This window comes from Oncorhynchus mykiss, chromosome 3, assembly GCF_013265735.2.
Source record: "Oncorhynchus mykiss isolate Arlee chromosome 3, USDA_OmykA_1.1, whole genome shotgun sequence".
NCBI lineage: Eukaryota > Metazoa > Chordata > Actinopteri > Salmoniformes > Salmonidae > Oncorhynchus > Oncorhynchus mykiss.
In genome coordinates, this window is record NC_048567.1 from 4845098 (window position 1) to 4917186 (window position 72089).

Below are 72089 nucleotides of genomic sequence, written 5' to 3' on the forward strand. Positions count from 1 at the left end.
GTACAGCCTCTCTCAACCTATTGCGGACAGTCTGAGCACTGATGGAGGGATTGTGCGATCCTGGTGTAACTCGGGCAGTTCTTGTTGCCATCCTGTGCTTGTCCCGCAGGTGTCATGCCTCCTTGCAGCATGCCTAAGGCACGTTCATGCAGATAAGCAGGGACCCTGGGCATCTTTCTTTTGGTGTTTTTCAGAGTCAGTAGAAAGGCCTCTTTAGTGTCCTAAGTTTTCATAACTGTGCCCTTAATTGCCTACCGTCTCTAAGCTGTTAGTGTCTTAACGACTGTTCCATAGGTGCATGTTCATGAATTTTTTAGGATTCATTGAACAAGCATGGGAAACAGGGTTTAAACCCTTTAGAAAGAAGATCTGGGAAGTTATTTGGATTTATTTGGAAAACAAGGTATTTATTTTTTTCCTGAGTTTACAAATACAATCAGTGGGAATAAGGGCAAGGTGTGCGCAATGAAAGTTCCAGAGGGATCCGTGACATGTAGGCTCTCTCCCATGAAGCATCTCTTCACTCCTAAGGCAGAACACCTTGTTGTGGTCCTTCCAATTCTGGAAGGCAAATATATGCAAATCAAAGGCAGACCCAGAGAGCAGCAGCTTTGCATGGTTCCCACAACATGAGCTCTTTACCCAGAATGCCTGTTGGCAGGACATCTGTCTCACTCCCATCATGCAGTGTGGTAAAATGAAACAGCTTGAGTTGGACTGGAACACCAGTGTGGAAACAGCATTAGAGTAGAATTTAAAAGGAGACGTGTGCAACATATGCTGCAGTATTCTTTGAGGTGGTATAAGTCAATATGGCTACATGGCAAGGAGAGGTCTCTCTGGCAGAACATAGATGGAGTCGTATATTGGGTTTGGACACACGTTGTTAGCACCAGAAAAATATGTGTTGCTATGTAATACTTTATTACATTATATAGCATGGATTGCTTAAATGTTTTGACAATTCTGACTCTTCATGTTTGAGAAAACACATGAAAGACAGAGTTCTTGGAACATCAGTCACAAGGAGATCACAGACACCAGTTGGATAAACCTCCACGTTTTTCAGGTTGTTTTTCACCCCAAGAAAATGTAATGTTTGAGTGAAAATGATGGAACTGAGCCAAGAACGCTAAATTTAAGTTCTTAGGCTGCTCTGAACAGAGCCGTAACACCGTCTGAGACAGACAGACCAGACCACCGTGTGTGTGTTGCTGAGTGGAGCGTGATCGGCTCTGCCTCTGTTATTTCTAGACACAGTCCGTGACTAACTGTTCACAGCCGAGTGGAATCAGGAAGAGTCACTTGTGTTGTAGGCATTCTTCATCTTCCTTTTTCTTGCTCATAATTTATACTCACTGAACCCTAATGTTAATTGGGGGTAACACCAGCCTGATCTCATAGACTAAACGTAAAATAGTAAATGTAAATTTGAGTTACTCAAATTAGTATGATATGTTATGTTTGGTACTGTAACATAATACAGAAGGTTACTTAAGGCAAAAACAAAAGGAGATTGGTCATGATGGATGGTTGGGCGTATAACGCGAATGTCTAGCAACCCAAAGGTTGCATATCGAATCTCATCACAGACAACTTTAGCTAGTTAACAACTTTGCAGCTACTTTCTAATTTTTAGCTACTTTGCAACTACTTAGCTAACCCTTCCCCTAATGATAACCTTAACCCTTTAACGTAACGCCTACCCTAATCTTAATTCTAACCTTAAAGGGTAGTATGAATGACATCAATGTAACAACACAGTGTGCTCAAAGACTTAGTAACTTAGTTGTAGCCATGATCTGGTTACCTATACAAACATAGTTATGTTTTTGGGTTATTACATATTTATTCATTTGTTTCTGGATATCTTCTTAACTACCCACAATTAACTATTTCTCAACGTCATATGGAGGATCTACTCAGTGCTACCGAGTTTGTATGCTAGCGCGGTAGCTAGCTCAAGCTCGCTAACGTTACCCACATCTCATGCTGTTCACAGACTTTGTGGCTGTTTTATCTAGTGGGAACCCGTTAGCACGGCAGGCTCTGGTGTCATCTTGCTGTGGGCTCAAAACGAAAGAGAAAATAGCTGGCTCTAATTGTGTAGTACCGTGCCTGTTCTCCTTTTTGTTTTGTCAACTCTTCGGCATGTTCTCTGTGAAGTAGGCTACGGGCGTTTTGTAACTTTTTCCACCTTAGCAGAATCTATTTGCTTTTGATTGTTCTCACTATATAGCTATTGGATGTCCCTGACTCTCCCTCGGTCTGGTGAAGCCCCAAGCTCCCCCTCGCTTTGGTATCTAACTCAGCCTGCACTCTTTTAAAAGTTTTACCATCGAATGGGCCTGAGCCATCAATCTGTAAATCTCTGCTCTCTCTTCGCTTTTAATCTGCGATTATATTTTAGTTGAGTTGTGTTAGTTGTGTTCAAGCTGGTCTACTGTAGTTGGGCTCTAGCTTGCAGACCATAACCGTGGTGGTTGGCTAGGCTGGCTAGGCTAATAGCAAGTTGGCTAAATAGCTAACATTAGCTAGCTTTCTGGCTAAGATAACTGGTTAGTATCAGGTATCAAGGTAAGACCCAAGTGCAGACTTTGTGAAGTAACCATGTTTATTGTAACCACAGGGGCAGGCAAACGACAGGACGACAGGTAGGCTCAGGGTCAGGGACAGACAAGGGTGAAAAACCAGGAGGATGAGAAAATGAGAGACTGGGAAAAACAGGAGTAGACAGGAAAAACGCTGATAAGCTTGACAAACAAGACGAACTGGCAACGAACAGACAGAGAACACAGGTATAAATACACAGGGGATAATTGGGAAGATGGGCGACACGTGGAGGGGAGTGGAGACAAGCACAAGGACAGGTGAAACAGATCCGGGCGTGACAGTTAGATGGCATTATATATTTCCAAAACGTTGGTTTACTTTAATGTAGCTGCAAGCTAGGTGTTGAAAGCAGCTGGGTGACTCATTCAGTGCTAATGTAGCATTTGCAGGCTGTTAGGGCTGATGTTAGCAGGCTAGTAGGACTAATGTTAGCAGGCTGGTAGGGCTAATGTTAGCAGGCTAGTAGGACAAATGTTAGCAGGCTAGTAACCTTGCAAGTTGATTCAGTGTAAACGTAACATTAGCACGCTGGTAGGTCTAACGTTAGCAGGCTAGTTGGCTTGTAACCTTGCAAGTTGATTTGTCAAAATAAATTAATAAACTATTTGCTTGTAAATTGGCTGAAGATTTTATTGAAACAAGTAGTCATGAGTGCAAACTAAGTTCTATATTTGAAGTTATTTCTGTTTATATTATAGGGAATAGGCCTGCTTGCCAGATCCTCCATATTACATCACACCCCAGAAAAACTATTTCCGACATGACTACAGTATTTTTAGGAATTCTGAACAGTTTTATGTAATAACTGTTTTTACAGTGATGTGTAACTTGGCATTGGAATTTTTGAGGTGTGTACTAATGCAAATCCACATGTTACATGTGGTTACGTTTATGCTACCTACCGTTTAACCGTAACCGCAAGACTAGCTAACGACAGCCACCTAGGTTAGCCACAATCAATTGTATTTGTAACATATCATATAAAATCGATTATTGACATCCACAAATGAATACATACCATACGAAATGTAACATATCATACTTAATGGAGGGAGACAGATTTACCGTTACTATGTTACGTCTACCCATGAAAAAAGAAACTTCCCTTTTCAGGACCCTGTCTTTCAAAGATAATTCATAAAAATCCAAATAACTTCACAGATCTTCTTTGTAAAGGGTTTAAACCCTGTTTCCCATGCTTGTTCAATGAACCAGAAACAATTAATGAACATGCACCTGTGGAACGGTTGTTAAGAAACTAACAACTTACAGACGGCAATTAAGGTAACAGTTATGAAAACTTAGGACACTAAAGAGGCCTTTCTACTGACTTTGAAAAACACCAAAAGAAAGATGCCCAGGGTTAAGCATGCTGCAAGGAGGCATGAGGACTGCAGATGTGGCCAAGGCAATAAATTGCAATGTCCGTACTGTGAGACGCCTAAGACAGCGCTACAGGGATACAGGATGGACAGCTGACCATCCTCGCAGTGGCAGACCACGCATAACAACACCTGCACAGGATCGGTACATCCGAACATCACACCTGCGGGACAGGTACAGGATGGCAACAACAACTGCCGAGTTACACCAGGAACGCACAATCCCTCCGTCAGTGCTCAGACTGCCCGCAATAGGCTGAGAGAGGCTGGACTGAGGGGTTGTAGGCCTGTTGTAAGGCAGGTCCTCACCAGACATCACCGGCAACAATGTCGTCTATGGGCACAAACCCACCGTCGCTGGACCAGACAGCACTGACAAGTCGCGGTTTTGTCTCACCGGGTGTGATGGTCGGATTCGCGTTTATCGTCAAAGGAATGAGCATTACACTGAGGCCTGTACTCTGAAGCGGGATCGATTTGGAGGTGGAGGGTCGGTTATGGTTTGTGGCGATGTGTCACAGCTTCATTGGACTGAGCTTGTTATCATTGCAGGCAATCTCAACGCTGTGTGTTACAGGGAAGAAATCCTCCTCCCTCATGTGGTACCCTTCCTGCAGGCTCATCCTGACATGACCCTCCAGCATGACAATGCCACCAGCTATACTGCTCGTTCTGTGCCTGATTTCCTGCAAGACAGGAATGTCAGTGTTCTGCCATGGCCAGCGAAGAGCCCGGACCTCAATCCTATTGAGCATATCTGGGACCTGTTGGATCGGAGGGTGAGGGCTAGGGCCATTCTCCCCAGAAATGTCCGGGAACTTGCTGGTGCCTTGGTGGAAGAGTGGGGTAACATCTCACAGCAAGAACGGACAAATCTGGTGCAGCCCTTGAGGAGGAGAATCACTGCAGTACTTAATGCAGCTTGTGGCCACACCCGATAACAACTGTTACTTTGGATTTTGACCCCCGCTTTGTTCAGGGACACATTATTCCACTTCTGTTAGTCACATGTCTGTGGAACTTGTTCAGTTTATGTCTCAGTTGTTAAGTTTGCTGAAAATAAACACAGTTGACAGTGAGAGGACGTTTCTTTTTTTGCTGAGTTTATATATATTTTTTCAATATATATATATATTTTTTATTAAACCTTTATTTAACTAGGCAAGTCAGTTAATTAACTTATTGGTGACTGGGGGGCAGTATTGAGTAGCTTGGATGAATAAGGTGCCCAGAGTAAACTGCCTGCTACTCAGCCATAAAAGCAAGAATATGCATATAATATAATATATATGCATATATATTTGGATAGGAAACACTCTGAGTATCTAAAACTGTTTGAATGATGTCTGTGAGTATAACAGAACTCATATGGCAGGGGAAAACCTGAGAAAAATCCAATCAGGAATTGGGAAATCTGAGGTTTGTAGGTTTTCAACTCATAGCCTATCAAAGATACAGTGGGATATTGGTCAGATTGCACTTCCTAACGCTTCCACTAAATGCCAACTATCTTTAGAACTTTGTTTGATACTTCTACTGTGAAGGGGGGCCGAATGAGAGGGGATTGAGCCAGGTGTCTGGCAGATTGCCACGAGCTCGTGACGCGCGTTCAAGTGAGAGTTAGCTTGCTTTTCTACAGACAAAGGTATTCTCCGATTGGAACATTATTGAAGATTTCTGATAAAAACATCCTAAAGATTGATTCTATACTTTGTTTGACAAGTTTCTACGACCTGTAATATAACTTTTGGGATTTTTCGTCCGACCTTTCGGCTGGATTTGCACACGCGTTTGGATTTGTTTACCAAACTTCCTAACAAAAGGAGGTAGTTGGACATATATGAACTTTATCGAACAAATCAAACATTTATTGTGGAACTGGGATTCCTGGGAGGGCATTCTGATGAAGATCATCAAAGGTAAGTGAATATTTATAATGCTATTTCTGACTAATATTGACTCCACAACATGGCGGATATCTCTTTGGCTGTTTTGGTCTCTGAGCGCCGTACTCAGATTATTGCATGGTATGCTTTTTCCGTAAAGTTTATTTGAAATCTGACACAGCGGTTGCATTAAGGAGTAGTGTATCTATAATTTCATGCATGATAGTTGTATCTTTTATCAATGTTTATTATGAGTATTTCTGTAAATTGATGTGGCTCTCTGCAAAATCACTGCATGTTTTGGAACTACTGAACATTACACGCCAATTGATATAAATATGCACTTTATTGAAACAAAACATACATGTATTGTGTAACATGAAGTTTTATGAGTGTCATCTGATGAAGATCATCAAAGGTTAGTGATTAATTGTATCTATATTTCTGCTTTTTGTGACTCCTCTCTTTGGCTGGAAAAATGGCTGTGTTTTTCTGTGACTTGGTGGTGACCTAACATAATAATTTGTGGTACTTTCACTGTAAAGCCTTTATGAAATCAGACACTGTGGCTGGATTAACGAGAATTTTATCTTTAAAATGGTGTAAAATACTTGTATGCTTGAGGAATTTTAATTATGAGATTTTTGTTGTTTTGAATTTGGCGCCCTGCACTTTCACAGGCTGTTGGCGGGGTGGGACGCTACCGTCCCGAATATCCCAGAGAGGTTAAGAACAAATTCTTATTTACAATGACAGCCTACAATGACGGTAACACGTGTGCTCAACAAATACCTCAATGATGCTTGAGGTGACCATGAGATGCTTTTCTTCCTCAATGTGTAAGTCAACGCAGAGTGCCGCTCATAAAATCATATACACCCATTAGACTCGTGGTGACAGCAAGCTTCTTCCTGTCTGTTGCGCTGTTGGATGAAGTGTTGACATCTGGAGTGTGACTAGTTAGTCACGGAGCAGAGCAGCATCAGTCCTAATTTGAGGAGGCAGAGGGACCTCACTCATGTGTTTAATGAGCAGGGCTTGGTGTGGAGGCCACAGGGGCCTGCTGCCCTCTGGGAGGGATTCTGCCCTATGGAGTGTCAGGATCTCCACAGACCGAGAGAGAGAGAGAGAGAGAGAGAGAGAGGTGCGCGAGTTGAGAAAGAGAGACAGAGAGAGAGCAAGAGAATGAGAGAGAGAACAAAAGACAGAAAGAGAGAGAGAGAGACAGAGCGAGAGAAAGACAGGGTAATATTTGTGCATATTTAAGTGTGCATTGGGTAGAGGATGTATTGGATGTATTCTATTCTCACAGTAGACTTCCCTCGGCTGTGTTCTGGCTTCTTTATTTCTGTGGTGTATTTTTGTGTCTCATTGAAAATCACTGTCAGGATCTCTCACCCGGTTTTAAGGAGGTGCCATCATCTCTGTACTGTTTTTAGTAGTGACAACACAGGAGGATGATAACACACAGTCCGTCATGCCGTAGGCCCAGCTCTCTGTCTGTCTGTGTCGGACTAGCAGGCAGCTCCCGCCACATGGTGTGAGGTGCACACATGCATGGAATCATTCCTGTGTTTGTGTGTGTGTGTGTGTGTGCGTGCGTGTGCGTGTGTGTGTATGTGTGCATGTACATACAGTTTCTACAGACTGGCAGAGAGTGTGAGTGAAGTTTCAAATGCTCTTGAACAGATTTGGTCAAAAATGAAGAGAAAGTAAACCCTCCATTTCTTTTGTTTAGCACAATTTATTAAAATGGAACCCTGAGGGAGCAGGATTTCAACCTCTGAGTCTGTGTACAATGCCTTCTCCATTCCCATCTAGTAATCCACCTAGCTCGTACTCTGCTATTGTATTCCTATGGTACAATCTTCATCTCATCCATAATGCACAAGAATTAGGATTTTGTAAATAGCTGGGGGACAATCATTGTAGTTGCTGAGTAACTTTCCTACATTCCTCTTGGTATTTAAGGCTGCGGTAGCTACTGTTTTGGTGACAGACCCACATTTGGTGAACAGAATTGGAAAGGAAACTGAAAATATGACAACATAACATGTCATACATAAAACGAAGGAAGACATTTCACCTTACAGAAATAAGAAAACAGTCATGATTGAATGTTTTGCGTTTGTGTGTGACCATGTGTGGCCAACATTGGCTGGATTTCACAACTTGTGGCCACAGATCCTGTATCCTGGTCCTGTATGGCTCAGGTGGTAGAGCATGGTGCTTGTACTGCCATACCTGAGGGTTCGATTCCAGGGGCTACCCATACATAAAATGGATGCATGCATGACTGTAAATTGCTTTTGATAAAGGGGTCTGCCAAATGGCATATATTATATTATTATTATATCCCAGAATGCATTGCCAGCTGTAGAAGAGGGTAAATTGACTTGGTGTTTGATGGATTATTAAGGTTGGAGTTGGTGTGACCAAGCATGTGGTATGGTTGTCAGAACAAGTAGGCTGACATTCACATTGTCAACTAGAAAATATGAAACATCCTTATTTACATTATCAAAGTATTTCAATGGGAATAGTTTTATTTCCTTGTACAGCCATATTATCTTTGGCATAGCTTGAAGATGGTATTATTGCTGCCATAAAAACAACGCTTGGATCAATCACTTCCTACCTCAGCATTTCCTATGAAAACCAGCCCTATATTCCAGTAGGGTATTCTTCTGAATGGACATACAAAAATCATTTTATTACAATTCTCGGCTAGGTTTTGACTTAAAAAAGCAAACATTCAATGTAGAACACTGGTTGTCTGAATTAGGCTGATTGTTATAATTGCACAAGTGGTTATGTCTCAAGTACTTTGACAGTCCAGAAGAGATGAACTTCAGAGCAAAGCCACTTCCGACTCCATCATAATGCAACGCAATAAGAAAATACAGCAACATCCTTTGGGATGATTCAAACTGCTCAGAGTATGTACAGTGCATCGGCGGTCATATCAATCTTTTCAGGATTGCACAAACGTTAGGTTTTGTGTTCAGCCTCACACAAGATAGTACTTCATCCCAGATAAAACGAAATAACAACAACAATAATAGACGTACTAGTAAAAATATTGTTTATGGCCTATTCAGTTAAATGTTTCCTGTTGTGTTCTTTCTAACATACCTTTCTCACCTCACCCTCTTTTATGTCCATATCCAACTTCAACATTAATGATTTTTGACTTCTGTTATTGGGTTGTGGTTGTTGGTTGAACAAACAGAGTAACACTACAATATGCAGAGTTTCCAGTTGAGCATTCTAAGAGCCTGAACGTTCTAGAATGCCACAGCCATTTTCTTCTCTAAAGCGTGCCTTAAATCATCCTACAAAAGCATTTTAAACAAATAAAAAACACAAACAATGATAACAACATAATCATAACACTGTTTTTGTTGTCTGTCTGACAGTCCAGAGCGAACCATTTCCACAGCACTGTGCAAACACATAACATATGTAGCTACTGACTATAAAACAAGGCGGGGTGCTCTGGAGAGACGCACTGGATGTTTTGATCGGGCGACGCAGTCCATTGGCCGCTCTCTCTCTCTCTCTCTCTCTCTCTCTCTCTCTCTCTCATTGTGGTTGTGTGTGTTCGTGCTATGTTGCATAGCTCTCTTCTCTGCCATAAACCCTATAAGTCCTTAAGTAGGCCAGGGAGGTCAGAGGTCAAGCGTTAGCATCACTGTTAGCTAGCCGGAGGGATGCGTTCATCAACAGCATTGTTTACACACATTGTACCTTTGAGAAGCTCAGATTTTCAAAGAGTAGCGAGTTGAGCGACTGTCTTAGGTATCAAGGCGTTGGAACTATGCAGCCTGTATGTTTCTAGACACACTAGATTGTCGTAACAAATATGTAGAACAGAATGAAAAGCCATATTAGACACATCTGTTCTCTCCAGTTTCCACCCACCAGTTTCATCCTCTTGTTTTACAGCCTTCCTTCATAGTGCAATTCTGTTATTATTACGATTTTAGCAAATCACTTACAAGTGGTTCCTCTCCTCAGTACTGCATCTGACCTCTATGTCATGCCTCCCACTCATACCAGACACACACAGACGCCATCCCGGCTCCATGGCTCTACAGTAGCATGATAATCACCACTCACACCAGACACACACAGACGCCATCCCGGCTCCATGGCGCTACAGTAGCATGATAATCACCACTCACACCAGACACACACAGACGTCATCCCGGCTCCATGGCTCTACAGTAGCATGATAATCACCACTCACACTAGACACACACAGACGCCATCCCGGCTCCATGGCTCTACATTAGCATGATAATCACCACTCACACCAGACACACACAGACGCCATCCCGGCTCCATGGCTCTACAGTAGCATGATAATCACCACTCACACCAGACACACACATACGCCATCCCGGCTCCATGGCTCTACAGTAGCATGATCATCACCACTCACACCAGACACACACAGACGCCATCCCGGCTCCATGGCTCTACAGTAGCATGATCATCACCACTCACACCAGACACACACAGACGCCATCCCGGCTCCATGGCTCTACAGCAGCATGAGAATCAATGGCTGCAGTGGCAACTGGCTGAAGACAACTGGCTGTAGGCCTACAGGAAAGGAACAGCCCTGTCCTAGTATGTACCATCTAGTAACAAGACAACCCAGACAGACGTCCTCCATTTTGACTGTATCATATGGCTCATGGAACAGACAGAAACACCCTATGGAACGCCAGTGAGTTCTGACTGGTGTGAACTGGTTCCCCTTGTCCCTGTGAATCATAATGGACCAGCAGAGATGAGGAGTCCACTGAGCTCCATTCCCAGAGCAGCAGACGGAGGGAGGGAGGGAGAATGCTGCACTGTACGGTGGGCTGCTGTTGGTTTTTAGAGTGGTGTTAGTTGGGAATCTGGCTCAGACCAACCTTCCAGTGTGTTGTGTAACAGAAAAAGGAAAACATTGACATTCCCAACATATGGGCTGGTCTGGACACCATGTTTCCCTTCCTGTAATCTGAGTCATCCTCAACCACTGTGTGTCTGTCCCTGGAGAGCAGAGCCCTTCTGATTCCCCGCCCAAACCTTGCAACATCCCCTCTTTGACAACCAACGCGGAGGAAAACAACCCCCGACACTGCAGCATCACAAGGTCTTTCATCAGCAGGTCAATACAGAGAGACTCCCTGGCCAACATGTACCTGAGTCCCTAGATCGGCCCCTTCCCTTTGCCCCCCACACCCTTCACCAAGCAGACATGTAAGGGCACAGTGGTCAAGCACAGGGGACGTCGTTGGGCAACTGAATGTCCTCACTTTGTCACAGCATCAATAAAGTGAAAGAACACAGAAGGAGAGAAACAGACATATTTAACAATATTGTGGCTTTGCATGTTGAGTTGTTTTTTTGCTCAGGGATTCATAGTCCAGTCTGTGTTGAGTTCTCTGACGGTCACATCATGCTCTTCCTGTAGTCAGTCTGCTTGCCGCTGTTGGAGGGTGTGAGGGGTGAGAGGGAGGCAGGGGTGGTGGGCAGCGAGTCCAGCTGACGGTAGAGCGCCCTCAGCTCCTTCACCTCCTCTAGAACATCCTTGGCCTGACCCCATGTGGACGCTGCCTCCTTCAGCAGCCTCTCTGCCTCCGCCCGGGCCCCGTCCGAGGAACCCTTGGAGCCCTTGGAACCTGGCGAGTCCTTCCCTTTCCCCTTCCCCCGCTCCACCTCCTCCCCCTTCGCCCCCTGCACCTGCATCAGCAGCTCCTGAGTTCTCTCCAGCTTCTGAGCGATTAGGTCCTGCAGCTGGCTGATGGGCGGCAGGTTGCCCGGGGGGGCAGAGGTGGCAGAGCGGGGGATGGATGTCCTGGGTTTGGTGGCCTGTGTCCCGGAGTGTGAGAGGATCTCGTCCATGGAGGCGCAGCGGCTTTTCTCGGCCGGTGTGAGCCTCTTGCCTGGCTGAGGAGTGCAGGACTTCCCCATCTGAAGTTGCTGTTTATCGTCCCAGGTGACCCCGGTATCGCGCGGCAGGCTCTGGGACTTCCCAGTGACCTCTGTGGGAGGTGTTAGACAGATGCTACTGATGGCACCCTCTGTTTTGGACCTGAGGCAGTCGAGCTGAGTGGATTTGTCCAGGTTGGCCCGGAAGCTCTTGTCACAGGTGTCCTGGCCATCTGTGCTGGGGCTGTCCTCCTCCTGGATCAGGTCAAGGGTCAACATGCCGTCAGAGGTAGAAGTGGAGGCCTGGATACGGAGCAAGGAGAAACAGTCTGTTAGTGATATTAGACACCATAAGAAACACTGAGATCAGGGTAAGGCCCATTGTGATTTAGTTAAGTTAGGATTAAACTAATGAAAAATTCCAGTTGAAAGTAGTTTGATCATCACCATGTCCAACTGACTCATTGAATTAAAGCTCAATTGACAGAGTTGGTATTGTCTCCAACCAGCCGTTGTGATAATAAGAAGGGCTAAGACAAGACAGGCCAGGAGAAGCAGGATACCTACCACAGCCATGATGTGTCCTCGTGTAGGCAGGCGCCGTGTGTGAGGGATCTTAGCCCTGTCCCGTGTGAGATGGGACAGAAGGTTTTCATCCTCAACCATGACCTGAAAGAAAGCAAGAAAAAAAGAAAGATGAAAGAGAGCGAGAGAGAGGGAGAGGGTGAGAGATAAAGGAGAGAGAGAGGGAGATAAAGGAGAAATAGAGGGAGAGAGAGAGAGAGATAGATAATGGAACAGTCACATGTGGAGTGAGGGGATTGACATGCTTTCACATTAGCCTGAGGGCTGTGTTTGTGTCAGAATGGGTTGGGTAGTTTATTGATCAGTATTATAGACCTAATCATGGATTGATTATCTACAGGCATGAGATTCACTGGGCCAAATGGGCCACAACAATTTGCATAAGGCCTTTGGAAACAGGCCGCTAACCTATAGATAACCTATAGCTAACCTATAGCTACACTGACAACCAAAACATCTGCACTGTTAACTAGTGATAACACTTTCCACTGATGAAGTGAGTTCAGCCCTATAGCTAACCTATAGCTAACCTATAGCTAACATATAGCTACACGTCTGCACTGTCATCTGGTGATAACACCGTCTCCACTGATGAAGTGAGTTCAGCCCTATAGCTAACCTATAGCTAACCTATAGCTAACCTATAGCTAACCTATAGCTAACCTATAGCTAACCTATAGCTACACTGATGACCAACACGTCTGCACTGTCATCTGGTGATAAAACCGTCTCCACTGATGAAGTGAGTTCAGCTGGAGTGTAGTTTATTCACTGGCTAGTGGGACTAAGCAACATGTCATATTTTATTCGCTGGGATTTTATGTCTAATATCAATGTCATAATTGTCAATTGGATCTGAAAGCTTTTAACCATTACATTATCAGGTGGAACGAGAAAAGATGGAGATGACCAGCATATGTGTGTAGTTAAGAGCACTAGGTTAGCTATCCAGGCTGCATCACAACCAGCTGTGATTGAGAGTCCCATAAGGCGGTGCACAATTGGCCCAGCGTCGTCCGGGTTTGGCCGGTGTAGGCCGTCATTGTAAATAAACTCCCAGTTCTGTGCTGCCAATGACTGGAATGAATTTCAAAAATCACTGAAGCTGGAGACTCATATCTCCCTCACTAACTTTAAGCATCAGCTGTCAGAGCAGCTCACAGATCATTGCACTGTACACAGCCCATCTGTAATTAGCCCATCGAACTACCTCATCCCCATATTGTTATTTATTGTTTTGCTCCTTTGCACCCCAGTATCTCTACTTGCACATTAATCTTCTGCACATCTATCACTCCAGTGTTTAATTGCTAAATTGTAATTATTTCGCCACTATGGCCTATTTATTGCCTTACCTCCCATATCTTACCTCATTTGCAAACACTGTATATAGATTTGTTCTATTGTGTTATTGACTGTATGTTTGTTTATTCCATGTGTAACTCTGTGTTGTTGTTTGTGTCGCACTGCTTTGCTTTATCTTGGCCAGGTCGCAGTTGTAAATGAGAACTTGTTCTCAACTAGCCTACCTGGTTAAATAAAGGTTCAATTAAAATTAAAATTAAAATAAGGGTGTATTTAAGGGCACTAGCGTTGCTATTGTACACATTCATACATTATGTGTATAAAACACTTTCAACCAATGTTGCATTGCAATTCAATGCAGGTTTATCAACATAGATCTACAGTACGTGTGTACCATCATGTAGGACTCCACCTGCGATAACCCTACAGTTGAGAGCAATGAAACACCATCCTGGTGGAAGAGTGAATCCCGTCTCTGATGTCATCAGGCCATTGAGCAGCAGAGACACTGGAGCCCTGGAGGTAATTGATATCTCTCACAGTGCTGGTGCTGTTGTTCCGAGTCCATCCACACGCCTGACCAGTTGTCCTCTAAATGTATTTTATTTTACGTGAAAGTAGCTCCATGTTGTATTCGTTCTGTTTCTTTAACAGTGATGACATGGATTTGGATAGTCATTGTGAGAGTGCTTCTGCCATCTATAGCTGTGTGATAGGGACATGTACAGTTTGGGCCATCTATAGCTGTGTGATAGGGACCTGTACAGTTTGGGCCATCTATAGCTGTGTGATAGGGACATGTACAGTTTGGGCCATCTATAGCTGTGTGATAGGGACATGTACTGTTTGGGCCATCTATAGCTGTGTGATAGGGACATGTACAGTTTGGGCCATCTATTGCTGTGTGATAGGGACCTGTACTGTTTGGGCCATCTATAGTTGTGTGATAGGGACATGTACAGTTTGGGCCATCTATAGCTGTGTGATAGGGACCTGTACTGTTTGGGCCATCTATAGCTGTGTGATAGGGACCTGTACAGTTTGGGCCATCTATAGCTGTGTGATAGGGACCTGTACAGTTTGGGCCATCTATAGCTGTGTGATAGGGACCTGTACAGTTTGGGCCATCTATAGCTGTGTGATAAGGACCTGTACAGTTTGGGCCATCTATAGTTGTGTGATAGGGACCTGTACAGTTTGGGCCATCTATAGCTGTGTGATAGGGACTTATACAGTTTGGGCCATCTATAGCTGTGTGATAAGGACCTGTACAGTTTGGGCCATCTATAGCTGTGCGATAGGGACCTGTACAGTTTGAGCCATCTATAGCTGTGTGATAGGGACCTGTACAGTTTGGGCCATCTATAGCTGTGTGATAGGGACTTGTACAGTTTGGACCATCTATAGCTGTGTGATAGGGACTTGTACAGTTTGGGCCATCTATAGCTGTGTGATAGGGACTTGTACAGTTTGGGCCATCTATAGCTGTGTGATAGGGACATGTACAGTTTGGACCATCTATAGCTGTGTGATAGGGACTTGTACAGTTTGGGCCATCTATAGCTGTGTGATAGGGACTTGTACAGTTTGGGCCATCTATAGCTGTGTGATAAGGACATGTACAGTTTGGGCCATCTATAGCTGTGTGATAGGGACATGTACAGTTTGGACCATCTATAGCTGTGTGATAGGGTCCGTGTGTGTGTGTGTGCGTGCGTGCGTGCGTGTGCTTTTGTGCGTCAGTGTGTGTGTGCATGTGTCCATCCATGTGTGTGTGTTGGGGACTATGTCAAATGTGTGTGTTGTGGCCTTATATAAGGGTGGTGTTGACACGATGCGTTAAGTGCATAAAAGCTCAGAAGTGTGTGTGTGTGTATGTATATGTGTGTTTTAGTGTGTGTACATGTTATTTCACATCAAGCTGCTCCCCTACCGTCTGTCTATTGATGTCATCAGGGCGATTGACCTGCAGTGAGAAGGAGGGATGAAGGATCCATCCCATCATCCCCAAACAGAGAGGGAATCCTTTGATCAGCTGCCTCAGCTAGAAGACTGTCACAGCTGTCACCACCTGTCTGTCTTCTTTATAGAGGTCATTTCATCTACACTACACTAGACTGAAACCCAGAAAATGCCCTCATCAGGAAACCAGTTTAAGATAGAATGGAAGATACGATAACAGTTCCTTCTATTTCTGAAGCACTTTATACATGTCAACATGCTGTGGGAGTTTAGTGTCGGGTCATGAGGGTGTGTGTGAATGAGGGGCGGGTCAATGGATTCCATTCCTCAAAAGTGCATTCAGTAAGATATCCTCTTGCAATTGGCCATGTGACAGATGAAGTGTTGTTTATAAGAGAGAGAGAGGAGAAGGAGAGTGGAGGTGCACAGGGGGGTGTGTCTTACCTCATCCAGGATGCTGTTCTTGGATCTGGTGATTGCTCCATTTAAGGCGTTTATCCAGGACTCCTTCTCCTCTGGACTAACAGCCAGGAACACCAGGTTAGGGACCTGACAGACACAAACGAGAGAGAGGGGATGTAAGAAGCCAGGGCCTTGCACAATATTGTGTAACTGAGAATGAAGGGAGTGTTGAAAATCCTAACATGCATGATTCTCAGTCAACCATCTGTAAGGGATACCTTTCATATAGGTACCATTCCAGAAACCCATATCACTCACGCACACATTCACACACAGATATGACCATATGGTGCTCTTTCTCCCACTGAGGCTACAGGAAACTGCAGCTGTGTGGAGACTCTGAGAATCTCTCTCAGTCTGTGTCTGTCTGTGTGCTGAAACACAAGCTTCCTCCCCTGACAACCCAACATGATACCCTATCCTCCTGCTGCTCTGAGGGTTCTGGGAGATCCTGCAGATGGTGTATGTGTGCGTGTGTGTGAGTCTGTGTGTGCCTCACCAGAAGAGCCTTTCCATGTTTTAAAGGTGAACTGGACTGGCAAACTGTCAGATTTCAAATGGTCTACAAGCATGGGGAATTTGACACTTTCACTCTGTTTCTCAAGTTAGTCTGTCCATCAGCGTTGGTGATCATATACTGGGTGTAGGAGTTGGAGGTGTGGCTAGTCTGGAACACAATGTCCCTGTGAAAGGGATGGAACAGGGGGAGGGAGGGAACAGGGGGAGGGAGGGAACAGGGGGAGGGAGGGAACAGAGGGAGGGAGGACAGTGTCTCTGGGCAGAGACAGAGGTGGGAGGAGCTAAGTAGAGTCAAAGGGGATCATGGCTAATGACTAAGGACAGGGTGTACAGGGTGGTGGCCCGGTCTGGCGAGCCGAGTCAGGTGAGTGTCAATCAGCCTGTCAATCAATCTGGCTGCTGTAACTGATCTGACTATGTTAATATCTGGCTACAGTACCGTGAAACTCATCTCAACAGTGTATTTAAGATGTAAGTATTGATTGTGTTGCTATTGTGGTACAGTACTTTGAGGTACAGGTTTGCTCTTTCCAAGGTTCTAGATCTGGGTTCTTGTGGACACTTCCTGTGGACCCACCGTGTTGCCTGGGGTTCTGGAGCGCAGCAGGGTGAACTTGCTGTGGTTCTTCTTGCTGCGGCTCTTGGCCTTGCGGAGCTCCTCAGAACGCTCGTAATCCGTCAGGTCAACCACCTCCTGGATCTTCTTCTCATCCTTCACCTGCAGATAGACACAATGGACAGATGTTTCAGATAGACACAATGGGCAGATGTTTCAGATAGACACAATAGACAGATGTTTCAGATGTTTCAGATAGACACAATGGACAGATGGCGATGTTTCAGATAGACACAATAGACAGATGTTTCAGATGTTTGAGATAGACACAATGGACAGATGGCGATGTTTCAGATAGACACAATAGACAGATGTTTCAGATGTTTGAGATAGACACAATGGACAGATGGCGATGTTTCAGATAGACAATGGACAGATGGCGATGTTTCAGATAGACACAATGGACAGATGTTTCAGAGACACAATAGACAGATGTTTCAGATGTTTCAGATAGACACAATGGACAGATGTTTCAGATGTTTGAGATAGACAATGGACAGATGGCGATGCTTCAGATAGACACAATGGACAGATGGCGATGTTTCAGATAGACACAATGGACAGATGGCGATGTTTCAGATAGACACAATAGACAGATGCTTCAGATAGACATATTGGACAGATGTTTCAGGTAGACACATTGGACAGATGTTTCAGTTGACACAATAGACAGATGTTTCAGATGACACAATAGACAGATGTTTCAGATAGACACAATGGACAGATTGAGATGTTTCAGATAGACGCAATGGACAGATGGAGATGTTTCAGATAGACACAATAGACAGATGCTTCAGATAGACATATTGGACAGATGTTTCAGGTAGACACATTGGACAGATGTTTCAGTTGACACAATAGACAGATGTTTCAGATGACACAATAGACAGATGTTTCAGATAGACACAATGGACAGATTGAGATGTTTCAGATAGACGCAATGGACAGATGGAGATGTTTCAGATAGACACAATAGACAGATGGAGATGTTTCAGATAGACACAGTAGATAGATGGAGATGTTTCAGATAGACACAGTAGATAGATGGAGATGTTTCAGATAGACAATAGATAGATGGAGATGTTTCAGATAGACACAGTAGATAGATGGAGATGTTGAACAGAAAGCTAAGACTCCAATACAGATGTCAACTTCAACAGAATGAACTGTATGAACTGTAATAGTGTATTCTGTGTCCCTGAAAACTGTGAGAGAGATACAAAGGATGTCCCCCATGTGATGTGTGAGGCTGTATGGTGTAAAGGCGGAGCTAGCAGGCACAAAGTCACTAAAATAGAAACAAAGGCAGTCATCCAATAATGCTGCAGGGTGCAGATAGGGCAGGAGGCCATCAATTCTTGAAGGACACAACCGGTCCGGAACATGCTGGACTAATCACAATGTGCACAATAAGCCCCAACCCCCAACCCTTCCTAGACACAAACTCCCTCCTGTTCCGTGTTGTTAATAACTTGTGTTATTAATCTGACGTCCCCCGCCCCCGCCCCCACCCCACCACCAAACACATCCCAGGACAAAGGCAATAGACTGAACAGGCAGCACCCAGTGACAACACAACAGCTAATTGGATTAAGGTCAGACATGGCTTTGTGTCTGTCCACAACAATCCTAAAACCACATCAGGAGACCACTTATAAAGTCTGGGAAAAATTTGAGAAGATTAGATTTTTGGATATAGTTACCCTTAAATTCAAGTGTACACCTAGCAAGAGGCTGTTGTTTAGCGTGTTTTTGTAGCACACATATGATGGTAGAGTTTGCTAAACAAATAGCCACTGGATTTATGGAAATAATAATTAAATCGTTCTGTCAGGTCAGCAAAGGCTACTTTGTAGTTAACATTTAATTTAGAAGTTTTTTGGGAAAGCCTTTCCATCTACCAGAAGACTGTTTTCATTAGCATCATCGCTAACCGCTACACAAAGACGTAGATGTGCTCACCTCACATACGCAGACAGGGGGATTTCTCGTTGCCTATTCAGGAAGTTGCAGGAAAAACGAATCACTGATGCAGTCTGTTCATTTCTTATGATACACTTGGGCAAATGTAATTGATATCCTACTAAGTTCAATAAATGTTTGAACATCATTGAATTATGTTTAAATCTCTGGATTCGGTGATTCCGTCCACTTTCTCCGCTTCACAGATTTTATATGGCCCTAGGTTTGTAAGAGGTCACCAGTAAAGTGTCACCATCTTAACCCTCCCCAGGTGGCATGGTGGCACTGTGAGTTCAGGTCCGGGGCAGCCAGTTGCCAAATGGGGCACAGCTGTGGGCCTATGACACAACCCCCACGGGACCGTCTATCGTGGGACAGTGTGACGACATGACAGCCATCCTCCCCATAAAGTTAAACATTTTATTGGGCGTACAAAAATTGGGCGTACTAAATTAAAATATTGTTAAACTTTCGTACATAAATGTGCCTCAGTGAGTCAACATACCGCTCGCTGCCTCTCGTGATTTTAGTTTTCTGAACCTTGGTGGAGCCATACACACTCCTTAGAACAGGGTTTCCCTAACTGGGTCCTGGGGACCCCTAGGGGGGCACGTTTTAGTTTTCTGAACCTTGGGGGAGCCATACACACTCCTTAGAACAGGGTTTCCCTAACTGGGTCCTGGGGACCCCCAGGTGGGCACGTTTTAGTTTTCTGAACCTTGGTGGAGCCTTACACACTCCTTAGAACAGGGTTTCCCTAACGGGGTCCTGGGGACCCCCAGGTGGGCACGTTTTAGTTTCTGCCCTAACACTACACAGCTGATTGATGATGAAATGATCAACTAATCATCAAGCTTTGATCACTTGAATAAGATGTGTAGTGTTAGGAGCAAAAACTAAAACGTGCAGCCCTGGGGGTCCCGAGAACCGAGTTTGAGAAACGCTGCCGTAGAACAATCAAAAGGCCTGTTTGAATTGAGACAAGGCAGATATCTGTTCGTTATCTAGCTGGTAAGCTAATGGTCAGACAGCCAGTCAGGAAAAAGATTAATACATGTATTTAGAAAATGGGTTTATAAGAATACTTATTTGTGCTTTCAGACAGGAATAACAATTCAAAAACAGAAATGGTCATTGCATAAACATGATACATTTGGGTGATTTAAAGTGTTTACAAAGGATTAGATTTCAGCTATATGGCATCGCTGTTGGGAGATGTGTTGTGGCCCTGGGTGGGTGGGTGAGTTGGGCTGTGGGTTTAGGATTGAAAGAGTAGATGGCACCCGACAGAAGGTTTTGGAGATATCATAACCCTCGGCCACCCCCCTCCCTCCCAACACATGTCCCCCTCAGCGCTGACACTCACTTTGGTTTTAATCCCCCCCCCCCTCACACACTTTGTCACTACTCATCAGGGAGGGGGGGCCCTGAGCCAATGTGATGTTGGAGCTCAGAGCCACAAAGCCAGACTTGAGTCTGTCTTCCTCTTTCTCTGTGACAGTGTCTGGGACTGATAACCACAGACTGTATGCATCATACTGTCTATCCACCATAATGTCCATCCACCACACTGTCTATCCACCATACTGTCTACCCACCAAACTGTCAATCCACCACACTGTCTATCCACCATACTGTCTATCAACCATACTGTCTATCCACCGTACTGTCTATCCACCATACTGTCTATCCACCATACTGTCTATCCACCACACTGTCTATCCACCACACTATCAATCCACCACACTGTCTATCCACCACACTGTCTATCCACCATACTGTCTATCCACCATACTGTCTATCCACCATACTGTCTATCCACCACACTGTCTATCCACCATACTGTCTATCCACCACACTGTCTATCCACCATACTGTCTATCCACCATACTGTCTATCCACCATACTGTCTACCCACCAAACTGTCAATCCACCACACTGTCTATCCACCATACTGTCTATCCACCATACTGTCTATCCACCACACTGTCTATCCACCATACTGTCTATCCACAACACTGTCTATCCACCATACTGTCTATCCACAGACACCAGTTCTTTCCTCTCTTCTGCTGATGAAAAAGCTAATCTTGTCACATTCATTCTGACACCTTTAAGTCACAGGACTCTGTCACCTTGTCATCTTCTATGACTTCCTGTGGTTGAGTGGAGAGACACCATGTACTGTCCACTGTATGATTTCAGAAGGGAGAAGACCAGACATGGTGTGACCGTGCTTTGCCTCAAACATCACCCTGGTTGGTTTACTGTCAGAAAGCCTCTCTCAACTGGTTCCCAGCGCACAGCAGGACCTGCGCTGACGTCACTTGATCCCTCAGCACAACTAGGCCCTCGCTAAGTGGCAATCAATTTCCATTAGTGGAGCAGGATAGAGACTGACCAAACTGTGCAGAAGCTGTAGGACACATGCATGGCTGGATGTAAGGCTGGACCTGGGAGACAGCAGGACAAGATAGGCAGCAGGGCAATGCCAACGCTAGTCCAGTCAACTGACTCTACACTCTTCTTCCCTCTCAGAGGTGCCTCCAGAACGCAGTGGTCAGGCCAACATCGCCACTCTTCTTAGAACTCAAAGGCAGCATATTGCAAGTCAGCAATGTCTGAACCTACTGGATAGAATGGGAGAGAGGAGGGAGTGTCACATAATACTGGTTCAGTTGGGTTTAGTGGTCAGGACAGGAGATATATTAATACTGGTTCAGATGGGTTTAGTGGTCAGGACAGGAGATATATTAATACTGTTTCAGTTGGGTTTAGTGGTCAGAACAGGAGATATATTAATACTGTTTCAGATGGGTTTAGTGGTCAGGACAGGAGATATATTAATACTGTTTCAGTTGGGTTTAGTGGTCAGGACAGGAGATATATTAATACTGTTTCAGATGGGTTTAGTGGTCAGGACAGGAGATATATTAATACTGGTTCAGATGGGTTTAGTGGTCAGAACAGGAGATATATTAATACTGTTTCAGATGGGTTTAGTGGTCAGGACAGGAGATATATTAATACTGTTTCAGTTGGGTTTAGTGGTCAGGACAGGAGATATATTAATACTGTTTCAGATGGGTTTAGTGGTCAGGACAGGAGATATATTAATACTGTTTCAGTTGGGTTTAGTGGTCAGGACAGGAGATATATTAATACTGTTTCAGAAGGGTTTAGTGGTCAGAACAGGAGATATATTAATACTGTTTCAGATGGGTTTAGTGGTCCGGACAGGAGATATATTAATACTGGTTCAGTTGGGTTTAGTGGTCAGGACAGGAGATATATTAATACTGTTTCAGATGGGTTTAGTGGTCAGGACAGGAGATATATTAATACTGTTTCAGTTGGGTTTAGTGGTCAGGACAGGATATATATTAATACTGTTTCAGATGGGTTTAGTGGTCAGGACAGGAGATATATTAATACTGTTTCAGATGGGTTTAGTGGTCAGGACAGGAGATATATTAATACTGTTTCAGATGGGTTTAGTGGTCAGGACAGGAGATATATTAATACTGGTTCAGATGGGTTTAGTGGTCAGAACAGGAGATATATTAATACTGGTTCAGATGGGTTTAGTGGTCAGAACAGGAGATATATTAATACTGTTTCAGATGGGTTTAGTGGTCAGGACAGGAGATATATTAATACTGGTTCAGATGGGTTTAGTGGTCAGGACAGGATATATATTAATACTGGTTCAGATGGGTTTAGTGGTCAGGACAGGAGATATATTAATACTGTTTCAGATGGGTTTAGTGGTCAGGACAGGAGATATATTAATACTGGTTCAGATGGGTTTAGTGGTCAGGACAGGAGATATATTAATACTGGTTCAGATGGGTTTAGTGGTCAGGACAGGAGATATATTAATACTGTTTCAGATGGGTTTAGTGGTCAGGACAGGAGATATATTAATACTGGTTCAGATGGGTTTAGTGGTCAGGACAGGAGATATATTAATACTGGTTCAGATGGGTTTAGTGGTCAGGACAGGAGATATATTAATACTGGTTCAGATGGGTTTAGTGGTCAGGACAGGAGATATATTAATACTGTTTCAGATGGGTTTAGTGGTCAGAACAGGATATATATTAATACTGGTTCAGATGGGTTTAGTGGCCAGAACAGAAGATATATTAATACTGTTTCAGATGGGTTTAGTGGTCAGGACAGGAGATATATTAATACTGGTTCAGATGGGTTTAGTGGTCAGGACAGGAGATATATTAATACTGGTTCAGATGGGTTTAGTGGTCAGGACAGGAGATATATTAATACTGGTTCAGATGGGTTTAGTGGTCAGGACAGGAGATATATTAATACTGTTTCAGATGGGTTTAGTGGTCAGAACAGGAGATATATTAATACTGTTTCAGTTGGGTTTAGTGGTCATGACAGGATATATATTAATACTGTTTCAGTTGGGTTTGGGGATCAGGACAGGAGGAGACTCATTGAGGCTAGGTGACCTCGGCTAGCGTCAAGACAGACCAGGGTATCCTCTGAGGAGAAGCCTATCTGATGTAGCCTCAACAGAGCCAGAACCTGAGCCGGACTCTGCTCACGTGACGCGTCACAAGTAGGCGATAACCAAACAGTGTGTTTGTTAAGCTTGGAGCCCATATCTGCTCGCCAAGGAACATGGAGAACACATTGTCCCCTCGTCAAGCTTGGTTTGGACTCTTTTGTGAAGGAGGCCCTGTTTCAAGACCAGCCATTAAACTCCAGAGGTGGAAAAACAACAAGCACTGTGTTCGGTGACCCTGATACCTGCCTAGGAAGAAACGGATATCAAAACGCCATCTTGTCCGGCTTTGTTGGAGGCTCTTTGTAGCATTCAGCTATTCCAAGGCTTGGCCCTGGCTATACATAGACCCTCAACGAGAAGGAGAAACCCAAGTGCTCGCCACACAAAAGATGCCGGTGCTAATTTTGGCTGAGGACGTGCTGTGCCGACAAAACTACGGGGGACTTTTTCCGTTGCGGATTGGGGGAGTGTGGGGAATAATTAACAGCTCTTATGTATTGCATTGAGAATAAAGTAGGGGCATCCATTTTCAAGGTAACACTTTCCAAAAGGATGAGGCCCCTCCAAAATATTCCCCAATGATACTGATGAATAAAAACAGCATATTGTGGATCTCTCTCCTACCACTCATGATCATATATATGATACATGTTTTCCAGTGGTATAAAGTATATCTGTGAGGTCACAAGCAGGCCTGAAACACATCAGATTATGTATCATGTAACCACTAATCACCATCCCTAGTTTCACCAAAGTGCAGCCAATACCCTATAATCACTCATAAGGTGAGTTCCCTTCAGGTTAAAGGGCCAGTGTTTGGGTTGAAAAAACTGAATTCCCTGCATCTTGACTGTACATGAGGGAATCATGCATTTTCCCTCTGTGTATTTACAAGCATTATTCCACATAATATATAACAATATATGCCACTGAGCAGAAGCTTTTATGCAGAGTGATTTACAGATGGCCCCAAGAAAGGAACCCACTCGCCTGGTGTTACAAGCTACTGATAGAGTTACAGAGGATCACCTCATGGTACTGGGTGGAGGTGGAGCCTATGAGGCTAGCCCTGTAATTGGTGCATTCATCTCCCCAGGGGAACATTATAGTCCCCTGTATAGGTGTTGTTGTATTTTTTATATTCTAATCCCAGGAGAATCCTCACTTCAACCAACACCTGATGCAAGACTAATCTTGACTGAAAGAGTGATCAATCGAGGATGATGACAGTGACGATGTGCATTCATGGTATCATCGCCTCTAAAAGGTAGGGACCCTTTAAGCTCTCTGGCCCAGTGTCTATGTAAATCATGGTTTATGAGGACACACACATGGATTCTGTTTCACACCAGCTGCCTCCAGGGGAGATTCTCTAGAACAGGTTTTCCCAAACTGGGGTATGCAATGCCGTCGGGGGTACGCCAAATCAAACTGTGATTCGCATTTAAAAAAATATATTTATGTGATTCACATTTTCAAACAGTCCATTTATATTTTCCAACGGGGCTATATATTTGGGTGAGTTTTTTCTTCTTGCCTGAGTGGCCTCGTTTCACTGCCAAAAATACAATTAAACCATCTAGTGATCATCGAAATAACAACACAATGTCAAAGACAGGTAGCCTAGTCAAATAATTAACATCCAATCACATTAACCGTTACTCTCTCATGGGGATTCCACTAACGGTCTGTATGTAGCCAAACGCTGCTCATTCCGTTTGCCCCAAAAATGGATTTATGGTTAACAAAAGTAAGGCCCGTGTCCATAGAGACACATAGCAGCTCTACTGGTAGTACTGCTACTACCAGCAGTACTACACCTGCACCTGTCCACGACACAAGTTGTTCTGCTTCCACGAGCACATCCAACACTAGCATCAGTAATTCTAGGGACAGGGACGTTGGACCATCGAAGAGGCACAAATATGATGAGAACTACATTGATTTGGGGTTCACTTATATTGGGAGTAGTGCCTTTCCACAGCCACAGTGTGTTATATGTGCAAAAGTACCCTCTCACAACTCGATGAAACCTTCACTCTTGCGCAGACATATAGAAACACAACATGCCATTTTGAAAAATAAGCCACAGGAGTTTTTTGAGCGAGAATTAAGACGACTTTCGAGTAGTAAGACATGTATATAAAAGCAACAGATACCATTAATAAGAAGGGGCTAGGAGCTTCTTATATGGTGAGCTACTGAGTGGCTAGGACAGGCAAGCCCCATACTATTGTGGAGGACTTCATTCTTCCTGCTGCCGTGGATATGGCTGGGACAATGCTGGCCAAAAAAACGGCAAATAAAAGTATACAGACAATGTCTTCATCAAAAAACTGTTTCACGACACATCAGTGACATTGTAAGAGATGTTTTGAAACAATTACTGCTTCGCATACAAGCCAGTGAATTCTATGCATTATAGCTCGATGTGTCAACAGATGTGGCGTGCCTGGCACAGCTTTGTGACATCAAATGGACTTTGGTGGTCAAGATGTGTTGGTATCTGTACTGATGGTGCAAAGCCATGACAGGGAGACATAGTGGAGTGGTAACGCGCGTGCAAGCATTTGCTCCCGACCCCACTTGGGTGCACTGCAGCATCCACCGAGAGGCTCTTGGGTACAGTGCAGCATGCACTGAGAGGCTCTTGCTGCCATAGGAATGCCTGACAGCTTGAAAGACGTTTTGGACACTTACAGTGAAAATGGTTAACTTTGTTAAAGCAAAGCCCCTGTATTTTATGCACTATGCAATGATATGGGATGTGACCATGTAACGTTTTTACAACATACAGAAATGCGCTGGTTATCAAGGGGCAAAGTATTGACAAGTTTTTTAAATTGAGAGACGAGCTTAAAGTTTTCTTCACTTTGACCATAATTTTCACTTGTCTGACCGCTTTCATGATGACGAGTTTCTCACACGACTGGCCTATCTGGGTGATGTTTTTTCTAGGCTGAATGATCTGAATCTAGGATTACAGGGACTCTCATCAACTAAATTCAATGTGTGAGACAAAATTGAGGCTGTGATTAAGAAGTTGGTGCTCTTCTCTGTCTGCATTAACAAGGACAACACACAGGTCATATAGCGAATAACCTGAGTGAGTTGGGTGTGCAATTACGCAGATACTTTCCAGAAATGGATGACACAAACAACTGGATTCGTTATCCCTTACATGCCCTGCCTCCTGTACAGTTTCCGATATCTGAACAAGAGAGCCTCATCGAAATTGCAACAAGCGGTTCTGTGAAAATTGAATTTAATCAGAAGCCACTGCCAGATTTCTGGATAGGGCTGCACTCAGTTTGCCTTGGAAAATCATGCTGTTAAGACACTGATGCCCTTTGCAACCACGTACCTATGTGAGAGTGGATTCTCGGCCCTCACTAGCATGAAAACTAAATACAGGCACAGACTGTGTGTGGAAAATGATTTAAGACTGAGACTCTCTCCAATACAACCCAACATTGCAGAGTTATGTGCATCCTTTCAAGCACACCTTTCTCATTAACCTGTGGTGAGTTATTCACAATGTTCAATTAACAAATAAGGTTTTATATGTAAGATGGTTACATAAAGAGCAAAATGATTGATTATTATTATTATTTGTGCCCTGGTCCTATAAGAGCTCTTTGTCACTTCCCATGAGCCGCGTTGTGACAGAAACTCACACTCATTCTTTGTTTAATAAATGTATTGTATAATGTATGTGTGCAGGGTTACAATGATGGCAAAAAACAACATTTGAGAGTGCGCTGACCCTGGTGCTAGAGGGGGTACAGCTGGTGGTTGAATGTTTGAAGGGGTACGGGACTATAAAAAGTTTGGGAACCACTGCTCTAGAACATCCAAAAAGTTTCAGCCACATCTGTACAGATCAAGATGCCCACCAGATTCAGTGAGCATCTCTAACTACTACATTAATAAATGATGAGCATTCAGGCACTATAATGTGAATCCACACACTCTCAATCTCCCTTCTCCAGAAAGATCAGATCACCAGAAGGTATACAGTATGGGCACATGTCATTAGAGTTGCATGGAGTAGCGCAGGGTAGTGGGAGGGATGGGAGCATGGAGTAGCGTTGGGAGGCTATCAGGGAGGTGGGAGGGAGGGGAGCATGGAGTAGCGTTGGGAGGCTATCAGTGAGGTGGGAGAGATGGGAGCATGGAGTAGTGTTGGGAGGCTATCAGGGAGGTGGGAGGGATGGGAGCATGGAGTAGCGTTGGGAGGCTATCAGGGAGGTGGGAGAGATGGGAGCATGGAGTAGCGTTGGGAGGCTATCAGTGAGGTGGGAGGGATGGGAGCATGGAGTAGCGTTGGGAGGCTATCAGGGAGGTGGGAGGGAGGGGAGCATGGAGTAGCGTTGGGAGGCTATCAGTGAGGTGGGAGGGATGGGAGCATGGAGTAGCGTTGGGAGGCTATCAGGGAGGTGGGAGGGATGGGAGCATGGAGTAGCGTTGGGAGGCTATCAGGGAGGTGGGAGGGAGGGGAGCATGGAGTAGCATTGGGAGGCTATCAGTGAGGTGGGAGGGATGGGAGCATGGAGTAGCGTTGGGAGGCTATCAGTGAGGTGGGAGGGATGGGAGCATGGAGTAGCGTTGGGAGGCTATCAGGGAGGTGGGAGGGATGGGAGCATGGAGTAGCGTTGGGAGGCTATCAGGGAGGTGGGAGGGATGGGAGCATGGAGTAGCGTTGGGAGGCTATCAGGGAGGTGGGAGGGATGGGAGCATGGAGTAGCGTTGGGAGGCTATCAGGGAGGTGGGAGGGATGGGAGCATGGAGTAGCGTTGGGAGGCTATCAGGGAGGTGGGAGAGATGGGAGCATGGAGTAGCGTTGGGAGGCTATCAGGGAGGTGGGAGGGATGGGAGCATGGAGTAGCGTTGGGAGGCTATCAGGGAGGTGGGAGGGATGGGAGCATGGAGTAGCGTTGGGAGGCTATCAGGGAGGTGGGAGGGATGGGAGCATGGAGTAGCGTTGGGAGGCTATCAGGGAGGTGGGAGGGAGGGGAGCATGGAGTAGCATTGGGAGGCTATCAGTGAGGTGGGAGGGATGGGAGCATGGAGTAGCGTTGGGAGGCTATCAGTGAGGTGGGAGGGATGGGAGCATGGAGTAGCGTTGGGAGGCTATCAGTGAGGTGGGAGGGATGGGAGCATGGAGTAGCGTTGGGAGGCTATCAGGGAGGTGGGAGGGATGGGAGCATGGAGTAGCATTGGGAGGCTATCAGTGAGGTGGGAGGGATGGGAGCATGAAGTAGCGTTGGGAGGCTATCAGAGAGGTGGGAGGGATGGGAGCATGGAGTAGCGTTGGGAGGCTATCAGTGAGGTGGGAGGGATGGGAGCATGGAGTAGCGTTGGGAGGCTATCAGGGAGGTGGGAGGGATGGGAGCATGGAGTAGCGTTGGGAGGCTATCAGGGAGGTGGGAGGGATGGGAGCATGGAGTAGCGTTGGGAGGCTATCAGTGAGGTGGGAGGGATGGGAGCATGGAGTAGCGTTGGGAGGCTATCAGGGAGGTGGGAGGGATGGGAGCATGGAGTAGCGTTGGGAGGCTATCAGTTAGGTGGGAGGGAGGGGAGCATGGAGTAGCGTTGGGAGGCTATCAGGGAGGTGGGAGAGATGGGAGCATGGAGTAGCGTTGGGAGGCTATCAGGGAGGTGGGAGGGATGGGAGCATGGAGTAGCGTTGGGAGGCTATCAGTGAGGTGGGAGAGATGGGAGCATGGAGTAGCGTTGGGAGGCTATCAGTGAGGTGGGAGGGATGGGAGCATGGAGTAGCGTTGGGAGGCTATCAGGGAGGTGGGAGGGATGGGAGCATGGAGTAGCGTTGGGAGGCTATCAGGGAGGTGGGAGGGATGGGAGCATGGAGTAGCGTTGGGAGGCTATCAGTGAGGTGGGAGGGATGGGAGCATGGCAACATGCACTGGTGATATCAAAGATACAGAAATAGCCTCAGTAACACCCCCTGTGCCCCCTCCCATGCTCCCATAGCCGCGACTTGGCAGCGGTCTCTGGCTCTGGTTCGACAGAGGAACAGGTGAGGACAGGGAGGGAGGCAGGGGGCGGGAGAGCCAACCGTTGACTGTGGTTTTGAAGAGAAAAACACAGCTGCTCCAGAAAAAAACATCCAATGTTTGGAGAACTCCCTTGTTTCAGAGGCAGAATGGAATGAGACGCCACGTGAGCACGGAGAAACGAACAGCGTGACAGATTAGTTTCCTCAGTGCTTGAAAAGGAAAAGCAGTATAGAACCCACGAGGCGGACTTCCGTCTCTCTTTATCTCCCTCACTCTCTCTTTCTTTCTCCTTTGTCAGGTTAGGATATTGACCAATGTCCACTCCCAGCTCTTACTGAGTTTAGGACAAACTAAAGGAATGAAGACACTCTGTCCATGTTGTGTGGCGTTCTGTATTCACTGTGTTAGGAACAAACCTAATTCTGCATAAAAAAATGAAGGGAATTTTCAACACACTTTCATAATGTTCAAGTGTTAGTAACTCCCAACACCTCAGTTTCTAATATACAGTATGTCTATATAAATTACACTGAGAATTGTGCCAGGACGATCCATTCTGTGTCTACATTATGTTAATAACTCCCAACACCTCAGTTTCTAATATATAGTATGTCTATATAAATTACACTGAGAATTGTGCCAGGACGATCCATTCTGTGTCTACATTATGTGAGAAAACAAATGTCATCCTACATCAGCAGTATGAGTCACCGTGTTCATGTGAGTCACAGCCCCTCTCCATCAGTGTGGATCAACTGAGTGATGGCTTCTCAGACACAGTGCTCATACCAGGTGAGGTTCCTAAAGCCATGCCTGGACTGAAAACAGCTACTAGCCTCGTCGACACCATCACATCAGTGTTTGCAGAGATGAAGGTAATGGGTAAAAGCAATAGAAGGAAAACTCCCCTGAACCTATTGAGATGCTAGGTGGAACCATCTCTATACAGCTTCACCCATCCAGTCCATGCAGACCTTTACCACATAATAGAAGGAAAACTCCCCTGAGCCTATTGAGATGCTAGATGGAACCATCTCTATACAGCTTCACCCATCCAGTCCATGCAGATGTTTACCACATAATAGAAGTAGATAATTGTCCGTGTCAATCCACAGCCAAGTGACACCAACTTGTAGCAACAGGTAACACATTCACAAAAATAGAGGTAGTGTATTCTCACATGTAGACGGACATAACAAGCCCTTGTCTCTACGGTTGACTCTTGTACTACTTCCTTTAAAAACAGCGGTTGAGTGCATTCTACTAGGTGGTAGAGAATCTTGGTCTCCCCACATAACACCGTCTTGTCACTTCAGTCGTGTAGGTCTCAGGAGAACTCAGCCAGTTAGTGACAGTTACAGCCACAGACAGGGTGATGAAGGTTCAAATGATTATGGTGTCAAAAACCAAAAACACTCTCTGACAGTATTGAATGAATTGTTTATAATTCCTAAATCACCTCAACCTTTATTTCAGTTGGGTGCTACTAACACCGGAGGGTGTGAGTAGTATATTAGGCTACTGATCATGGTGAGAACCTGACCCTCTGACTGTATAACCCTAATTATGAGTCTTAATGCAAATAGTGAGGTCAGATTTGGTCCCGTAGTCTCACCGCAAGGAAGTGGAATGGACACATAGGGTGCCGTTGCCGTGGTTCTAGAACTAGACATTAACACAATTTTATTGATTTGTTCATTCAAAGTGTGAAGCCTGTCTGAACCAAGCCATGCAAATAACCTGTGTCATATTTAGAGAGCAACTTCAGGGGAACGCACCTGCTCCTCTTTGGCTAAGCTCAGTTGGAGATTACAATAGCAGGTAATGATGGTCCTCTCCAAACGCAACCCTTCTCACCCACACAGGAACACACTGTTTGATGTGCCATTGTGATAAATCTGGTCATACACTGACATACACGAGGAAACAACTGGCTAATGGCAACGCTGGTAAACCCTTGGGTTGGCTCCATTGATTCACTGCTGTATAGTAGTGAAATGTATAAGAGGTGCTGTTCAATAGGAGGACCTGCAGGGCCTAACAGGATCCCTTACAGGGATGAGTCAGACGCAGCTGACAGGGAGTCATAACATACTGGAAGTATTTCTACTGTACGTGTGAGATCATTCTGATATCATCTAATGCTGGGCCTCTAATCCGACCTGTTCCAATCCTTTCTTCTAATCATCATCATCCCACACTTCCCATCAATCCGAAATTGAAATTCACTTAACAAGCTTTTTTCTGTTTGGCTCATTACTCTGGCCATGCTTATCCATTACCTACTGCACCAGCCTGTTGTGTTGGAACCAACGGAGGCCCGCCTCAGTCATGGTGTGGGAAACACTGCTCTTACTCTGGCCTACTTTATATCATTACTGTTTCTGCAGCAAAACACTCTGAGCTACAACTATTCATCTCCCATCCAACCTCGTTTTGATCTTGACAACAACATTCTGAGTGTATACAGTAGGTGAGATGTGTCCCATCTAGGCAGGAGCCTTCAAACTCTTCTCCATACTCCAACCCCCCACAAACCCTTTTTCATTGAAAGATAATTTAGTCTTGTTACATTGCTCTTACCACAACTCCCCCAGTCAGTGGATAATGTGTGAGTTGACATAGCATTTCAGCAAGGCTGGAGTGGGACCGAAATACATTCAAATGAGAAAAAGAGAACTGAGCGTTTCCAGCCGTTTGACTCCATCATCATCCTCCCTGCCAGAGTTGAATGGCCCTGATGCAAACGCTAAAAGTCCAGCAGCACTGGAATCAGGCCGTTTGGACCACTGCTTTAATGAGTCATGCCCCCCTCCACCCTGTCTTCTAGAACACGTGGAACACCTAGGCATTGAGGTGTCACTATAAACTAGCCTTTGCTATCCACTTTTAAAATGGAAGGCTCCTCATTTGTGTTCATCCTTGACTCAATACCAGTCCCCTAAACAGTCTGCTGGATTCAACAACCCTGCATCTTTGTAACAAGGGTTGAGTCCAAAATGCACAAGCAGCACGACCATAACATACGCATCTGGGCGGCAGGCAGCCTAGCGATTGTAGCGTTGGGGCAGTAAGAAAAGTCCCGGGTTTGAATCCCTGAGCCGATGAGGTGAAAAATCTGTTGATGTTCCCTTAAGCAAGGCACTTAACCCTAATTGCTCCAAAGGTCACCGCTGATAATGGCTGACCCTGGCCGTGACCCCACTCTCCGAGGGTGTCTCAGGGGAGGTGGGATATGCAAAAAATACACTTCCAATTCCCACAGGTATATAATACCCACTTGGACATGTGTGAAATAGGACACATACAAGCCCCCACCAAACTATTATCATTACCAGACACAGAGGGGTTTCTGTTCATCTCATTCACACCTTGAGTCCAGCCCATGATTACGTTCAGCATGGCATCTTTCCGGAGGGAGGATGAGGACTTATGGTCTGCCCCGTGCCAGGCTTTGGAGACATTCTATAGGTTGGCATGGAAACTAGCAGCCCATCCTCATCTAACCCACTACTCCCCTCACCCTCCTGATGGGCAGCTGGAGGCTCACTAGCACAGACCCACCACTCCCATTCAGAACACAGATGGAGAAGGAAGGGAGGTAGAGGTAGACAGAGAGGGAAGGGAGGTAGACAGAGAGGGAAGGGAGGTAGAGGTAGACAGAGAGGGAAGGGAGGTAGAGGTAGACAGAGAGGGAAGGGAGATAGAGGTAGAGTTAGCGAGAGTGCAGAGAAAGAGAGAGAACAGAGAGAGATATCAGAGATAGAGAGAGCAGAGATAGAGAGGGCAGAGAGAACAGGGAGCAGAGAGAGAGAGCAGAGAGAGAGAGCAGAGAGAGAGAGACGAGATAGAAAGAGCAGAGATAGAGAGAGCAGAGAGAACAGGGAGCAGAGACAGAGAGCAGAGAGAGAGCAGAGAGAGAGAGCCGAGATAGAGAGAGCAGAGATAGAGAGAGCAGAGAGAGCAGAGATAGGGAGAGCAGAGATAGGGAGAGCAGAGATAGAGAGAGCAGAGAGAGCAGAGAGAGAGCAGAGAGAGGGCAGAGAGAGAGAGAGAAAGCAGAGAGAGCAGAGAGAGAGAGAGAGAAAGCAGAGAGAGAGAGCAGAGAGAGAGAGAGAGAGAGAGAGGCCTGGGGATTAAACAATCATCCAGATTGAATTACCTCTGTCCAATCAAAGAGGGAGAGAGAGAGAGAGAGAGAAATGGAGAAGAGGACAAACAGACGTCAATAGACATTGTTGGCTTTACTCACTAACATGTGTTTGTGTGCATGTTGTTTATGTCATTGCTATGCTACAACACTAAAAGGCCCACTCCCAATGACACACTTTCCCCAACGTGCTATAGCCTGGCATGAGAAGCCAGAGCTGACCCCCAGTGTGCTATAGCCTGGCATGAGAAGACATAGCTGACCCCCAGTGTGCTATAGCCTGGCATGAGAAGCCAGAGCTGACTCCCAGCGTGTTTTAGCCTGGCATGTGAAGACAGAGCTGACCCCCAGCGAGCTATAGCTTGGCATGAGAAGACAGAGCTGACCCCCAGCGTGCTATAGCCTGGCATGAGAAGACATAGCTGACCCCCAGTGTGCTATAGCCTGGCATGAGAAGCCAGAGCTGACCCCCAGTGTGCTATAGCCTGGCATGAGAAGCCAGAGCTGACCCCCAGTGTGTTATAGCCTGGAATGAGAACCCAGAGCTGACCCCCAGTGTGCTATAGCCTGGCATGAGAAGCCAGAGCTGACCCCCAGTGTGTTATAGCCTGGCATGAGAACCCAGAGCTGACCCCCAGTGTGCTATAGCCTGGCATGAGAAGCCAGAGCTGACCCCCAGTGTGCTATAGCCTGGCATAAGAAGACAGAGCTGACCCCCAGTGTGCTATAGCCTGGCATGAGAAGACATAGCTGACCCCCTGTGTGCTATAGCCTGGCATGAGAAGTGAGCTGACCCCCAGAGTGCTATAGCCTGGCATGAGAAGACAAAGCTGACCCCCAGTGTGCTATAGCCTGGCATGAGAAGCCAGAGCTGACCCCCAGTGTGCTATAGCCTGGCATGAGAAGACAGAGCTGACCCCCAGTGTGCTATAGCCTGGAATGAGAAGCCAGAGCTGACCCCCAGTGTGCTATAGCCTGGCATGAGAAGACATAGCTGACCCCCAGTGTGCTATAGCCTGGCATGAGAAGACAGAGCTGACCCCCAGGGTACTATAGCCTGGCATGAGAAGCCAGAGCTGACCCCCAGTGTGCTATAGCCTGGCATGTGAAGACAGAGCTGACCCCCAGCGAGCTATAGCTTGGCATGAGAAGACATAGCTGACCCCCAATGTGCTATAGCCTGGCATGAGAAGCCAGAGCTGACCCCCAGTGTGCTATAGCCTGGCATGAGAAGCCAGAGCTGACCCCCAGTGTGTTATAGCCTGGAATGAGAACCCAGAGCTGACCCCCAGTGTGCTATAGCCTGGCATGAGAAGCCAGAGCTGACCCCCAGTGTGTTATAGCCTGGCATGAGAACCCAGAGCTGACCCCCAGTGTGCTATAGCCTGGCATGAGAAGCCAGAGCTGACCCCCAGTGTGCTATAGCCTGGCATAAGAAGACAGAGCTGACCCCCAGTGTGCTATAGCCTGGCATGAGAAGACATAGCTGACCCCCTGTGTGCTATAGCCTGGCATGAGAAGTGAGCTGACCCCCAGAGTGCTATAGCCTGGCATGAGAAGACAGAGCTGACCCCCAGTGTGCTATAGCCTGGCATGAGAAGCCATAGCTGACCCCCAGTGTGCTATAGCCTGGCATGAGAAGACAGAGCTGACCCCCAGTGTGCTATAGCCTGGAATGAGAAGCCATAGCTGACCCCCTGTGTGCTATAGCCTGGCATGAGAAGTGAGCTGACCCCCAGAGTGCTATAGCCTGGCATGAGAAGACAGAGCTGACCCCCAGTGTGCTATAGCCTGGCATGAGAAGCCATAGCTGACCCCCAGTGTGCTATAGCCTGGCATGAGAAGACAGAGCTGACCCCCAGTGTGCTATAGCCTGGAATGAGAAGCCAGAGCTGACCCCCAGTGTGCTATAGCCTGGCATGAGAAGACAGAGCTGACCCCCAGTGTGCTATAGCCTGGCATGAGAAGACAGAGCTGACCCCCAGTGTGCTATAGCCTGGCATGAGAAGACAGAGCTGACCCCCAGTGTGCTATAGCCTGGCATGAGAAGCCATAGCTGACCCCCAGTGTGCTATAGCCTGGCATGAGAAGCCATAGCTGACCCCCAGTGTGCTATAGCCTGGCATGAGAAGACAGAGCTGACCCCCAGTGTGCTATAGCCTGGCATGAGAAGACAGAGCTGACCCCCAGTGTGCTATAGCCTGGCATGAGAAGACAGAGCTGACCCCCAGTGTGCTATAGCCTGGCATGAGAAGACAGAGCTGACCCCCAGTGTGCTATAGCCTGGCATTAGAAGCCAGAGCTGACCCCCAGTGTGCTATAGCCTGGCATGAGAAGACAGAGCTGACCCCCAGTGTGCTATAGCCTGGCATGAGAAGCCAGAGCTGACCCCCAGTGTGCTATAGCCTGGCATTAGAAGACAGAGCTGACCCCCAGTGTGCTATAGCCTGGCATGAGAAGCCAGAGCTGACCCCCAGTGTGCTATAGCCTGGCATGAGAAGACAGAGCTGACCCCCAGTGTGCTATAGCCTGGCATGAGAAGCCAGAGCTGACCCCCAGTGTGCTATAGCCTGGCATGAGAAGCCAGAGCTGACCCCCAGTGTGCTATAGCCTGGCATGAGAAGACAGAGCTGACCCCCAGTGTGCTATAGCCTGGCATGAGAAGCCAGAGCTGACCCCCAGTGTGCTATAGCCTGGCATGAGAAGACAGAGCTGACCCCCTGTGTGCTATAGCCTGGCATGAGAAGACAGAGCTGACCCCCAGTGTGCTATAGCCTGGCATGAGAAGACAGAGCTGACCCCCAGTGTGCTATAGCCTGGCATGAGAAGTGAGCTGACCCCCAGAGTGCTATAGCCTGGCATGAGAAGACAGAGCTGACCCCCAGTGTGCTATAGCCTGGCATGAGAAGCCATAGCTGACCCCCAGTGTGCTATAGCCTGGCATGAGAAGACAGAGCTGACCCCCAGTGTGCTATAGCCTGGAATGAGAAGCCAGAGCTGACCCCCAGTGTGCTCTAGCCTGGCATGAGAAGACAGAGCTGACCCCCAGTGTGCTATAGCCTGGCATGAGAAGACAGAGCTGACCCCCAGTGTGCTATAGCCTGGCATGAGAAGACAGAGCTGACCCCCAGTGTGCTATAGCCTGGCATGAGAAGCCATAGCTGACCCCCAGTGTGCTATAGCCTGGCATGAGAAGCCATAGCTGACCCCCAGTGTGCTATAGCCTGGCATGAGAAGACAGAGCTGACCCCCAGTGTGCTATAGCCTGGCATGAGAAGACAGAGCTGACCCCCAGTGTGCTATAGCCTGGCATGAGAAGACAGAGCTGACCCCCAGTGTGCTATAGCCTGGCATGAGAAGACAGAGCTGACCCCCAGTGTGCTATAGCCTGGCATTAGAAGCCAGAGCTGACCCCCAGTGTGCTATAGCCTGGCATGAGAAGACAGAGCTGACCCCCAGTGTGCTATAGCCTGGCATGAGAAGCCAGAGCTGACCCCCAGTGTGCTATAGCCTGGCATTAGAAGACAGAGCTGACCCCCAGTGTGCTATAGCCTGGCATGAGAAGCCAGAGCTGACCCCCAGTGTGCTATAGCCTGGCATGAGAAGACAGAGCTGACCCCCAGTGTGCTATAGCCTGGCATGAGAAGCCAGAGCTGACCCCCAGTGTGCTATAGCCTGGCATGAGAAGCCAGAGCTGACCCCCAGTGTGCTATAGCCTGGCATGAGAAGACAGAGCTGACCCCCAGTGTGCTATAGCCTGGCATGAGAAGCCAGAGCTGACCCCCAGTGTGCTATAGCCTGGCATGAGAAGACAGAGCTGACCCCCTGTGTGCTATAGCCTGGCATGAGAAGACAGAGCTGACCCCCAGTGTGCTATAGCCTGGCATGAGAAGACAGAGCTGACCCCCAGTGTGCTATAGCCTGGCATGAGAACCCAGAGCTGACCCCCAGTGTGCTATAGCCTGGCATGAGAACCCAGAGCTGACCCCCAGTGTGCTATAGCCTGGCATGAGAAGCCAGAGCTGACCCCCAGTGTGCTATAGCCTGGCATTAGAAGCCAGAGCTGACCCCCAGTGTGCTATAGCCTGGCATGAGAAGCCAGAGCTGACCCCCAGTGTGCTATAGCCTGGCATTAGAAGCCAGAGCTGACCCCCAGTGTGCTATAGCCTGGCATGAGAAGCCAGAGCTGACCCCCAGTGTGCTATAGCCTGGCATGAGAAGCCAGAGCTGACCCCCAGTGTGCTATAGCCTGGCATGAGAAGACAGAGCTGACCCCCAGTGTGCTATAGCCTGGCATGAGAACCCAGAGCTGACCCCCAGTGTGCTATAGCCTGGCATGAGAACCCAGAGCTGACCCCCAGTGTGCTATAGACTGGCATGAGAAGCCAGAGCTGACCCCCAGTGTGCTATAGCCTGGCATTAGAAGCCAGAGCTGACCCCCAGTGTGCTATAGCCTGGCATGAGAAGCCAGAGCTGACCCCCAGTGTGCTATAGCCTGGCATTAGAAGCCAGAGCTGACCCCCAGTGTGCTATAGCCTGGCATGAGAAGCCAGAGCTGACCCCCAGTGTGCTATAGCCTGGCATGAGAAGCCAGAGCTGACCCCCAGTGTGCTATAGCCTGGCATGAGAAGCCAGAGCTGACCCCCAGTGTGCTATAGCCTGGCATGAGAAGCCAGAGCTGACCCCCAGTGTGCTATAGCCTGGCATGAGAAGCCAGAGCTGACCCCCAGTGTGCTATAGCCTGGCATGAGAAGCCAGAGCTGACCCCCAGTGTGCTATAGCCTGGCATGAGAAGACAGAGCTGACCCCCAGTGTGCTATAGCCTGGCATTAGAAGCCAGAGCTGACCCCCAGTGTGCTATAGCCTGGCATGAGAAGACAGAGCTGACCCCCTGTGTGCTATAGCCTGGCATTAGAAGCCAGAGCTGACCCCCAGTGTGCTATAGCCTGGCATTAGAAGCCAGAGCTGACCCCCAGTGTGCTATAGCCTGGCATGAGAAGCCAGAGCTGACCCCCAGTGTGCTATAGCCTGGCATGAGAAGCCAGAGCTGACCCCCAGTGTGCTATAGCCTGGCATGAGAAGCCAGAGCTGACCCCCAGTGTGCTATAGCCTGGCATGAGAAGCCAGAGCTGACCCCCAGTGTGCTATAGCCTGGCATGAGAAGACAGAGCTGACCCCCAGTGTGCTATAGCCTGGCATGAGAAGACAGAGCTGACCCCCAGTGTGCTATAGCCTGGCATGAGAAGCCAGAGCTGACCCCCAGTGTGCTATAGCCTGGCATGAGAAGACAGAGCTGACCCCCAGTGTGCTATAGCCTGGCATGAGAAGACAGAGCTGACCCCCAGTGTGCTATAGCCTGGCATAAGAAGTGAGCATTACACAAAGAAGTGCATTTCAAAAAGAAGTGTGCTTTGTTCTGTCTCTGTTCTTTTTTCTATCCTTTCTCCCTTTCTTCTACACTTTCTCCTGCTTTCTCTCTCTTCCAACCCCCCCCTGCTTGGGGTAAGCCTATGTTTTAATTCAAATGCAAGGAGCTAAATCTTATTGTGCCTCAACACTGAATGAATCACTGAGCAGGTTGCTAGAATGGTTTCATTGAAGAAAAGCTGTGGTTGTGAAGTGAAATCCACCCGTTCTGGAACTGATCAGGCTCATCTAAAATTCAAACAGACGATCTTTCTCACACTACTTTCCCTCATACCATCCCCTTGACTGACTCAATAAGAACAGGTCCAGGAAGAGAAAGTAGTGCAAATAAACACTGCAGCCTTTAGTTAGGAAGTATGATGATACCAATGAGGAAGCAGAAAGTATAGTGTGGGGCTGTGGGCTGAAAACGCTCTCAAAAGGGATCTAGTGCTTAGCAGTGTTGAGAAGACAAACTGGATGGGAGCCTGTAGCACATGCTCCCCTTCAAGATAGCAAATCATGTGCAGAGCGTTTCAGAAACCCACTGGGCAATGAGGTTATCGGCTTAGGTGAAACACTGCCAGACATGACTTGATAACTCACAAATCAAACAAAAGAGGTGTGTGTGCAACCCAATGGACTAAAACCTCATCAACCCAATAGAATAAGACCTCATCAACCCAATAGAATAAGACCTCATCAACCCAATACAATAAGACCTCATCAACCCAATACAATAAGACCTCATCAACCCAATAGAATAAGACCTCATCAAGCCAATAGAATAAGACCTCATCAACCCAATAGAATAAGACCTCATCAAGCCAATAGAATAAGACGTCATCAACCCAATAGAATAAGACCTCATCAAGCCAATAGAATAAGACCTCAGCAACCCAATAGAATAAGACCTCATCAAGCCAATAGAATAAGACCTCATCAAGCCAATAGAATAAGACCCCATCAACCCAATAGAATAAGACCTCATCAAGCCAATAGAATAAGACCTCATCAACCCAATAGAATAAGACCTCAGAGACCTGGCAGTGTGGCGCCAGGAGAACAACCTCTCCCTCAACGTGAGCAAGACAAAGAGGAAAACGAGGGCCGAGCATACCCCCATTCACATTGACAGGGCAGTAGTGGAGCAGGTCGAGAGCTTCTTGGTGTCCACATCACTAAGGAACAATGTTCCAATGTTACTTCTGGTGCACGTTTACTGTAAACACTGAGGCTGTACCCGCTTTAAGTTAGTTTTAACGGTGGCCAAGTAGTCTACTGTGGCTATTTGATCATAATGTAGACCTACCAGAGTGGCCTATCATCAGAAACAAGGGAAAAATGCATCCCATTACATTTGAACATGGGAATAGCTGTTCTATCGTTCAGCCAATGTGTGGTGTTCAACATAGGCCGACATTCCATGACTTTTGACTTTTGATAAAAACATGCAGAGCTTGACATTAACCTGTTTATCCAGTTGTCCTTCAGACAAGGAGGTGACTGAAAATGTTGTTGTGTTGTTTGATGCAAGAAACCAGTTAACAAAATAAAATGCATTATTATTCCCATACCACTATTACAGAGAATCAGATAAATGATGCTCCCCTCTGCCTAATGGCCACAACACTGCCCCTTTAAGACAAGAAAAAACTCCTTTCCTGACTCGCTTTTCAAAATGCAAAGCTTTTGTGCTTTTGTAGGAAGCAATAACTCCCCCCATTGATGACTACAAATGATCTAAAACTGGACTATTAACTCACTAACTAGCAAAGGATATGAACAAATGTCCTAATGTGCACACGTCGGTAGATGTAACTCTCGCTTTGATCTCAAAACAAGCTCATCTACTGATGACCGCTCATGCTGTAAAAACAGTCCAGTTCAATGTGAATGGCACAGATCCTTATATGGATTGATCTATTTGCATATAGGCCTACTGCAGCTCTGATTGTTTTTGGGGCACCGGTGTGTGTAGAGTACGGGCCTGAGTCGTGCTTGTCAATGTAATAGAATCCTACTCTGATGCGTTCTGCCTATAACAAAATCTCTTGCATAGTTAGTTTTGCATACTAAGTCTTGCATTGTTAATTTTGTTTCGGTATGTTGCATTGAAAGTGGCTAATATTGTGTTGATTCGATCACAATTCCCACAGTAAAGGGAAACATTGATAGTGTTATCTCTAGAAAGTTGAGTGAAGTTCAATTTTATGCTTCTCTGCGCAAGATGATATTTCTTCAACGCAGCAGCCCCAGGGGAGCTGCTAGAGGGAACATTGCTAAGGACCTATCATGGTCCAAACACACCAACACTGTCGTGAAGAGGACACGACAACGCCTATTCTGTCTCAAGAGGCTGAAAAGACTTGGCATGGGAGCACAGATCCTCAGAAAGTTGTACAGCTGCACCAACAAGAGCATCCATCGCCGCTGGTATGGTAACTGCTCTGCATCCGACTACAAGACACTAAAGAGGGTAGTGCTTATGGCCCAGTACATCACTGGGGCCGAGCTCCCTGCCATCTAGGACCTCTACACCAGGCGGTGTCAGAGGAAAATGGTCAAAGTCCCAAGCCACCCAAGTCATAGACTGTTCTCTCTGCTACCGCACGGCAAGGGGTACCGGGGCGCCAAGTCTAGGTCTAAGAGGCTTCTAAACAGCTTCTACCCCCAAGCCATAAGACTGCTGAACAGTTAATAAAATGGCCACCCGGACTATTTACATTTACCACCTTTTATTATTGTTTATTCACATGTTTTGCACTGAATCTTTTGCACAGGCTCCATGTACACTCACAGGCTCCATGTACACTCACAGGCTCCATGTACACTCACAGGCTCCATGTACACTCACAGGATCCATGTACACTCACAGGATCCATGTACACTCACAGGCTCCATGTACACTCACAGGCTCCATGTACACTCACAGGCTCCATGTACACTCACAGGATCCATGTACACTCACAGGATCCATGTACACTCACAGGATCCATGTACACTCACAGGATCCATGTACACTCACAGGCTCCATGTACACTCACAGGCTCCATGTACACTCACAGGATCCATGTACACTCACAGGCTCCATGTACACTCACTGGACTCTAACCACACACTCACACATACTACACTGACACTCCAACACACACACACACACACACACACACACAAAACACATACACACATGCATACTGACGCCACACATACACATACACTGCTGTTACTCTCTGTTTATTTTCTATGCATAGTCACTTTCTCCTACCTACATGAACATATTACCTCAATGACCTTGACTAACCCGTACCCCTGCACATTGACTCTGTACCAGTACCCCTTTCTATATGGCCACTTTATTGTTATTTTATTGTGTTACTCTTTTTCATTTAGTTATTTTGCACATTTTTCTTACTTACTTTTTGAAAACTTTGAATTGTTGGCTTGTAACTAAGCATTTCGTGGTTGTATTCGATGTGACAAATAAGATTTGATTTGATTTGATAAACGTCATGGACTAAAGTTTATTGTTGTGTGCTGGTGGTACCTAGGCTATTGTCTTTTGCACAAGTGCTCTTAAAATCCCTCCAAGTCTTGTAGAAGGTTATGCGGTCAGTTTCTGAGAGGAAGTACTGTTTGGTGCTCTGACCAATAACCCTCTAACACACAAAGCAGAACAGAGACAAAGACTGTTTCAAAATACCCCACAGGGAAGAAACATCTTCCTTATTTGGGCAAAGAACAACACTCAGAAGAAGGAACTAATTCAGTCAATATGTCCATGGCTCATATCTGCCAGTTAGTTGTCTCTTTGGTTGAGGACAGTATAAGCATCATAGTGAATTGGGAAACGGGAATGTGGTTAGGTATGTAAAGAGTGTAGTGAAACACACCAGACATCATAGTGAAAGTGGACAGAGACTGAATCAGAACATGACAGATGTCAGGCTGGAACAGGTTGGTCAGCGAGGTGAAATCAGAGCTCTCCCACTTGCCAGAGCTCGCTCCTCACAGCTGTCCCAACTACGGGGAGGCTTTTCCTCTCAGATCTCCATGAAACCTGACCTCATGCCCGCACTGTCTTGAAAGATAATGCTGGGTTGACATTTGGCCCTAAAACCCACTCGAAAAGTCGAGGAAGGCACTTTCTTTGTTGACCATAGACTTTAGACCTACCTGCTAGCCACTTGATATGGACCCAAGCTACTTGTTGCACAGGGTCATCAGTTACAGATCTGAAAGAATAGGATTTGGCAAACCTGTTGGCTGCATAGAGTTCCAGCCATATTGTTTACAGCCATCCGTCTATAAAGACCCTTGGAAAGGTGTAGGGAAAGGGGGCTAGCAGGTTGATTACAGACGGGACCTGTGACTCATGCTCCCTCCATGGTAAATATCTCTCTCAGGACTGCTGACACTTAATAAGTCATGACAGTCAACTCAAGTGAAGGCTTGGTGGGTGAATATAAGAGCTGCACTGACATCACCCACCTTAACATGCCCCATGACAGAATGTCAATGGGAAATGATCATGAATTCACCATTTTATCTGACAATGATAAAAGCTAATGTTCTATCTGGTGGGGTTTCCAAAGGGAAGCTTTCCTTTGCCCTTGTCTCCTAAGGTTAGTTATTTTGCGGTACTTAGCTCTGGGTGGTTTTATTTATCATTCTGTGACAAATGACTGAAAAGGGCACTACATTGATAAGCTTGGTGACCTCTTCAAGTGACCAAAACCCTGGAAGGCATTTCTTTGCCACATATGCATTGATATTCAACTCTCAAAGGTTAGTTTCCCTCAAAGCTGTGATTATGTTAGGATTGATTAGATCACAGTTTGGAATCTTCAGTGTCTGTCAGATTCCACTGTGATCCCTGGAGTTCTGTTTACAACTGGAGTAAGGTGTTAAAGTGGTCCCTTAGAAGCTGCCAACACATCCTCCTGTAAGCTTCAGCTGAGCTTGGCAGAATACTAATACCCTGCAACTCTAAAGCAAGCCCAGCAAGAGAACTGTCAGTGCCCGATCGCAGTGTGTGTGTGTGTGTGTGTGTGTGTGTGTGTGTGTGTGTGTGTGTGTGTGTGTGTGTGTGTGTGTGTGTGTGTGTGTGTGTGTGTGTGTGTGTGTGTGTGTGCGCGCGCGTGCGTACATGTGCGTTTCTATTAAATTCCCTGTAACTCTCAGCTAAGCGGTTTAAAACTGCCTCTGCCTTGTATCAAGCACCACATTGACTCTGACTATGTGGCTCATTATTGCTTCTGTTTAATATCTGGAGCAATCACCCTGACACATCACAGGCTGGCTCTGTCACTATGGTTACCACAACATTCATTAAGGCCTTAATATTGCAACACCACAACCATGCGGGTGCTGTTGTGCAATCTCGTAGCTATACCTGGAGCACGCTCTCTGTTCTCAGTGAGCCTGACCACAGCAGTTACTGCGCGCCTTATTACCATCTAGGGTTATCTCTCCGACAACTCCTTCTGTCAGAAGGCTAGACCAATGTGCTAGAGGTCTCTGGAGACTTCCTACCTCTATTAATAAACACTCTATGAGCGCAGATTTGAGATGGGGATACTTTCTAATCTTCTGTCAAGCTGTTTTGCTGTGGACAACTAACAGGAGTAATGAATCAGACTTCAGCCATTCAGAGCACTCTAACTGACGTCTGACTGCAATGATAACAGACACTGTAGGTCAAAGAACTGAAGTATAGTGTAGAGCAGACATACAGTGGAGTTTTTTCATCTATAATGTTGGGTATCCAGTGAGGTGGAAGGTGTGCTGCAGCTCAGGTTTGTTGCTGACAGGGAGAGAGAGAGAGAGACTCATAGAGAGAGAGAGAGAGAGAGAAGGAGAGAGAGAGAGAGACAGAGAGAGAGAGAGAGAGAGAGAGAGAGAGACAGAGAGAGAGACTCATATAGAGACAGAGAGAGAGAGAGAAGGAGAGAGAGAGACAGAGACAGAGAGAGAGAGAGACTCATAGAGAGACTCACAGAGAGACAGAGAGAGAGAGAGACTCATAGAGAGACAGAGAGAGAGAGAAGGAGAGAGAGACAGAGAGAGAGAAGGAGAGAGAGAGACAGAGAGAGAGAAGGAGAGGAAGAGACACAGACAGACAGACAGACAGACAGACAGACAGACAGACAGACAGACAGACAGACAGACAGACAGACAGACAGACAGACAGACAGGGTGAGGGAGAGAGAATGAGAGAGAGAGGGAAAAAGACAGAACTCGTTGGCTCACCAGCCCCAGAGGGATGATAGATGAGGCTTGGCGGGAGGATACAGAGATTTATGTGAAGCCTTAAGTGAACCTGAACACACACACACAAATACACACACAGAAAGCTTTTGGAGCTGCTGATTTGGTCCATCAGTCTGAGTGGATCCAGAACAGAGGAGAGCATGTCTAGGGTATCTCTTGAGACTGCTACATGGCCACATGGTTAAACACGTCCATATACTTACTGTATGTTGTCACTGGAAATACTGGCATTTATAAACCACAGTATGATGTCATAAAGTAGCCTATATTTCACAGTGTTGATGCTCATCAAGGACTATTACAATGTACCCCAAAATTAGTGTATAAGATGTGCTGGTTCTGTTTGCATTTGAAAAGTTTAAAAAAATATATGTGTTCAATGCTCCAAAAAATGTCAAGGTGTGTAAATGTCAGCTGTTCAATGAAGAGGCGTCACTTACCTCTTTCTCTGAGATGTAAAGTTGGTCCCCTTTGAGTATTACAAAACGATTTTTCCAGATCTCCCTAAATATCCCTTTGCCACAGAACTTGCGAATCCAACCGATTTTGTCTGGCTGCGTGTTGTGCTGGTTTGTGTCCTGCGGGCCCTGCATATTCAACGAAAGCAACAAAGTAGCAGTTAAGACATGAAATTGCCAGAGCACCTCGTTTAGATTCGAAAGGGGGACTGAACAGACAAGAAAAAGAGGAGAGTCTTTTTGTGAGGCGACTCAGCCCCCTGTCATTTCCTTTGTCATGTAGATGCTGTCACATTCCTTGCGCGCACCGTTTTTCTTGGGCCAGTGTTTTTGTCACCATCTTATGATCTCAGTTAGGCTACACCGACCACGTTAGATAATAGCATTCCAAAAATAAAGCTCGTTTTAAAATGATTCCGTTATACACAAAAAGAGCACTCCCTAAAAAGGTTTGTCTTTCACAGCATCCACAACAAGCATTACATCAACACTTTTGAACTCTACATTGCTATATCTCTTGTCAAATATAATTGTGTTAATCAAGTTAAGATAGTGGGGGACATTCTCCAGTTAGACAATGAATAAATAAAGCAAATCAGCATGTCTAACAAATGCATCACTTTGGAGTTTGGACTGAGACTTGGCTATAAAGTAACTGAGTCAGTAACGTATCAAGTAGCATTGACGTGTTTATTAAATACAACACTCGTTACATTGTAGCTTTTTGTTACATTCTCTGGAATAGCAGCTAACCAGAAACCCGTTATTACATTGTAGCTGAAGTGATCATCACTTGCATCGTTTCGAAACCTTACCCGTTTAGCTGAATTGTTTTTCTTCATTGTGAAGGATAGGACTGTCGATGACTATCCCCGAATTCACTCAGTTATAAATCCGCAATTTTGTACAACAGGCTGATGCCAAGAATGGCCGTAAATTCTGGACACGGGGTGTATATGCCCGTGACGCTCGAAAGCCGCCAGTAGCCTATGTCTTGCTCCTTTCCTCGCCGCCTCCCTAGGCTGGAACACTTCAATTTTCTCCCTCTCTATTCCTTTGTAGATATAACTGAATGCGGTTGGTCTAGCTACGCTCTCGCATGCTCTGAACACTGAACTGGACTGGTAGTGTCTAGTTACGCGGATGAGTCCGTTTCATTGCCTCCCTATCGAGTCCCCCTCCCTCTCCCTCTCCTCTCTTCACCGAGGCTTTGGTTATTAGAGAGCATGCAGCTGGGAGACTGGATAGCCTTCTCCCCCGCTCTGTAACTCGATGGCTCAATCTCTCTAAACCCCAAGCTGCAGGGCTACGGAGTCATGATATCATCACGGAAAATAAGGAATGAAGGCACGAGGTTCGTGTGAAAGACGCAAATATGGAAATTATAGACTGTAGAAAGTGGGGGGGTGTGGGAGGGGGTGTTAGTCTACAAGTACAGTGATGTCTAGAAAATGTTAAATTGCACTCTCTAACTTTTGCATGATTTCAGCCGGAAGTGATGCTCAAGAGCCAAAAGTGGTCCCCTTTCTTTGTGTACAATGTCATCAAATTGTGTACAAAGTCATCCATTTCATATATGTTACATCCTGTTCAATTGGTATATGTTACAAATTCAATTCCTAATATACTATATCTTACAAAGTTAATGTTTTTAAGATCCTGGAGGGCTTCTTTAATTATGTTGTGATGTTCAAATGACCCTCAAGATCTCACAGAAAAATATCAATAAGACTAGAAAATGATAGGAAGATAGAATATAGGTGTGGGCTATGGGGTGGAAAATGTTATACCTGTCAGTCTCATTAACAACAAAACGGCCACTTGCTGTTTACAACCTTTGCTGACCCTCTTAGGTTTCCAAGAATATCTGAGGAAGCTTACCCCTTAAGCCCTCTTTCCACTTTCACACACTCTCAATGTTGTAAAACAGAAAGGATAGGACTACACCAATATGAATAAACCAGATTGTTGTGCCTGAAATATGTTTTTCTCCAGTGTCTTCTCAACGCCATTATTTTAATTAATAATTTAATTTGAAATGACACTTAACAAAGTAAAGCACATCTCCAAATATTTGTCATCATGTTGTCAGCATGTTACAAGCAAAAATTAAAGCAGGAAGCACCAGTGACTAGATCAAAAAGTTGTCAGATGAAGCAGATGCTAAACTACTGGACTGTTTTGCTAGCACAGACTGGAATATGTTCCGGGATTACTCCGATGGCATTGAAAAGTACACCACATCAGTAATTGGCTTCATCAACACGATGATGTCATCCCCACAGTGCCTGTACATACATACCCCAACCAGAAGCCATGGATTACAGGCAACATCCGCACTGAGCTAAAGGGTAGAGCTGCCACTTTCAAGGAGCGGAACTTATAAGTTCACATACAGGTAACGAGTGGAGGACAGAGGAGCCTCTTAAAGAAAAAGTTACAGGTCTGTGAGAGCCAGAAATCTTGCTTGTTTGTAGGTGACCAAATACTTATTTTCCACCATCATTTGCAAATAAATTCATTACAATGTGATTTTCTGGATTTTTTTTTCTCATTTTGTCTCTCATATTTGAAGTGTATCTATGATGAAAATTACAGGCCTCTCTCATCTTTTTAAGTGGGAGAACTTGCACAATTGGTGGCTGACTAAATACTTTTTTGCCCCACTGTATGCATAGTCACTTTAACCATGTCTACATGTACATACCACCTCAATCAGCCTGACTAACCGGTGTCTCTATGTAGCCTCGCTACTTTGATAGCCTCGCTACTGTATACAGCTACCTATTGTTCACCTAATACCTTTTTTGCACTATTGGTTAGAGCCTGTAAGTAAGCATTTCACTGTATCGTCTACTTCACCTGTTGTATTCGGCGCACGTGATAAATAAACTTTGATTTGATTTGATTTTAATAGTGGTGAATAGCATGACACGATCATGGGCCTCATGATCTCGTCCCAGTATATCTTGTCCATTCAAATTGCCATTGATAAAATGCAATTGTGTTCGTTGTACGTCATTTATGCCTGCCCATACCATAACCCCACCGCCACCATGGGGCACTCTGTTCACAACGTTGATATCAGCAAACCGCTCGCCCACATGATGCCATACACACTGTGTGCCATGTGCCCGGTACAGTTGATACCGGCATTCATCTGTGTAGAGAACACTTCTCCAGTGTGCCAGTGGCTATCAAAGGTGAGCGTTTTCCCACAGAAGTCGGTTATGACGCCAAACTGCAGTCAGGTCAAGACCCTCGTGAGGACGACGAGCACGCAGATGAGCTTTCCTGAGGCAGTTTCTGACAGTTTGTGCAGAAATTCTTTGGTTGTGCAAACCTACAGTTTCATCAGCTGTCCGGGCGGCTGGTCTCATACAATCCAGCAGGTGAAGAAGTGGATGTGGAGGTCCTGGGCTAGCGTGGTTAAACATGGTCTGCGGTTGTGAGGCAGGTTGGAAGTATTGCCAAATTCTCTAAAACAATGTTGGAGATTGCTTATGGAAGATAAATGAACATAAAATAATTTGACAACAGCTCTGGTGGACATTCCTGCAGTCGGCATGCCAATTGCACTCTCCCTCAAAACCTGAGACATCTGTGGCATTGTGTTGTGTTACACAACTGCACATTTTAGACTGGCTTTTTATTGTCCCCAACACAAGGTTCACCTATGTAATGGTCACGCTGTTTAATCAGCTTCTTGATATGCCACACCTGTCAGGTGGATGGATCATCTTGGCAAAGGAGAAACGCTAACTAACAGGGATGTAAACAAATGTGTGCGTATGGAACATTTCTGGGATCTTTGATTTCAGCTCATGAAACATGGGACCAACACTTTATATGGTTTTTTTGTGTAGATTTGTTTACAGCTGGACGTGTGATGAACCTGTCAAGTGTTGTGGCCATAGAGAGGCTTTTATTCTCTATTTTGGTTAGGCCAGGGTGTGACTAGGGTTGGCATTCTATGTTCAGTTTCTACGTTTTGTATTTCTTTGTTGTTTGGCCGTGTGGTTCTCAATCAGAGGCAGCTGTCTATCGTTGTCTCTGATTGAGAACCATACTTAGGCAGCTTTTTCCCACATGGGTTTTGTGGGTAGTTGATTTATGTTTAGTGTTTTTTTTTCCTTTCAGGACTGTTTCGGTTATTCATTGTGTTATATTTGTATTTCGTGTTCACTGTCAATAAAGTAACATGAACACGTACCACGCTGCGCTTTGGTCCTCATCTTCTTCATACAATGACCGTTACAGGTGTAGATGTTCCTTCTTCTCTCCTTGCTCTTTCTCAGGACAGACTCTCAGACTCTTCAATGCACAGACGGTTCTCTCTGTCTGTCTGAGAATAAAGAGACAGAGGGTAGTGAGTCTACTGTCTCAAGATTCCCCCGATCTCTTTCTCCCGCTGTCTCCTCTCACAATCTCCTATCATGGTTGATGAAAAAAGGAAATCCGGATGGAGTAATAATAGGGTGGAGTAATCCCAGAATAGTCCCAGCAGCATGACTCCTGCTAATCCCACCCAGCAGTAGTGTTAAAATGCACTCCTGGCCTGGTATAACACAAGGCTATTGCGCAAGTACACTGGAAATCAGCTTATAGACTATAGCATGACCTCACTTCACAGGGGCCAAAGGAGGCGTGTGTGTGTGTGTGTAGACCAGTGAGTGAATGGTCTAATGGTCTAGTTTACAACAGGCTGTAACCCTTTGTTAGACCAAACCCACTTCAACAGTTCACTCTGACTTCACTTTCCCCTCTTTGTCTCACTCTCCCTGTTTCTCTTGCTCTCCCCTATTTTTCTCACATGCCTGTAGATTATCAATCCATGATTAGGTCCATAATACTGATCAATAAACTACCCAACCCACTCCGACACAAACACAGCCCTCAGGCTAATGTGAAAGCATGTCAATCCCTTCACTCCACGTGACTGTTCCATTCTCTCTCTCTCTCTCTCTCTCTCTCTCTCTCTCTCTCTCTCTCTCTCTCTCTCTCTCTCTCTCTCTCTCTCTCTCTGGGAGGGACGAAGGGGGGGAGTTGGAAGAGAGAGAAAGCAGGAGAAAGTGTAGAAGAAAGGGAGGCAGGATAGAAAAAAGAACAGAGACAGAACAAAGCACACTTCTTTTTGAAATGCACTTCTTTGTGTAATGCTCACTTCTTATGCCAGGCTATAGCACACTGGGGGTCAGCTCTGTCTTCTCATGCCAGGCTATAGCACACTGGGGGTCAGCTCTGGCTTCTAATGCCAGGCTATAACACACTGGGGGTCAGCTCTGGCTTCTAATGCCAGGCTATAGCACACTGGGGGTCAGCTCTGGGTTCTCATGCCAGGCTATAGCACACTGGGGGTCAGCTCTGTCTTCTCATGCCAGGCTATAGCACACTGGGGGTCAGCTCTGTCTTCTCATGCCAGGCTATAGCACACTGGGGGTCAGCTCTGGCTTCTAATGCCAGGCTATAACACACTGGGGGTCAGCTCTGGCTTCTAATGCCAGGCTATAGCACACTGGGGGTCAGCTCTGGCTTCTCATGCCAGGCTATAGAACACTGGGGGTCAGCTCTGGCTTCTCATGCCAGGCTATAGCACACTGGGGGTCAGCTCTGTCTTCTCATGCCAGGCTATAGCACACTGGGGGTCAGCTCTGGCTTCTCATGCCAGGCTATAGCACGTAGGGGGTCAGCTCTGGCTTCTCATGCCAGGCTATAGCACGCTGGGGGTCAGCTCTGTCTTCTCATGCCAGGCTATAGCACGCAGGGGGTCAGCTCGGGCTTCTCATGCCAGGCTATAGCACAATGGGGGTCAGCTCGGACTTCTCATGCCAGGCTATAGCACACTGGGGGTCAGCTCTGGCTTCTCATGCCAGGCTATAGCACACTGGGGGTCAGCTCTGGCTTCTCATGCCAGGCTATAGCACTCTGGTGGTCAGCTCTGAGTTCTCATGCCAGGCTATAGCCCACTGGGGGTCAGCTCTGGCTTCTCATGCCAGGCTATAGCACTCTGGGGGTCAGCTCTGGGTTCTCATGCCAGGCTATAGCACGCTGGGGGTCAGCTCTGGCTTCTCATGCCAGGCTATAGTACTCTGGGGGTCAGCTCTGGGTTCTCATGCCAGGTTATAGTATGCTGGGGAAAGTGTGTCTTTGGGAGTGGGCCTTTTAGTGTTATAGCATAGCAATGACACAAACAACATGCACACAAACACACAACGCAAACCATGCAAGTGTCTTTGTCATGTTAGGGAGTAAAACCAACACTGTCTATTGACGTCTGTTTGTCTTCGTCTCCATGTCTCAATCTCTCTCTCTTAATCCCCAGACCTCACTCTCTCTCTCTCTCTCTCCCCTCTCTCTCTCTGCTTTCTCTCTCTCTACTTTCTCTCTCTCTGCTTTCTCTCTCTCTCTCTCCCTCTCTGATCTCTCTCTCTCTCCCCCCTCTCTCTCTTTCTATGCTTTCTCTCTCTCTGCTCTCTCTCTCTGCTTTCTCTCTCTCTCTCTCCCTCTCTGATCTCTCTCTCTCTCCCCCCTCTCTCTCTTTCTATGCTTTCTCTCTCTCTGCTCTCTCTCTCTGCTTTCTCTCTCTCTCTCTCCCTCTCTGATCTCTCTCTCTCTCTCTCCCCTCTCTCTCTTTCTATGCTTTCTCTCTCTCTGCTCTCTCTCTCTGCTTTCTCTCTCTCTCTCTCCCTGATTTCGCTCTCTCTTATCAATTCAAAGGGCTTTATTGGTATGGGAATCATATGTTTACATTGCCAAGCAAGTGAAATAGATTAACAAAAGTGAAATGAACAATCAGAAATGAACAGTAAACATTACACACACACACGTTTCAAAGGAATAGAAACATTTCAAATGTCAAATTATGGCTATTTATAGTGTTGTAACAGTGTACAAATTGTTAAAGTACAAAAGGGGAAGTAAATAAACAGAAATATGGGTTGTATTTACAATGTTTGTTCTTCACTGGTTTCCATTTGCAACAGGTCACAAATCTTGCTGCTGTGATGTCACACTGTTGCAACTCACCTAATATAATTTTCAAATTCTTTGTGGGTCTGTGTAATCTGAGGGAAATATGTGTCTCTAATAAGGTCCTACTTTTGGCAGGAGGTTATGAAGTGCAGCTCAGTTTCCACCTCATTTCGTGGGCAGTGTGCCCATAGCCTGTCTCAGTAGCAAGGCTATGCTCATTGAGCCTGTACATAGTCAAAGCTTTCCTTAATTTTGGGTCAGTCACAGTGGTCAGGTATTCTGCCACTGTGTACTCTCTGTTTAGGGCAAAATAGCATTCCAGTTTGCTGTGCTGGTTAATTATTTCCAATGTGTCAAGTAATAATTTTTTATTTCTCATAATTTGGTTGGGTCTTATTGTGTTGCTGTCCTGGGCCCTCTGTGGGGTCTGTTTGTGTTTGTGAACAGAGCCCCAGGACCAGCTTGCTTATGGGACTATTCTCTAGGTTCATGTCTCTGTTGGTGATGGCTTTGTTATGGAAGGTTTGGGAATTTCTTCCTTTTAGGTGGTTGTAAAATTTAACGTCTCTTTTCTGGATTTTGATAATTAACGGTTATCGTCTCTCTCTCTCTCTCTCTCTCTCTTTCTATATTTCTCTCTCTCTCTCTCGCTCCTCTCTTTCCCTCTCTCCCTTTCTCTCTCCCCCTCTCTCTCCCTCTCTCCTCTCTCTCGCCTTCAAGGACTTATCACAACCCTCTTCACCCCCAATGCCTCTGCCGTCCTCACCCACTGATAAGATCAGAGCCTCACATCAAGTGTTCACCTTCAGACGCTTGTTGTTGTTTCTCCAAAGGTCATCCCTATAAATAGAGATCACTCTTCACCTTATCAAGTGTGTGTGTGTGTGTGTGTGTGTGTGTGTGTGTGTGTGTGTGTGTGTGTGTGTGTGTGTGTGTGTGTGTGTGTGTGTGTGTGTGTGTGCGCACATGTTTATTTTTGTGTATCTTTTTTTGCATTTTGATTTTTTTTGTGCATTTTTACCCCTTTTTCTCCCCAATTTCGTGGTATCCAATTGTTGTAGTAGCTACTATCTTGTCTCATTGCTACAATTCCCGTACGGGCTCGGGAGAGACGAAGGTTGAAAGTCATGCGTCCTCCGATACACAACCCAACCAGCTGCACTGCATCTTAACACAGCGCGCATACAACCCGGAAGCCAGCCGCACCAATGTGTCGGAGGCTACACCGATGAGACAAGGACATCCCCACCGACCAAGTCCTCCCTAACCCGGACGCCGCTAGGCCAATTGTGCGTCGCCCCACGGACCTCCCGGTCGCGGCCGGTTACGACAGCGCCTGGGCGCAAACCCAGGGACTCTGATGGCACAGCTGGCGCTGCAGTACAGCGCCCTTAACCACTGCGCCACCCGGGAGGCCCTATTTTTGTGTATCTTTGAAGGTTAATCAAGGCTATTGTCTTGAAGGTCCATGACTGCAGGAAACTTAAAACTGTGGCCCTTCTTTACACAGCACAGAGAATGGAGAGCACTAGTTAGCTAGTGTGATGTTAAAGGTCATCTCACTGACTGGATTTCCTCAGAACACAATAAAGCCTTAAAGTGATGCTCCAAAGGTTCTGTATCATTTTAGCCAGTAGTTTTGAAAAGTAGTGCTCACGAGCCAAAACGGTTCCCAGAAAATGTCATCCATTTCGTATGATGTGTTACGAATTTGTAAATGCTTAAGATCCCGAACTGCATCTTTAACTACCACAAACAGGTAACACTCCTGGAAGAGCAGATGTGAACACAAAGCTTGTGTGATGGCATAGTAAATATCTATATTAGCAACAAACACAGATGTCTCTTAAAAGTGAAGCATTATCAACCAAATGACATTTTTTTATCCAAAGCCTTTAGAGGAACACAGGCTTTCTCTATGCTTAGCCTTTTAACATGAAACCAAAATAACCGGAACCTTTTTGTCTACATCCTCATGGGCTTGAAATGAAATCCTTTGCGATAAGCAGATTGAAAGGTTGTCTGGTACTTGGAGGAGATCAAGTCAAAACGGATGGGATGCTTCCTGCTATCACAAATAAAATGTCTTAGCTACAAGACTGGAGAGCCCAACAAAATACTTAACTATGTTGTAGTATCTCCAAAATGTTTTAAACCTGTTACCTCAAACTCATTTCAAATGTCGTCAGTCTGCACTCTGCGCTTCAAGGTTACAATGGATTCAATTTGTAAACATTTTGGGCAGTAGTGCCATATGGTGCTCAGTACAGTGCCTTGCGAAAGTATTCGGCCCCCTTGAACTTTGCGACCTTTTGCCACATTTCAGGCTTCAAACATAAAGATATAAAACTGTATTTTTTTGTGAAGAATCAACAACAAGTGGGACACAATCATGAAGTGGAACGACATTTATTGGATATTTCAAACTTTTTTAACAAATCAAAAACTGAAAAATTGGGCGTGCAAAATTATTCAGCCCCTTTACTTTCAGTGCAGCAAACTCTCTCCAGAAGTTCAGTGAGGATCTCTGAATGATCCAATGTTGACCTAAATGACTAATGATGATAAATACAATCCACCTGTGTGTAATCAAGTCTCCGTATAAATGCACCTGCACTGTGATAGTCTCAGAGGTCCGTTAAAAGCGCAGAGAGCATCATGAAGAACAAGGAACACACCAGGCAGGTCCGAGATACTGTTGTGAACAAGTTTAACGCCGGATTTAACGCCGGATCTCTATCCATCCCCAAAAAGATTTCCCAAGCTTTAAACATCCCAAGGAGCACTGTGCAAGCGATAATATTGAAATGGAAGGAGTATCAGACCATTGCAAATCTACCAAGACCTGGTTGTCCCTCTAAACTTTCAGCTCATACAAGGAGAAGACTGATCAGAGATGCAGCCAAGAGGCCCATGATCACTCTGGATGAACTGCAGAGATCTACATCTGAGGTGGGAGACTCTGTCCATAGGACAACAATCAGTCGTATATTGCACAAATCTGGCCTTTATGGAAGAGTGGCAAGAAGAAAGCCATTTCTTAAAGATATCCATAAAAAGTGTCGTTTAAAGTTTGCCACAAGCCACCTGGGAGACACACCAAACATGTGGAAGAAGGTGCTCTGGTCAGATGAAACCAAAATTGCACTTTTTGGCAACAATGCAAAACGTTATGTTTGGCGTAAAAGCAACACAGCTGAACACACCATCCCCACTGTCAAACATGGTGGTGGCAGCATCATGGTTTGGGCCTGCTTTTCTTCAGCAGGGACAGGGAAGATGGTTAAAATTGATGGGAAGATGGATGGAGCCAAATACAGGACCATTTTGGAAGAAAACCTGATGGAGTCTGCAAAAGACCTGAGACTGGGACGGAGATTTGTCTTCCAACAAGACAATGATCCAAAACATAAAGCAAAATCTACAATGGAATGGTTCAAAAATAAACATATCCAGGTGTTAGAATGGCCAAGTCAAAGTCCAGACCTGAATCCAATCGAGAATCTGTGGAAAGAACTGAAAACTGCTGTTCACAAATGCTCTCCATCCAACCTCACTGAGCTCGAGCTGTTTTGCAAGGAGGAATGGAAAAAAATGTCAGTCTCTCGATGTGCAAAACTGATAGAGACATACCCCAAGCAACTTACAGCTGTAATCGCAGCAAAAGGTGGCGCTACAAAGTATTAACTTAAGGGGGCTGAATAATTTTGCACGCCCAATTTTTCAGTTTTTGTTTTGTTAAAAAAGTTTGAAATATCCAATAAATGTCGTTCCACTTCATGATTGTGTCCCACTTGTTGTTGATTCTTCACAAAAAAATACAGTTTTATATCTTTATGTTTGAAGCCTGAAATGTGGCAAAAGGTCGCAAAGTTCAAGGGGGCCGAATACTTTCGCAAGGCACTGTATGATGCTGATTCAAAAGCTGATTGGTAATATTCTTCTCAGAAAGTACTGAATTGAATAGACTCATGGAAGCATGGAACTTTGCTCATTTACTGATTGTTCCAACAAGTGTTATAAATTGGACCATAGCCTAGGTCAACCTGGTCTAAAGGCATTTCGCTTAGGAGTAAGGTTAAAGGGTAAAGGTTAGAGTTAGGGGAAGGGTTAGCTAAAAGGGTTGAGGTTAGGGTTAGATAAAGGGTTAACTAAAAAGGTTTAGGTTAGGTTTGGGGTTAGGGGAAGTGTTAGCTAACTTGCTAAGTAGTTGCAAAGTGGTTAAAAGTTGTATGTAGTTGAAAAGTTGTTCATGATGAGATTCGACCTCTCGTTAAGGTTTTTGCCTTAACTAGTCATCTGTCTTATGTTACCATACCAAACATAACACATACTAATTTGAGTGTCTTGGATTTACATGTAGTGTGTTATGCCTCGTCTATGAGGCCAGGCTGACTAAGTTAACCAACTTGGTATGTGTCTTAGTGGGATTGAGCTGCTCCACTACTGGATCCTGTGGACTGGATTAGGTGAGAAGGGGAGAGATTAGGGCCCAAGCATGGTAGGAGCAGTTTTTGTGGGCGCTAGACAGGGGCGCAGATGGCCTGGGTTTATAAACCAGCAATGTAGGGCAGTGGGGCTGGGACATGACAGACGGGCGGCCAGGGGAATGGGATGGGGGCTGGTGTGACTGGGGACTCAACATGGGGGCTGGTGTGACTGGGGACTCAACATGGGAGCTGGTGTGACTGGGGACTCAACATGGGGGCTGATGTGACTGAGTACTCAACATAGGACTGGTGTGACTGGGGACTCAACATGGGGACTGGTGTGACTGGGGACTCAACATGGGACTGGTGTGACTGGGGACTAAACATGGGGACTGGTGTGACTGGGGACTCAACATGGGGACTGGTGTGACTGAGGACTGAACATGGGGACTGGTGTGACTGGGGACTCAACATGGGGACTGGTGTGACTGGGGACTCAACATAGGACTGGTGTGACTGGGGACTCAACATGGGGGCTGGTGTGACTGAGGACTCAACATGGGGACTGGTGTGACTGGGGACTCAACATAGGACAGGTGTGACTGGGGACTCAACATAGGACTGGTGTGACTGGGGACTCAACATGGGGACTGGTGTGACTGGGGACTCAACATGGGGGCTGGTGTGACTGGGGACTCAACATAGGACTGGTGTGACTGGGGACTCAACATGGGGACTGGTGTGACTGGGGGGAAGGTTTCGTTCCTTGGTATGGGTTTTGGGAGTCCAGATCAGGATATTCCCAATGGGATTAGGCTGGTAAAACCCCTGGCCCTCCATTCACTCTCTGCCAATAGATTTGATCTTACAGGTCATCAGCAGGGTAAGTTAAGTACCAGGATCTTCATCAAGCCCCCACCCCCTGTCCTTCCAAAATGAGGATGAAATAAATCCTACAAACAGTGATGCGTAGATAGATGCCCAGCGATTCTGAGATGTCAAATCTGGTTGAAGTCTTCTCATTCACTCTAATCTTAAGGCGAGGCCTCAGACAGATGTTGAGAGGAAGTTGATCCGCAGGCGCCACGCAACTGATAATTTCATTACCCAATGGAAGGCCAAAGGAAAGGTCTGAAATGGGTCATGGCTCAGGCTCTCACATGTTGGTTAAAACCAGCTTTGGGGTCTATTTGGTTGAGGAATGCCATTTGTGTTTGAGCTGCTGATTTCTTCGATTAGGATTTTTATGATTAATGGATTAAACTGCAAGTCATTTTCTTTACTATATTATACAAAATGACAGACCCTAAAGAATGGATCTGAATCAGTTTCTCACAGCAGGAAAATAATCCTGCAGCAACAGGAAGTTGGAATTATTGGATTATAATGAATGGACATTTTAGTAGGGGTGGATACATTTTTCGATGGCAAATCAAGTCTGACATTTTATAGTGGAAATTACAAACTTTAGAAGCCTTTTTAAACCTTGAATACACTACAAGTTTGCATCTCCTGCTATGCACGACATTTCCTGCAACAACAGGATAATCAATTTAAGACGCTTTATCCATATCTCTGGCTTTAAACAATACCAAAACATCAAGTGGCTATGAATGTGTAACGGCTATAAATACAATAGTACAAATAGTTATGGTGGTCTAAAGGTTGTGTGTTGCTCAGTTCAGGTCAAGTGCTGGTGTGAGTCATGTGAGGAAGCTTCTCAGAACCACAATGTACAAAAGACGTCATCACAAACTCATCTTTCAGAATGTACCTCTATATTCGGCCATACCAAGGCCATAGCTCTATATTGTGTGGCAGAATGGTACACCATAACTCATATTTTACTAGCGCTGCGAGTCCATTCTCCAAAGAATTAGCTAATGCTGGCAAGATTGATGGACCCGTAAATCCAACATCAGCCAAACCTGTGGGGTTATTCTCTGTTCAACCACCCGTACAGTATTTTTCTAAGGTTAGAACACATTGGTGCGTTATTTCATAGCTCTGAGCTATTACTGTTTCCTGAAAGGATTTGCTGAATCAGACCAAAATCTTCTCAGGGGTGTCAAATGGGACAATTTCATGGTTCTACATCTGCTATTAGAATCCCAAGAATAACCTCAGGAAGATGAGTCAAAGCCTTTCTTGTGATAAAAGCAACGTGAATACCAAAAATAGCGGGTAGATATGACACAGTCAGGTGGTTCTGAATGGTCTGCAGTCTGATGGTTTACAGAGGAAGTGAGACAGGGGAAGAGGAAGTCAGATTGGCCACGTCATAGCATGTCTGTGAAGAAATGCCCAGTCTGATTTACCATCAGACTCAACGTTGTAAGTGAGATGTTTGACATATCATGACATTACTTGTCCTCCCCTTAAAGGACCAAACTTATCGTTACATTGCACTGTGTATACAGTTCACTATCTGGGTCATCCTGCCCTCCCCCATAGAGGCACCATATCAGCCACACATTTACGTTTCACAGTGCTGATTGGCCAGCGTGGCTAACAGTGTTTTCTAAAAAACTCACCAGCACAGTATTTATGACAACCAATCCATAGTTGTGGCTGTTTGCACAAGCGTGACAACCATACCCTGTCTCCTCTACAAGGCCTGTATCAGTTTTTTATCAGTACTGAGGTCTTGAGAAGTTAGAGTTGTTGACCTGTTCTATGCAGACCCAGACAGCCGCCCAGGGCGTCAGAATCCCACAGTCACATTTTTGAGAGGGCTGACTCTGCAACAAGAAGGGAGGCAGTCCGCAACAACAAACCCTTCACCGCCCTACTCCGTTGGCCCATAGCGCTCCACTTCCTCCTTTGTTGATCCACTTCAGAAGAAAAAACAAACAGCCGTCTTCCAGTTAGGCCATTAGAAGGTCAGAGGTTAGGGGGAGAATTGTAACAGCTGTTTCTGTTTACGGCAAGCCTTCATTTTCCATAATACTTACTAGTTTCATGGGCTTTTTTCATGTATTATGTCATTGTAGATCAAGGAGTCACATGATGAATGGTGAAGTAATTAACCATGCATCCTATTAGCATAGATGACTGTAATGATGACTGATTCGTTTCTGTTCCATTACACTCCATTCCAGCCATTAAACTCAATTTCATCCATTACACTCCATTTCATCCATTACACTCCATTTCATCCATTACACTCCATTTCATCCATTACACTCCATTTCAGCCATTACACTCCATTTCAGCCATTACACTCCATTTCATCCATGACACTCCATTCCAGCCATTAAACTCAATTTCATCCATTACACTCAATTTCATCCATTAAACTCCATTTCATCCATTACACTCCATTTCATCCATTACACTCCATTTCATCCATTACACTCCATTTCATCCATTACACTCCATTTCAGCCATTACACTCCATTTCAGCCATTACACTCCATTTCATCCATTACACTCCATTCCAGCCATTACACTCCATTTCATCCATTACACTCCATTTCAGCCATTACACTCCATTTCAGCCATTACACTCCATTTCATCCATTACACTCCATTTCATCCATTACACTCCATTTCAGCCATTACACTCCATTTCAGCCATTACACTCCATTTCATCCATTACACTCCATTTCATCCATTACACTCCATTTCATCCATTACACTCCATTCCAGCCATTAAACTCCATTTCATCCATTACACTCCATTTCATCCATTAAACTCCATTTCATCCATTACACTCCATTTCATCCATTACACTCCATTTCAGCCATTACACTCCATTTCAGCCATTACACTCCATTTCATCCATTACACTCCATTTCATCCATTACACTCCATTTCAGCCATTACACTCCATTTCAGCCATTACACTCCATTTCATCCATTACACTCCATTTCATCCATTACACTCCATTTCAGCCATTACACTCCATTTCATCCATTACACTCCATTCCAGCCATTACACTCCATTTCAGCCATTACACTCCATTTCATCCATTACACTCTATTCCAGCCATTACACTCCATTTCAGCCATTACACTCCATTTCATCCATTACACTCCATTCCAGCCATTACACTCCATTTCAGCCATTACACTCCATTTCAGCCATTACACTCCATTTCAGCCATTAAACTCCATTTCATCCATTACACTCCATTTCATCCATTACACTCCATTTCAGCCATTACACTCCATTTCATCCATTACACTCCATTCCAGCCATTACACTCCATTTCAGCCATTACACTCCATTTCATCCATTACACTCCATTCCAGCCATTACACTCCATTTCAGCCATTACACTCCATTTCAGCCATTACACTCCATTTCAGCCATTACACTCCATTTCAGCCATTACACTCCATTTCATCCATTACACTCCATTTCATCCATTACACTCCATTCCAGCCATTACACTCCATTTCAGCCATTACACTCCATTTCAGCCATTACACTCCATTTCAGCCATTACACTCCATTTCAGCCATTACACTCCATTTCAGCCATTAAACTCCATTTCAGCCATTCAATTCCAATCCAGCCATTATATTCCATCCCAGCCACTATTATGAGCCGTCCTCCCCTCAGCAGCCTCCACTGATACATACTCTCTCATTTAGTTGTGCTCACATGATACAGTGAGTATTTCAGCGTACATTGTACCACTTTTCCAGCAACCCAAGTGGGCCCTTGAGCTTGTTTAGTTCCCTGCACTCCTTCACAAAACACAGACTGAAATGACCCTGTACCACTAGTTTTCCCTGACATATAATTTTAGACACCCCAAATAAACAGCCATGCCAGAGCAACCTTGATGATTTAGAGGAGGTTTTGGATCTGGAATGTGAAGAACGTGTTATGGGAAGAGCTGTGTGGTCTGTCGGTGTGTGTGTCTGTGTGTGTGTGTGTGTGTGTGTGTGTGTGTGTGTGTGTGTGTGTGTGTGTGTGTGTGTGTGTGTGTGTGTGTGTGTGTGTGTGTGTGTGTGTGTGTTTGCGCATGTGGATGTGTTTAAGTATTCTTGTGGGGACCAGAAGTCCCCACAAGAATAGTAAACAAACATTTTACCAACTGGGGATATTTTGTTAGTCCCCACGATGTCAAATGCTATTTCTAGGGGGTTTATTGAGACTGTGAGATCGTGTCTGCCTCGACCTAGGTTGGGCAAAACTAAACATGGCGGTGTTCGTCTTAGTAATCTCACTAGGATAAAGACCTCCTCCATTCCTTACATTATTGAAAGAGATCGTCGTACCTCACATCTCAAAATAGGGCTACTTAATGTTAGATCCCTTACTTCAAAGGCAGTTATAGTCAATGAACTAATCACTGATCATAATCTTGATGTGATTGGCCTGACTGAAACATGGCTTAAGCCTAATGAATTTACTGTGTTAAATGAGGCCTCACTTCCTGGTTACACTAGTGACCATATCCCCCGTGCATCCCGCAAAGGCGGAGGTGTTGCTAACATTTACGATAGCAAATTTCAATTTACAAAAAAATGACGTTTTCGTCTTTTGAGCATCTAGTCATGAAATCCATGCAGCCTACTCAATCACTTTTTATAGCTACTGTTTCCAGGCCTCCTGGGCCATATACAGCGTTCCTCATTAAGTTCCCTGAATTCCTATCGGACCTTGTAGTCATAGCAGATAATATTCAAATTTTTGGTGACTTTAATATTCACATGGAAAAGGCCACAGACCCACTCCAAAAGGCTTTCGGAGCCATCATCGACTCAGTGGGTTTTGTCCAATATGTCTCTGGACCTACTCACTGTCACAGTCATACTCTGGACCTAGTTTTGTCCCATGGAATAAATGCTGTGGATCTTAATGTTTTTCCTCATAATCCTGGACTATCGGACAACCATTTTATTACGTTTGCAATTGCAACAAATAATCTGCTCAGACCCCAACCAAGGACCATCAAAAGTCTTGCTATAAATTCCCAGACAACATAAAGATTCCTTGATGCCCTTTCAGACTCCCTCTGCCTACCCAAGGACGCCAGAGGACAAAAATCATTTAACCACCTAACTGAGGAACTCAATTTAACCTTGCACAATACCCTAGATGCAGTTGCACTGAGCTGTAGCAGTGGGCTGTCGCAGTGAGCTGTAGAAGTGGGCTGTCGCAGTGAGCTATCACACTGAGCTGTCGCACTGAGCTGTAGCACTGAGCTGTAGCAATGAGCTGCAGCACTGAGCTGTAGCACTGAGCTGCAGCACTGAGCTGTAGCAGTGAGCTGTAGCACTGAGCTGTAGCACTGAGCTGTAGCAGTGGGCTGTAGCAGTGAGCTGTAGCAGTGGGCTGTAGCAGTGAGCTGTAGCAGTGAGCTGTAGCAGTGGGCTGTAGCAGTGGGCTGTAGCAGTGAGCTGTAGCAGTGAGTTGTAGCTGTGGGCTGTAGCTGTGGGCTGTAGCAGTGAGCTGTAGCCGTGGATTGTAGCAGTGGGCTGTAGCAGTGGGCTGTAGCACTGAGCTGTAGCAGTGGGCTGTAGCAGTGAGCTGTAGCAGTGGGCTGTAGCACTGAGCTGTAGCACTGAGCTGTAGCACTGAGCTGTAGCAGTGAGCTGTAGCAGTGGGCTGTAGCAGTGAGCTGTAGCAGTGAGCTGTAGCAGTGAGCTGTCGCAGTGAGCTGTAGCAGTGAGCTGTAGCAGTGGGCTGTAGCAGTGAGCTGTAGCAGTGAGCTGTAGCACTGAGCTGTAGAAGTGGGCTGTCGCAGTGAGCTATCGCAGTGAGCTGTAGCAGTGGGCTGTAGCAGTGAGCTGTAGCTGTGGGCTGTAGCTGTGGGCTGTAGCAGTGGGCTGTAGCAGTGAGCTGTAGCAGTGGGCTGTAGCAGTGAGCTGTAGCACTGAGCTGTAGCAGTGAGCTGTAGCAGTGGGCTGTAGCAGTGAGCTGTAGCACTGAGCTGTAGCAGTGGGCTGTAGCAGTGAGCTGTAGCAGTGGGCTGTAGCAGTAGGCTGTAGCAGTGGGCTGTAGCACTGAGCTGTAGCAGTGGGCTGTAGCAGTGGGCTGTAGCAGTGAGCTGTAGCAGTGAGCTGTAGCACTGAGCTGTAGCAGTGGGCTGTAGCAGTGGGCTGTAGCAGTGGGCTGTAGCAGTGGGCTGTAGCACTGAGCTGTAGCAGTGAGCTGTAGCAGTGGGCTGTAGCAGTGAGCTGTAGCAGTGGGCTGTAGCAGTGGGCTGTAGCAGTGAGCTGTAGCAGTGGGCTGTAGCAGTGGGCTGTAGCAGTGGGCTGTAGCGATAGCACCACCAAGGCCTTGCTCTAGACTCATACACACCACCCAACACAACGAGGTGTGAAGTGTTGTTGTAGAAGTGTGTTGAAGACTAATTGAAATCATCGTTAGTTTGGTCAAGAACGGGGCAAAAAAACTATGTGAGCATAAATATTATAAACTAAGCAACTCTGTTCACTCGCTAATGCAAGGACAATCAATAGTTTGTTGTCGTTCATATGTACACTTGCAAATATCTATTTTTTTATGGATTAATTCTGTATGATATTGTGATGTGTATTTTATTTTATTCCTCTTATGTTAGTAATTTAATTTTGTAGTATTATTTTTTAAACTCTGCATTGTTGGGAAAGGTTCGTAAGCAAGCATTTGACTATAAAGTCTACACCAGTTGTATTCGAAGCATGTGATAAATTCAATTTGGTCTGATTTTGATGAAATGCCCAGTAAGAAGAAGACAAAGAGAGAGTGCATCTTTTGGAGACAAAGTGGGGTTTTATCTGTGACAGAATCTGAATCCGTCCAGCATTTTAACAACTCCCACACACCTCTCTTCCCTCAGAGTAGGACAACGGGGAGAATAACTCTCATGATCTATTTCTTATTGTCATATTGTTTTGGTTTCTTAACAGTGTACAGCATATTTCCTGTCCCTGTCTACTGTAATTCACATATAACCTACCTAGTCGGCTAGAAGTAAACCCACATACAGCGGTAAGTGGTACACAACTCTACTGTAAGATACCTAGTAATTTGGCACAGTGATGAGTGAATCTGACACTACCATTAAATGGTTTATTGTAGTGGACACCTCCATACTAGCTTTCAATACACTTTATTATAGTATCAATCACATGTATTGTTTTATTACGCTGAAAATTAGATTTTGATGTCATTCTTAAATTTGAATACCTTTTATCAATCATGTGCTTTGACCTGGTAGGGGTATTCTGGGACAATGAGCTGATTCCCCTCAGCTGTAGATCATATAGAGTGTGTCTACTCTTCCTAACACTACAGGGTGATTGATAGACAGGGGTTGTGCTCTGCACTGGACAGTCATCTATTATTAATAACATTTTTATTGGCTCGCTCATTATTCATAGGGCCTGGAACAGGAGAGGTGGTAAGTCTCTCTCTGTGTCTCTCTCTCTCTCTCTCTCTCTCTCTCTCTCTCTCTCTCTCCCTCTCTCTCTCTCTCTCTCTCTCTCTCTCTCTCTCTCTCTCTCTCTCTCACCCTCTATCATACTATTCCACTCTCTCTCTCCCGCTATCCCTCTCTCTCTCTCTCTCTCTCTCCCCCACCTCTCTCTCTCACCCTCTCTCATTCTATTCCCCCCACCCCTCTCTCTCTCTCTCTCAATTCAAATAGCTTTATTGGCATGGGAAACATATGTATATATATACAGTGCCTTGCGAAAGTATTCGGCCCCCTTGAACTTTGCAACCTTTTGCCACATTTCAGGCTTCAAACATAAAGATATAAAACTGTATTTTTTTGTGAAGAATCAACAACAAGTGGGACACAATCATGAAGTGGAACGACATTTATTGGATATTTCAAACTTTTTTAACAAATCAAAAACTGAAAAATTGGGCGTGCAAAATTATTCAGCCCCTTTACTTTCAGTGCAGCAAACTCTCTCCAGAAGTTCAGTGAGGATCTCTGAATGATCCAATGTTGACCTAAATGACTAATGATGATAAATACAATCCACCTGTGTGTAATCAAGTCTCCGTATAAATGCACCTGCACTGTGATAGTCTCAGAGGTCCGTTAAAAGTGCAGAGAGCATCATGAAGAACAAGGAACACACCAGGCAGGTCCGAGATACTGTTGTGAAGGAGTATCAGACCACTGCAAATCTACCAAGACCTGGCCGTCCCTCTAAACTTTCAGCTCATACAAGGAGAAGACTGATCAGAGATGCAGCCAAGAGGCCCATGATCACTCTGGATGAACTGCAGAGATCTACAGCTGAGGTGGGAGACTCTGTCCATAGGACAACAATCAGTCGTATATTGCACAAATCTGGCCTTTATGGAAGAGTGGCAAGAAGAAAGACATTTCTTAAAGATATCCATAAAAAGTGTTGTTTAAAGTTTACCACAAGCCACCTGGGAGACACACCAAACATGTGGAAGAAGGTGCTCTGGTCAGATTAAACCAAAATTGAACTTTTTGGCAACAATGCAAAACATTATGTTTGGCGTAAAAGCAACACAGCTCATCACCCTGAACACACCATCCCCACTGTCAAACATGGTGGTGGCAGCATCATGGTTTGGGCCTGCTTTTCTTCAGCAGGGACAGGGAAGATGGTTAAAATGGATGGGAAGATGGATGGAGCCAAATACAGGACCATTCTGGAAGAAAACCTGATGGAGTCTGCAAAAGACCTGAGACTGGGACGGAGATTTGTCTTCCAACAAGACAATGATCCAAAACATAAAGCAAAATCTACAATGGAATGGTTCAAAAATAAACATATCCAGGTGTTAGAATGGCCAAGTCAAAGTCCAGACCTGAATCCAATCGAGAATCTGTGGAAAGAACTGAAAACTGCTGTTCACAAATGCTCTCCATCCAACCTCACTGAGCTCGAGCTGTTTTGCAAGGAGGAATGGGAAAAAATGTCAGTCTCTCGATGTGTAAAACTGATAGAGACATACCCCAAGCGACTTACAGCTGTAATCGCAGCAAAAGGTGGCGCTACAAAGTATTATCTTAAGGGGGCTGAATAATTTTGCACGCCCAATTTTTCAGTTTTTGATTTGTTAAAAAAGTTTGAAATATCCAATAAATGTCGTTCCACTTCATGATTGTGTCCCACTTGTTGTTGATTCTTCACAAAAAAATACAGTTTTATATCTTTATGTTTGAAGCCTGAAATGTGGCAAAAGGTCTCAAAGTTCAAGGGGGCCGAATACTTTCGCAAGGCACTGTATATATATGTTGAAGAGGGTGAGGCTCAAGCCACATCCCTGTCTCATCCCACAGCCCTGTGGCAATATATTGGAGTGTTTCTTGGCCAATTTTAACCGCACACTTGTTGTTTGTGTACACCGCTTTCCATCAATTTGTATACCCTCACGTCAAATTGAGTCAAAAGCTTTTTTTAAATCAACAAAGCATGAGTAGACTGCCTTTGTTTTGGTTTGTTTCTTTGTCAATTAGGGTGTGCAAGGTGAATACGTTGTCTGTCGAACGGTAATTTGGTAAAAAGCCAATTTGACATTTCCTCAGTACATTGTTTTCATTGAGGAAATGTACGAGTCTGCTATTAATGATAATGCAGAGGATTTTCCCAAGGTTGCTGTTGATACATATCCCACGGTTGTTAATGGGGTCAAATTTGTCTCTACTTTTGTGGATTGGGGTTGACAGTCCCTGTTGCCAAATATTGAAGATGCCAAAGCTGAGGATGATGTTAAGGAGTTTAAGTATAGCCAATTGGTATTTGTGGTCTGTGTATTTGATCATTTCATTTAGGATACCATCAACACCACAGGACTTTTTAGGTTGGAGGGTTTGTATTTTGACCTGTAGTTCATTCAAGGTAATTGGAGAATCTATTGAGCTGATTTCTGATGTGCTGTTCCTTCTTTTTCCGTAGTGTATTTCTGAATTGTTTTGGTGATTCACCATAGTGAAGGCGTAGGCAGAGGTTTTCTGGGTCTCTATGTTTTTGGTTGGATAGGTTTCTCAATTTCTATCTTAGGTTTTTTGCATTCTTCATCAAACTATTTTTTATATTGTGATTCATTTTCTTTGGTTGTCTGCTTGAAATGTTGGGATTTGATAGTGAAGCTGATATACTGATGTACAAATATACTGTTTAGGTTTCTACTGCTAAGTTTACTCTCTCTCTCTCTCTTGCCCATTCTCTCTCTTATTTTTTTAAAAACAAAACAATGTTAATATTGAGAGTTAGAATAGTAGAATACACAAGGTGCAATTTCAAAATGTGGATGTGTATCAGCAGTTTTCTCTTGTTATGTCATTGTATCAATTAGTCCATGTCAGCTAAACATTTCTAGATTGGTAAATTAGTCGAGCCAGCTAATCATGGTCGAATTACAGACCGGGGGTCCCCCATTGATTTTGTAAGTCAGATATTATATTAACATGGCATAAGTCAGGGCAAAATGTGTAGAATTACAGGAAATTAGCTTAAAAATTGCAAACATTTTTCTGCATCCTATGACAAAATGTGTAACATCGCAGGAAATTAGCTGTAAAACTGGCAATCTTTCTCTCTGCCCCATGGCAAAATGAATAGAATTGCATGAAATGTGTTATAAAGTTTCACAAATCTTGTCTCCGCCCCATGACAAAATGTGTACTATTGCTTTAAAACTGCTACATGTTCTCTACACCACATGGAACATTTTGTAGAATGGCAGGAATTTCACTTTTTTTTCTCTCCACAGTCAAGAGGGAGGCTGCTAAAATCATTTGCTCGTAAGGTGGGTTCCCCAAAAAGGCTAGAGCCAGCTCTGACTGCATGTCTGGGTATGAATGTGGGTATGCAGACCTGGGAGCCACTGTGGCCCCTTGTCACGTTCTGACCTCTATTTCCGTTGTTTTGTATTTATTTAGTATGGTCAGGGCGTGAGTTGGGTGGGCAATTATGTTTGTTTTTCTATGTTTTGGGGCATTTCTATGTTTTCGGCCTAGTATGGTTCTCAATCAGAGGCAGGTGTCATTAGTTGTCTCTGATTGAGAATCATACTTAGGTAGCCTGGGTTGCACTGTTTGTTTGTGGGTGATTGTCTATGTTGATGGCTTGTTTCAGCACAGTCCATATGATTAGCTTCACGGTTGTTATTTTGGTGACTGGTTTTGTATAGTGTTCAGTGTTCACTACTTTCTTTATTAAAGATTGACCATGGACACTTACCACGCCGCGTATTGGTCCTCAGATCCATCTCGCCTCTCCTCTTCAGATGAAGAGGAGGACGGCCGTGACACCCCTTATGATGTATTCAGATTTTTTTGTGGACCCCACCCCAATCAAAGATGCCCATCCTTGGTGGATACTGTTGTGTATGAAGTGTATTTATGTGCATATCCTCTGAGAAAGAGACCTTGGTCTCACATGACTACCTGTCAAAATAAATCAAATACACACTGATCCAATTATAAAAGTTGCTCTAAAGGGTCACTTCGACTATTGTTGCATAACACAAGAGTACATTGTTGTTGACCAGCCACTCAAAAATAATTACATAACTTTCTACATTACTATCAACACACTATGCAATAAGAGCAAAAAGCTGCTTGCTGATAACCCAGACCATAGACACATACAGTAGATGTTTCATCGACCTGTTCCATCCTTGAGTGGCTGTGTAGTGCAATGTGTGTGTGTGTGTGTATTTGTGTGTGTGCATGCGTGCGTGTGTGTGTCTGTGGTTGGACATGCGCCTGTGCCCTTTATCCGGGAACCAGACGGACACACTGATCTAGCATTTTGTACATCTAGGGAACATTGTTTGCCTCTGGAAATGTCTGCCAGGTTAGGTAACTTAATCACTGTCTGTTAAATCAATACAGTCACCATAATTCTCCCTGTCTCTCCCTGTCTCTCCCTGTCTCTCTGTCTCTGTGTGTCTTTTATTCTTTCTTTCATTTTTTCTTTCTTTCTTTCTTTCTTTCTTTCTTTCTTTCTTTCTTTCTTTCTTTCTTTCTTTCTTTCTTTCTTTCTTTCTCTCTCTCTCTCTCTCTCTCTCTCTCTCTCTCTCTCTCTCTCTCTCTCTCCCTCTTTCCCTCTCTCTCTCTCACATGCTCTCTCTTTCTCAGGTCACAAATCTTGCTGCTGTGATGGCACACTGTGGTATTTCACCCAGTAGATATGGGAGTTCATCAAATTCGGGTTTGTTTTCAAATTATTTGTGGATCTGTGTAATCTGAGGGAAATATGTGTCTCTTATATGGTCATACATTGGGAAAGAGGTTAGGAAGTGCAGCTCAGTTTCCACCTCATTTTGTGGGCAGTGTGCACATAGCCTGTCTTCTCTTGAGAGCCAGGTCTGCCTACGGTGGCCTTTCTCTCTCACACTCTCTTTCTCCCTCTCTCTTCTCTCTCTTACTTCTGCCTTTCTATCGCTCCCTCTGTCATGGAACAGTGTCAAACCGTCTTTCAATTAACTTCTCTAATGCAACAGCTTTTTAGATCCCCCTCTGAACACAATTAGGAACCCAGTTGGAGTTAGGAATAGGCTAACTAAAACCCAGTGCAATCATTCCTCCCCTTTAACTCCCAGGACACAGAGAAAAGCTCCTGAACAAATCCTCCCCTCCAAAGACCCCTGATAGATAGATAGATAGATAGATAGATAGATAGATAGATAGATAGATAGATAGATAGATAGATAGACATGTCTGTTTATTCTTCATAATGATAAGACTTCTGTGCATTACAAAATAATGATGCCCAGCAGGTACTTCTCATAATTAGGAAGTCACTGAGAAGCTACTTTGGTGAGGTGTGTCTAAAGTCTAGATCATCTGTGCGTAGCGTAGCGTCATACCCAGACACAAACTACATTTAATTGTTACACAAACTTGAATTTCCTATACATTTATGAGTCATTTCATGGTTTCCTCCACCAGAACCATATTAGAGGAATAGTTCAAAGTTAACATACACAATCGTCTTAAGTTTACTCCAGTCAGAGTCACCGCCAGTTCTTGGAAACAGTTGAGTCAATCAAATCAAATCTAATCAAATTTATCACATACACATTGTTAGCAGATGTTAATGCGAGTGTAGTGAAATGCTTGTGCTTCTAGTTCTGACAATGCAGTCACAACCAACGAGTAATCTAACCAAACAATTTCACAACAACTACCTTATACACACAAGTGTAAAGGGATGAAGAATATGTACATAAAGATATATGAATGAGTGATGGTACAGAACGGCATAGGCAAGATGCAGTAGATGGTATCGAGTACAGTATATACATATGAGATGAGTAATGTAGGGTATGTAAACATATAAAAGTGGCATTGTTTAAAGTGGCTAGTGATACATGTATTACATACATTTTTACATTATTTAAGGTGGCTGGAGTTGAGTCAGTATGTTGGCAGCAGCCACTCATTGTTAGTGGTGGCTGTTTAACAGTCTGATGACCTTGAGATAGAAGCTGTTTTTCAGTCTCTCGGTCCCTGCTTTGATGCACCTGTACTGACCTTGCCTTCTCGATGATAGCGAGGTGAATAGGCAGTGGCTCGGGTGGTTGTTGTCCTTGATGATCTTTATGGCCTTTCTGTGACATTGGGTGGTGTAGGTGTCCTGGAGGGCAGGTAGTTTGCCCCCGGTGATGTGCTGTGCAGACCTCACTACCCTCAGGAGAGCCTTACGGTTGTGGGCGGAGCAG

The 72089-nt window shown here is 45.3% G+C and overlaps 1 protein-coding gene across 1 annotated transcript; it reads right to left on the reverse strand.

Annotated features, from left to right (window-relative positions):
* Positions 1–7605: 7605 nt before the first annotated feature.
* Positions 7606–47420, reverse strand: plekho1b (pleckstrin homology domain containing, family O member 1b). Its single transcript, XM_036966474.1, has 6 exons — positions 46886–47420; positions 46053–46199; positions 17223–17363; positions 16109–16213; positions 12380–12481; positions 7606–12115 (listed from the first exon to the last, which is right to left on the reverse strand). The coding sequence occupies exons 1-6, from the start codon at positions 46910–46912 to the stop codon at positions 11333–11335; spliced, it is 1305 nt and encodes a 434-aa protein (XP_036822369.1). The 5' UTR covers positions 46913–47420; the 3' UTR covers positions 7606–11332.
* Positions 47421–72089: the final 24669 nt, after the last annotated feature.

What these genes read in the sequence shown, in the direction of transcription:
- plekho1b (XM_036966474.1), bottom strand. Translation starts at nt 46,912, where the DNA reads ATGAAGAAAAACAATTCAGCTAAACGG. An exon ending in CCAGAACCCCAGGCAACACG is followed by an intron (nt 16,214 to 17,222) that starts GTGGGTCCACAG and finishes TGTGTCTGTCAG; the next exon opens with GTCCCTAACCTGGTGTTCCT. An exon ending in AGAACAGCATCCTGGATGAG is followed by an intron (nt 12,482 to 16,108) that starts GTAAGACACACC and finishes GCTTTCTTTCAG; the next exon opens with GTCATGGTTGAGGATGAAAA.